Genomic DNA, 72,089 nt, shown 5'->3' on the forward strand with positions numbered 1-72,089 from the left:
GTCCCAACTCCTCCACATGTTTACCAACTACGGAGCTCCTAAGCCTAGCCCTAAACCAAACTTCTTTAATTTAGTCATGCACAGGAACCACCTGAATTTTTGACTTTGCAGATTGTTTCTATGTATATATGTCTTCTTTAAAAGCTGATTATTATGTTTCCCATAGTTACTATTTCTGTCCACAATTTGGTGTGGAATGCCTTTGTTCTTGGAATAGCCATAGTAGCCATCTTCCTGACCATGGTCTTTGAGTGTTTGTGGAGGATGATGCAAGATTCACAACCCTCCCAGGCACAAGTCTCACTCTCCACTATAAACCAAGCTGACATACTGATACTCAGTTTGATATTATGTTAGTATCAAATATTCTCTCAAAATTTGCAAAACAAATTTTAGTTGTTTCCATATTACAAAAAGAGATGATCTTATAAAAGTTTTATTAGTCAACATCCTTTCTTCTACAGTAAGCACTGAGACAAAAGAGTCAAGCTTATTTATTATTCTCCTTTCAACCAATACACTTGGGCAGACAGAAATCACAAACTCCTTTAGGGTAGAGCTTAATGCTGTTACCTGCACATATGGTCACTTGTTGAATATTTCTTATTGACCACCAGGGAGTTGGATTTTCTGGATCATCCAATAGAAAATATTTACTATGGAAACAATGTTGACTTTTTGAAAGAATAGATCACAATTAGGATTACATATTTGAGGTATCTGATATTCTAAACACTTGATAAAATTATTTCTATTTCAAGTCTCTGTACCATTCACATGATCCAGACCCCAAAACATGCAGATTTTCAACAAGCAGGACCTTACTCAGAATGTTATTTCCAAGATGTCTTTACTTGTGAATCAATCTGAATTTCAATCCAGTCTTTGCCATCTTTTATTCTCCAGGGATTCAGCATTAGCACATTCAAGGGATCCCTATAGTAGAGGGAATTTGGACCTCAGATACTAAAATAATAGATTTTTCTTTCTACTCCAGTCACTGAAGACACAACTCCCAGGTCCCTTTAATATGGGGAAAAAAAACTAGTACCAAACCTGAGGTGCATGCAACTTGCATTCCGTGGCAATTCCAACCCCTAAATAAGATTCTGAAACTAAAAGGAAAAAGCAAAAAGGGAAGGTTTGGTTTGGTTTGACATTAGCAGCCACTGAAATCTATACAATGATGCCAATTTTTTAGGAGACTACCTAAAGCCATGTTAAATACATTGAACAAAATTAACTCAGTAAATATCTACTTAGTAGTATGTGTCAGGTGCTATTCTATTAACAAAAAGTCTGTGCTCTCAGGGAACTTAATGTTTTACTTGGAAAGACAAAAACAAATACAAAAATTAAATATGTAATAGGTCAGATGATGATAAGCACCATGAAGAAAATAAGGCATTGTGGTAGGTTATGGCCAGGAGGGTGCAGAAGTGGGCAGATTGCAAGTCTTAGACCCTACTGGAGTGCAGGCATAGATCATGGAAGATTGTCAAAGCCGCAAGGACACTGGGTTCCAAGGCCTTGTTGTTCAGGGTTACTATGAGGCAGAATAAGAGATCACAGGTGGTTTCTGGTTGTTGAATGGCTACAAGGGAGTGAAGGGATGAGACAGAGACCACAGTTTTATGCTTCTCTACCCTAGTGGACATCTCACTTCACGTGGGGACTGTGGAGACCAAACCCCAGAGAGGCCTCCATGAGAAAACAAGGGAGTCTATGAGAAAGTGTCCCCAATCACTTTGTTATTCTTTGCATTGAGGAGTAGCTGTTTCAGGAACTTTGAGCCAAGTTCTAATCATTTCAGCCCATCCTCAAACTTGAAAAGTCTGCAAGGTCTGGCTTGGGTGGGCCTAAGAATACAATACAGATAGCTTTGGGGGTGAAAGTGGGACCCATATTACAAAGGGAAGACCTATAGAATAAAGTGACGGTGAGCACAGACAAGAATAGAGTAAGGCAGTGTGCCTTGAGATATATGTGGGGGCTACAGAGAGCCGGATTACTGACTGAGATACAAGTGCAATGCCTAAGACAGGATTGTTCTTGGTCAGTACAAAGCAAAGTGAGGCAGCTGTGTGACTGGAGAGGAGCAGAGAAGGGCCAGATGGTCAGAGAAGATGTGAGGAAAAGATTCCGAGAGGCTGTATGACTCACGGCCTTACTGATCATTTTAAGAACTTTGGTTTTTATTCCAAATAGGAATGTTGGATTTTGAGCAGGGTGACCTGATGGGACTGAGACTGAGAAAGGATCACACTCCAGCTATTTAGAATAAGCTCTAGGTGCCAAAGATGGGAGTAGGAAGACCACTTAGGAGGTTTTGGCACCAATCCAAACAAGAGATGATAGTAGCTTTTACTAGTGTTACTAGCATTAGGAGGAGTAAAAAGTAGCTGAATCCCTAATAATCTGCATTTTGAAGGCAGAGTGCACCAGATTTGCTGATGGATTCCATGGGATGTTTATGAAAAAGGGAAGAATCAAGGATGAATCCACATTTTTAGTCTCAGCAACTGAAAGTTGAGATGAAGCCAAGGGATAGCTAGCTTTAGGGAAGAAAATTAGGTTTGGCTTTGAATGTGGTGTCTGGTATGACTACTAGCCAAGGAAAATGGGGATTTAAAAAGATAGCAACCTATACTTTAGAAGGGATTTAAATGAGAAGTTATCCAAATTGCAGAAGTTTATTTGAAGGAGTAATATATTTGGCTTGGCCTTCAATTCTAAAAAAAAAAAAAAGGGAGACTATTTGTAAGTTGTTTTTAGTGTTTTAAGTTAATGGCTATAAATCTAATCATAGGGGACTGCTATGTTTTCATATTACTTATCCTTTACCCACTTCTCCTCTCATAAAGATGAAGTTTACAATGAAGATGCTTTCACAGTAATATCATTAAACATCCTTTCCAACATGAGCTGTCCACCAAGAGTTGCACATAAATGTTCAAAGCAACTTTATTCTTAACAGGCAAATATTGGAAATAACTGAAATATCCACATGCAGGAGAAATAATAACCAAATTGATGTATGTTTAAAAGTGAAATGCTAGGGGATCCCTGGGTGGTGCAGTGGTTTAGCGCCTGCCTTTGGCCCAGGGCATGATCCTGGAGACCTGGGATCGAGTCCGTCGGGCTTCCGGTGCATGGAGCCTGCTTCTCCCTCTGCCTATGTCTCTGCCTCTCTCTCTCTCTCTCTCTGTGACTATCATAAATAAATAAATAAATAAATAAATAAATAAAATTATTTTTAAAAAAAAGTGAAATACTAGGCAGCCCCAGTGGCCCAGCGGTTTAGTGCCACCTTCAGCCTGGGGTGTGATCCTGGAGACCCTGGATTGAGTCCCATGTCAGGATCCCTGCATGGAGCCTGCTTCTCCCTCTGTCTGTGTCTCTGCCTCTCTGTCTGTCATGAATAAATAAAATAAAAAATAAAAGTGAAATACTCAGTAATTAAAAAGAACTACTGATTCAAGCAATAGCACAGAACGTCAAAAATGTTGAGTGGAAAAAGTCAGACTAAAGATGTTATATACTCTATGATTCAAGTAAAGTTCAAGAACAGCCAAAAACTGACCTATGATCATAGAAACCAGAAAGTAGTTGCAACAGGAGTGAATATTGAGGGATCCCTGGGTGGTGCAGCGGTTTAGCACCTGCCTTTGGTCCAAGGCATGATCCTGGAGACCCCGGATCGAATCCCACGTTGGGCTCCTGGTGCATGGAGCCTGTTTCTCCCTATGCCTGTGTCTCTGCCTCTCTCTCTCTCTCTGTGTGACTATCATAAATAAATTAAAAAATTAAAAAAAAAAAAAAGGAGTGAATATTGAGTGAAAAGGCACAGAAAGCAAACCTTCTGGGGTGATGAAAATGTTCTGATCATGGTTAACAGACATATAAAATTGTTAAAACTCACTGGACATGTGCATTGTACTGCATGCAAATTGTATCTAAAATATGCAACAAAACATGAGCCAACTACTGAAAAGGTGATATACAGAAAAACCTTGGCTGAAATTAATTAATCTAATTAAGCACAAAGTTTTGTTTTGGGTTTTCCAGCCACCAAGGCAAAAGGGAAACAAACTGCTTTAGCTCTATTATCTAATATTAATGTACATCAGAAGAGAAAAACTTTTTTCCTATCACCAAATTTAAGAATAGTTAGATAAAAAGCACTAGATGCTACTAACACTATGTAATACTTTCACTAGGACTTTTATAAAAAGCAGAACCATTTCTGTTTTTTTTTATTTTTATCAGTCCTCAGAAAAGTCAGGAGGAAGATACTAAATCATGTTTCTATGAAGGCATTTCTATGGGGAGTTAAATGAAGATATTCACAGTAGTTTTCTAGAAGTCCTTAGCTGTAGCGATCGAATCTGGACTCATTCCCTGGGAGTAGAGGATTCTCAGTTCGCCCAGGCTCACCTCCCTGTGTGTCTCAGCTGGGTTTGTGACAGGAGTTGGATATCAGATAATTAGGGGTTGACTAGAGTGTAATATTCTCTAGAGCTGATTAAAACTAGATACATGGAGTTTAGCTACCAAACTCATACTTGGCTAATTATATGCTTTGTTACTAAAAAATGTTCTAAGAAAACACCATATTCCTACCCAAACGGAAAACCATGCTTGGCTTTACCGAATCAGGGACATAATGGATGCCTGTATCCCTGGTATTCAAGAAACTCTACTGAATCTCCTTCCACGCTTCCCAGCAGAGGTATAACTGACAAATTAGGCAATATTCTGTGTGTACTTCTCCCTACTTTTAATTCATTTAGCACCTGCAGCCATACCTAAAAAATACAAATAGCGTATCTTGTCCTGTGACAACTGAGTTGTCTATTTTAACTTGTATTTATTTATTTACTTTTTGGCCTGTATTTTAAAACTTAGTTCTAGGGGGGACCCCTGGGTGGCGCAACGGTTTAGCGCCTGCCTTTGGCCCACGGCACGATTCTGGAGACCCGGGATCGAATCCCACATCGGGCTCCCGGTGCATAGAGCCTGCTTCTCTCTCTGCCTCTCTGTGTGTGTGTGTGTGACTATCATAAATAAATAAAAATTTTAAAAAATAAAAATAAAAATAAAACTTAGTTCTACCTCCTTCTGGTTATCACTGGACCTAAAAGAATGCTGGTATCCTTTTGAAGATGGAAGAGCATCTGGCCCCAAATTCCACGCTATGATACAGCATGGAAAAATACAATCTTTTCTTGGTTTGAAACATTTGAGGATAAACAGTATCAGTTATCACTTCCGTCCTATAAAAAACCTTAAAATGGTTCCCATGGTACATTTTATTTAGAACAAGGCTGCGTCTTTGCACAGTCAGCTGGCCAGGGTGAAGTATCCTCCAAGTAAGACCCTCATCGGCTGAACGAATTGATCCACAAAATGTAGCTCGTTCATTATTAATTCAATGGCCCATTCAAATGCTGAAGATTGTCTACTAAAAAATATTTTGGCTCTATTGAAGTTGATATTGAACTGTTGTTTTTCTTTTAGCTACAGCTGACCAAGAAAGTATTCTTTAATTCAATGTTAAGACCTCTTATGTGCCAGGCGGAGAGGACACAATGGTGCATAAGCTTTCTGATAAGTCTAATGAAAGGTTTCGGGAGTCAGATAAAATAAAGTAACATGGATGTTAAATAAAGAGAAGTATGGTGGCCTCTCTAAGGAAATGTTTAATCTGAGATCTGAAAGATGAGTGGGAGTTAATGAAATGTTTTGTTTGTGGGAGAAGGGGTGGGGACAGGCAGAGAGAAAACTGTTTCAGGCCGGGCCATCACTTCCCATGGAAGCCAGAACAGAAAGAGGTTAGGATCAAAACAATGAAGTGGTAAATAGAAGTCAAGCAAGGGCAGAATTTTGGTCTTGGAAAGAGTTTTTTTTCCCCGAGTGCAGAATAAACATTTATTTTAAAAAACCACAATCAGATTTATAGTTAAGTCAACTCACTCAGATCCAGAGTGAATAGATTTGAGGAGAAAGCCAGCAAAGATTTTGGAAGAGACATTTCCATTTTCAACTGGTTGGGAAATGCTATACTATCCAGAATAAAGCTGACAGCAGGCAAGATGAGGGTGGTCTAGGAAGGAGTCACTAACTCAATAAATAATGGAAAGCTCTAACTATGTGCCAGTCAAACTATATATATTGAGGAGTCCAGTCCGGGAAATATATTGATCAAATGAGCAAGAATGACAAAAATGTAAAAAACAGAACCTCTTCTGATGCTTCAAGAAAGGTTTCTCTCAAGGGAGGCACAGCTGAGCTAAGTTCTGAAAGTTGACTAGAAGCCAACTGAAGGGCACAGTGGGGAGTGGATGAGAATAAATTTCAAGGGAGGGAAAACTGCATTTATCAAGAAACTAATGTAGCCAGTACAGTAAAATACAAAGAACAAAAAGCGAGTGCTATTAAAGTGAGGCTGGAGAAGTGGGTTGGAACTAGATCACACAAATTTGTAATTTGGTCTTTATCCTAAGAGCCAGGGGATGCCACGAAAGTGCTTTATGCATGAGATATGATAGAGAAAACAGCAAATTTGTGTTTTGAAAACTGGTGACTACAGAGTAAAGAATGGATTGTAGGGGGCTCGAAGTGGATGTGGTGAAGTGATTTAGACCATGACTCACTCAGACCAACCAGAAGAGTTGGGAGTTGGATGACTTGGAGGCTGTGCAGAGTATGGAGTTCTGGACTGGGCTTCTCACACAGTTCATGACCTGTAAGACCACATCATCTGAACAGAGGAAGGCATCTTCTTACTCGCTAGGGTATGAATCAGGTCATTTAAAAATTATGTTCCACATTAAACTATTCACAATGGTCTCCATTGGAAAATGGCACCAGAGAGGAAGATGGTAGAAAGAGGGGGGCATTCATTTTTTACCATCAATACTTTTGTGTGATTTTTTTTTTACAATGAAAATACAAGTACAAATAGAAGTTTAAAAAATGAATATTAAAATCCCACCAAATTATTTACAAATGTAAACAGGAAAGAGCTAGGACGATCTTGTTTTATGCTATTTAGGAATGGATTCTGAGCTCTCAAGAGCCATCCATTCTGCTTCTCAGGACTAATCTACAATAGAGAGTTGAAATAGAATTAAGTGTAGGATCTTAATAATTTTTAAATCTTAAATTGTGATTAATACTTTCTCAATAAGATACAGTCTAACAATGATCAACAGTCAGAAAATGGAGACTAAACCATGCTTCTTCCTCAGGTAATATATTAATGAGACAGATCCAGAGAGGAAAAAGCTAGTATTGACTTTGGATGAGACAATGGAATCCTAGAAAATGTTCAACAGAAGGCAGAAGTGTGAAAGACAAAAATAGGAACAAAGAACAAGAGCTACAAATAGGAAATAGAAATGAAAATGGCAGGTATTAATCCAATTATATCAATCATCATTTTGAGTGTCAATGGTCAAAAAAACACCACCTAACTATATGTTGTCTACAAGAAACCCACTTCAAACACAAAGACACAGAGATGAAAGAAAAGTAGATGGTTAGAGAAAAATGGATACCAGGGTAACATAATTCAAAAGAAAACAGGAAGAGCAATATTAATTTCAGAGAGTTGAAAGTAAAGAATTTATCACTGACAAAGGAGTGAATTACATAATGATACAGGGGACAGTTATCTAAGACATAATGATTCTTAAGGTGTATGCAGCTAACAACAGAACATCAAACTACACAAGGCACAAACTGATAGAACTGCAAGGAGAAAGAGAGGACTCCACTATCACAGCTGGAAGCCAGTCAACAACCCTTTCAAAGACAACAACCTAACATGCAGAAAATCAGTGAAGACATAGTTAATTCAACAACACCCATCAAACTGTAAACTGCTGCAATAACAGCAGAACACATTTTTCTCAAGCTCCCATGGAACATTCACCAATACAAACCACATTCTCGATGATAAAACACAACAGATTTTAAAGAATTAAAAAAAAATTAAAATAACAGAAATCAATGTCTGCTGTCAAACCACAATGTCCATTATTTAGGTTGAATTAAATGGAAACACAACTTGTCAAAACATGTGATGCAGCAAAGCAGTGCTTAGAGGTAAATTTATGCACTGAATGCATATATTAGAAAGAAGATCTAAAAGAGATCATCTAAGACTCGACCTTAGGAAACTAGAAAAAGAAAAAATTAAATCCAAAATAAGCCGAAGAAAAGAAACAGTAAGCAGAGCAGAAATCAATGAAATTTAAAACAGGAATCAACAGAGAAAACTCAACAAAACCAAAAGCTGGCTCTGAAAAAGATTAATTAAATCAGTGAGTGTCTGACCTGGCTAAGAAAAAAAGAGAGATGACACAGATTACTAGTATCAGAAATAAAAGAGGAGATATCATTATAAATCCCATGGAAATTAAAAGGATAATAAGGAAAACTCTGATCAAGTAAGTCTGTCCTCATATTTGATAACCTAGAAGAAATGGACCAATTCCTTCAAAGACACAATCTACCAAAATCCACACAAGAATGTGATGATCTCAATGGGCCTGTATCTATTAAAGAAATAGAATCAATAATTAACCTCTGGAACACAAAGCACCATGCCCAGATGAGTTCACTGGTAAATTCTACCAAACATTTAAGGAAGAAACTATACCAATCCTCTACAGTCTCTTTTAGTGGATAGCAGCAGAGGGAGTGCTTTCTGTCTACAAAAATCCTACAGCTAACATCACACTTAATGGTAAGAAATCATTATCAAGTACAGGGCAAAGGTGTTGCCTCTTAGCACCTCTTTTCAACATCATATTGGAAGTCCTTATTAATACAAGGCGGCAAGAATAGGAAATAAAAAGTATAAAATGGGAAAGAAAACTTTAAAAATAGCATTATAAATATGAGGTGAAAAATAAGGATAAGTATCAGAATTAATAGTTGAGAGAGTCTCCTCTGGGCATAAGGAAGGAGACAGGAGACTGCCTTTATTTGGTAAAGTTCCCTTTTATAGTACTTGATTTCTATTTGCATCTATTACTTGGATAATTTTTTGAAAAGCAAATGCAAAAGTAAAAATTGCAAGAACAGATGGAAATAATCATGGGTATGTATATAAAAGCTTTTTTGGGGAATAAAAGCTTATTAAAATGAACACATCTCAGTGTTTTTAATGGCAAAAAGGTCTTAAAATTCAAAATGTCTAATAAGAGAACTCATTAAAAATTATGGTACATTGACAATAAATATAATGCAGCCTTTAAAATGTAGGATTTTCAATGATATGGAAAAGTGCTTATGATATAGAAGTAGAGGGAAAAAGACTCTAAAACAGTAAAGACATATAAGAAGTCAAATGTACACACCAAAATAACTGAAACAACAGTAAGTCCTCAATAGGAAATATACAACTTCTATTTTCCTTGTGTTTTTATCTATTTTCCAAATCCACCAAGAACATGGCACTATTATGGTAAGAGAACACAGATTTTAAACACAAACATTCAAAATTTTGTTATGATTATTTTTGTGTGATGGAACTGCAGATGATCTTTGCTTTTTTTTTTCATCCCTTTGTTCATCCAAACTGTCTATTGGTGGTAAAGACAATGCTGTATGTTCAGCAAATCATTATGGTTCTCTTTATTTACACACAGGACAACTACAGTTCCCCATCTTCCTTACCATTGGGTCATATGGCTGCACTCCGGTCAGTGGAAAAGGAGAAATGATGTACGCCTGTCAGGCCCAGCCATAAAATCCTGCAGGATCTACCACTCTATTCCTTGCCTTCCACAGATTTGAGGAGTCAACGTTGACCCTGTTACAAGTTGGAGAAATCTGGGTCCTTGGAGCCTTCCTGCCACAATGGTGTGTGATAAAGTAGATAACACTCCTACTATTTGAAGCCATTTGAAGCTATTTGGGGGTTGTTACAAGCCGTACATCTATCGTAATAGAGCATTACTATTATCCATGGGAAAACAAACTAAAACGCTCCTTCCAAAATACAAACCTTCAACAGCAGCTCATGATCTTTTGAATGAAGTCCTCAAGATGGCATACAAGGTCCTTCATGCCTGGCTCCACGCGCTTCACATCCCAAATTATCTCATTGTCCCCCCTGAATGCTCCCAAAGTTCCTGGACCTGTTCTTCCCCATTACATTATCAATCACAACTATACTGTAAGTAGCTATTCACCAGTTCTTCTCCCTAGATTTTGAGTCTCCTCTAAGGCAGAGGTGTTTCTTCTTCACGGATGTATCTTCAACACCTAATGCTACGTGCTGGGCATATTAAGGATGCTATGAAGTATCTGCTGAATAAATAATGTTTTCTTAAATGTTCATTGCCCCCTAAACAAACATGAAATTTTAGAGCCTGGAAAGTGGGAAAAAACAATTTTCATTTTATCAGAATATATTTTCTTCTAAAATAAATTCTTAATCTCTGAATATCTGACTAGCCTAAAGCTCTTACAACATTACTAAAATTAAAGCATGAGCCAGGAATTAAGTATATTTTTGGACTAGAACTAGTTCCTAGACCGAACTGTTTATAGGTTTGTGAAACTAAAAATTCTGACTTCCTAAATTCAGAATTGAAATATTTTTTACCTTAGGAATTTATAGTGAAATTACTCTAAGAATATGTATTTTTTTAAAGATTTATTTATTTATTTTACAGAGAGTGCACAAGTAGAGGGAGGCACAGAGGAAGAGAGAGAGAGAGGGAGGGAGGGAAGGAGGTAAAGAAGCAGACTCCACGCTGAGCATGGAGCCCAACTTGGGGCCCAATCCCACAACCTTGTTATCACAACTTGAGCCAAAAATTAAGGAGTCAGGCACCCAACTGACTGAGCCACCCAGGTACCCTGAAATTCGTTTTAAGATATTTTAAATGGTGGTGAATTCTAAATTATTTCAGATAGAAATAACCTTGGAAATATCAGAATCACCACTGTTAACTTGAAATGCTCCATTCATGAAGGAGACATTCACAGAAAAGCAATATATGTTGTGCTCCTTGGAAACTTTAAGGGTCAACAATAGCCCCTCCATTAACTACAAAAACATTAGTTTATAGGGTTTTACACAGCATCTGTCAAGGCTGAGTCTTAGATGTTACTTCAGTAGTATCCATGAAGAATCTAACTTATTTTAAAAGTTTTTTATTCTTAAAAAATCTACAATTTTACCCACTGTTTATAGCAAACTGAATTTTTAAGAAATACTTTTTTTACATGGATTATCTTAAGATATAAAGAACCAAATAACTCTTTGGTTTTGTTATATGGGAAAAACAACACACAGTCCTTTAGTCAAACAACTTCGTGATATTTATATTCCATTGCACAGATACGGGTTATACAAATTAGTAACACAAGTTATTCCTTAAATTCCAAACATTTTCTAAAATATTATTACAGCAGATGTCTAGGATATTAAAACATCGAGGTGGAAATCATACTCTAAATAGTTAAATATGACACTGAAAATACTGCACATTTTAATTAGGTAAAATTAAAATGTGTGCTCAAATGCTCTAACAAACTAAGTAGCAGGGCAGCTAACAACTACTAATAAGTCACTGTGGTCCATTTTTACGTATGCATATATATGATTATTCTTGAGATAACCCCTCTTCTGGAAAATGCATAATTCAAACATAAAAATCTGGATAAATGAATTAAAGAAATTTAAGTTCTTCCTAACACATAAGATCTATGGTGAAGTGTATTATTATCTATGACTTCATACAACTACTAATTCAAGATAAAAGACACCACACTTAGAAAGAAGAAAAGATTTTTAAAAGGTAATGGTTTTAATTGAATTAATGAGATGAAAAGAGAGTGAAGCCCTGTTTGCTACTTACATGAAAGAAGATCTTAAAAAATAATCACTGCACAAAATACAAAGGGTGGGGTTATGCTGCGATATTAGATTTTCTTCCCATAATATTTTTCTTGACTGTTCAAGGACAAATTACAGTTTCCACAGCAAATTTGTTCTCAAAATGCCGAATTGTAACACAATTGCTGACTTCACGTTTCTGAATACCTGTTTGGGAGGAAAAAAATTTTTAATTTCTGGTTCTTTAGTAACTCATACCCATCTTTATAGTTATATAAAGTTATATATATATAGAAATTTTTTACTCTATATTCCATGAACTTCTATAGTTTGATTTTTTAACACTAGAAAAAATAATTTTCCTCTCTTGTCTAAACAAGTATCTTAAGAGATCTTAGTAACCAATAATAATGCCATATATAAATTTATGACCTTGAAGATATTGGAAATATTCTCTATCCTGACTGTGATGGTAATCTGTCGAAACTCAGAACTGCACACTAAAGAGGGTAAATTTCATTATATTTATGTCTGGCTTATTAAAAAGAAATGATCAACTATAAAGATAATTTTTAAATGTAAGAAATCAACCAGTAGGTTTCAAGTGACTCATTAGCCTGAGAGGAGAGAACATTTAATAAGTGCTAACTTTAATAAGTGCTAACAAAAAGCCAGTAAAGCAATTTCACTAGGTCCCACAATTCCAAAACTCACACCACATTGTATTCAAGTGGCACTTCTTACTTCCTACAGCTTTGTCACATGTACTTTCATTTTATTTTTTACAAAGATCTTGAAAGGAAATGGGGAGATACTGTCATTCTTGTTTTTCAGGTTTAAGAACAAAAAGGTTAAATGATTTGGCGAAGCTACATTACTTGTGTCAGTGCTCTTAATTAATTCTTCAGTCAAATTCCCTTCTAATTAACCTGACTGTGATTATCTTAATATGATCTGAAAGGCAAACTCTCTGTTTAGAATCCAGATCCTTGAGCACACACCTGCAGAGCTTCTCTAGACACCGTCTGGACAAGAACTCTTGCATGGTGTGATTGAACCAAAGTAGTGAGATGCAAGGCTGGACTGGGTAACTGCATGAAAAGTGAGGTAACAGCATCTTAAGGCACTGACACTTCACATTCACCTAATTCTCTCTATCTGAAAAGAGTGGATTGAGAACTTAGAGGATTCTCCGGAAATCTAGAAATACTATATAATGATACAGTATAGTTTTGCTTTCTCACTTGTGGCAAGCATACAGACAATACCGGCTTACATCTAAATCTAGTTCAACACAATGAAGTGAAACAACAAACTTTTCTGCCAGAACTTTAAAGGTAGAAAACGTTACCTCTGATGGTTTCTCTGCGTTGCAGTTTATAAGTTTCCTTGTCATGGCACAGTCGGTAAATAAAGAAACCCAGGTGATCGATATTTTCAATGCGATCGGTGATAACCATGTGCTCGTGAATCAGGTATGACTGAGGCAAATAGGTTCCAGCCTACATTTGGAAAATATATTATGTGAATACCTCCAAACATACATTGAACAGACGAGATAATGCATGGAATGGAGGCTGGCAAACTACTGCCCACCATTTGTTTTTATGAATAAAATTTTACTGCAGTACAGTAATGCCCATTTGTTTACATACTGTCCATGAGTTGAATAGTTTGCAACACTGATATTATTTCTTGAAAGCCTATTATTTATTATCAGGCCCATTAGGAGAACTTAGATAATAATTTAAGAAATTGTATTTCAAAATATAAAATAATAAAAGGAAAAAACTCAAAACTGCAAGTGTTAATTCCTCTTTACAAAGCTCTTGGTTATATTTCCAGAAGATGGGCACTTAGAGGGCTAAAATCTCAACTGGGAATTCTAACACGCTATAACTATAACAGCATTATTAATAAGAAATATTCGAACATCTTATACCTTTATGTTAATAAGTAACTCCAATAGGTTTCTGGGAGGCATAACAATGGAAGTGTTCAATGGAATCACATAGCACTTATCCAGATTAAGATCTAAATAGGCTGTGAGTTTCTGGAAAGACAAAGATACATTTTCATTAGATTAATATTTATAACACAGGCAGCAGCACCTAGAGTTTTAAGAATAATTTGTATCATTAAAATGGGTTGGCTTTAGAATATTTAAATCACTTGCATTTCAACAAGTGAAGTATTTGGTGGGACAGGAACAGAAGATAGTAATGAGAGGAAAAATTATTGCTACCAATAAACACAATCTTTTTTAAGATTGCAGAGAGGGCAGGTACACACGCATGTGTACACAAGCAGGGGGACGGGCAGAGGGAGTGGGAGAAGCAGATTCCTCGCTGAGCAGGGAGCCCTACGGATGCAGGGCTCAATCCCAGGACTCTGGGATCATGACCTGAGCTGAAGGCAGACGCTTAACCAACTGAGCCACCCAGGTGCCCCAGTAAACAAAATCCTTATCAGGGGTTTGCTTCTGTAAGTGATTAACTTTAAACTATTAAAATTAACTGCAAATACCTTATCACCTGATAAGAGATAGAGTCAGTTCTCTCACTTATAAGATCTAACACCCTCCAAGGTACCCATCTATTACATGTAAAAATCAACTTCTCTCCTATGCATCCAGAATGGTACTAGTTACTATCATTCCTAGGGAAACTGAAATAAGTCAATTAAGTCATTTTCTGTGTTCTTGTGGTTCAGATGGACAATTATGGTTGAGAAAGACTGCTTCACAGGATGGTTTTGAGGATTAAAATGAGTTAAACCATGTTAACACTTAGATTTCTAAGAGCTCAGTGTTAGTCATTCTTTATTTGTTTTGGTAGGTTTATTATCTTGAAATACATAATTTTTCAAACTATTAACATTCATCAAATGCATTTTATCAGGCATGAAGTATTTGCAAAGCTAACTTCAATGATATGCCTGAATATTCAAACTGGCAAACTTCTATACAGATGCAAAATCCACAGGTAATATGTGAACTTCTGAATTTCAGAATCCCAGCTTAAGAAAACAGAACATTCTTGGGACAAAAATTATTGGGGCAATTTAAATATCAACTAAATATTAAATAATACTATATTGTCATGTTTGTTTTCTTAGATGTGACAATGACAAAGATGTCAGAGATGACATACAGTGTTGTAGAAGAGACAACAGCTCAAGTATCTTAAGGGGTCAAGTGTCAAATATGAGAAAAAGAAATTAAGAAAAATGGTAAAATTCTGGAACCAGGTGGAGGATTTGGAATATTCACTGTTTTCTCACTTCATCTTTTCTGCAACCTGTAACAATATTCAAAATACTATGGGGAAATGGAGAATGAGAACTTAAAAACTGATAAATGAAATATGCAGAACTAAAAATCACTAATTTCTGAAAATCCTACATAGATATAGGAACATGCATCACCTCTTATCCAAGCAAACAGGGGCATATAAGAAACAGTAGCAATTACTAGCAAAGGAGAAGCAGCCAGGAGGTGGGCTTTCAAGTAGACAAGGCAAAGGGAACCAAAGTTATGATGGAGAAAAGGTCACTGAGGATCTGCTTCTGATAAGGAGCTCATCAAATTTGGACAGTTTATCTTGTCAGGCAGAAGAAACCCAAGGCCATTTTTCTTCCAGTAACAAGTAAACTCTAAATAGAATAAATTAGCAAACGCTGAAATTAAAACTGTAGAAGCATCAATTCAAGAACGTGCCTTCTTCTTCCAGTTCCAGACACCTGGCTCACCTTGTTGAAGTCATGAACAATGTTGGCAGGATCACTGTCTGCAAATTCGGGGACAGGCACACTGATAAATTCAACCTCATCCTCCTCAAAGATCTTAATATTTTCCTCGATTGTCTGGTAGCGGGCGGCTGGGGCATCTGCAGAAGGCTCGTTTAAGAGGACGTCATCTTTGATATACTTGATTCCACAGTAGTACACGTCATCTGGCTACAGAGGGTTTAAACACTATTTCAGCAATTCAGTGGGAGACAGGTTTTTAAATGTAAGCATTACTTAAGCTGCCACCGCTATCTAAATAGCATTTTGCTGGCAAACTCTTACTTTTAGATGACAAGTCAGACAGTTTAATTACAGAGTTAACATACTCTTTAAGATGGGGTTTTGAAGCATTGTTTTTAAAAAAAATGGTTTCAGAAGGAGAAAAGTAGCTGATTTTTCCTTTACTTTTTGCAGTTGACAAAAATAGAATTTAAAGCCATTATTCATCTGGTGACAAGTAAATCTGAAGAAATACATCAGCCTATTCCCACCTGTAGGCAGTCTTTTTATAAGAGAATATATTCAGAAATGAATCATGTTTTTTTCCTAACAGAATATACTTTTAAGACTTTTTGATGTGATTCATTGATTAAATGATTTTTCTCTTATTAGCCAAAAGAGACTTTTCCTGCAATTTTTTTTTTCAATTTTTTTTTATTTATTTATTTATGATAGTCACAGAGAGAGAGAGAGAGAGGCAGAGACACAGGCCGAGGGAGAAGCAGGCTCCATGCACCGGGAGCCCGATGTGGGATTCGATCCCGGGTCCCCAGGATCGCGCCCTGGGCCAAAGGCAGGCGCCAAACCGCTGCGCCACCCAGGGATCCCTTCCTGCAATTTTTATAGGAATATAGACAGTTGTGATTTTTTCCTTCATATACATTATAATTGAGAAATATCAGTTTACAGCAATCATTATAAAGACTGTTTTTTAAAAAGAAAACAAAGGCTAGGAGTATATAACAAAATATTAAGACAAAAATACTATTTCTGGGGGGTGGAATTACAAATAGTTTTTTTTCTATGTCAACTATATTTCTTGTAAAAAAAATTGCATTAAAAAATATCACTAGTTAAAAAAAAAAAAAAGACGACCAGTATTTCAGTAATGTCTATCAACATCCAACTGAGCATAAACTATATACATCCCCTGGCAGAATGTTTCATTATTTTAATGACAGTTATTTGTCAAGAGTTTCTCCAAATTTTAAGATGTAAAAAAAAATAAACCTACTAAATTATTGTCAAGAGAAATATATCACAAAACAGATCATAAATCATGATTATCATCAGAAGAAAAATCTGTCTTAACCCACTGGGATTACTATTAAACACTCAGTTATAGAACAACATTCAGCCCAAATTACTTCAACATCATTTCCGAAGTCACACAATGTTTACGGGGTGAACCAATGGCTGGGAAAGAGGCAGAGGGACGTGGTGCCAGTGAACTCAGTATCCAGGAGTAAAGGCTACTGTAGGGGAGTCCAAACTGGCTGACAAGTTAGAGTGTATCAATATGATAACATTTGATGTTGTCCGATGTATTGACTCAATTGGCAATTAATAATACTATACCTTAGCTACTAGAGTGGGAAAATGAAGGTTAATTTTGAAAAAAATCATACAATAATCTGTACTCTTTAGTCAGCAATGTGTCAAAAAATCATTATTCTGCTTTTAGTGACTGCCCAATAGACTCAGCAAACCCATGTTCAGATTTTTAACCACAACTGAAACATAGGACTACCAAATGGCAAAGGCCACAAATAAAAAAATGAAGGCTTAGAACAAACTTGGGCCAATTTTTTAATATGCATGAAGAAAAGGCAAAGAAGTCCTTAGCATTTTCCACTTACTTGAAGTGCAAAATATTTGTAAAGGTATGCTCCTCCTAGAATGACACCCGCAAGCATAAATGCTAGTCCAAAGCACATGCACCAACACCAGGCTCTTCTTTGGCCAACTGGTACCACTTCATCAGGGTCCTAAAATATGAAAAAGACCAACAATGGTTAATATTTTGTCTCCAGTCAGAATCACAGAAAGCTCAGGATTCAAAGAAGCCTAAAAAGCCTAAAAAGGATTATCATTTTATAAACAAAGTTATAAAGACCAAAGGACTCGGGTCTCCAATCAAAATCAACCCAGGAATTACTAGGTGGTGGTGCCAGGACTCACCGCAACGCCTCCTGAGCGGAGGCATCAGTCTCTTGGGAGAGTTCTGCTTTCAAACTCTCAACACCTCTGCTATTCCTACCTCTAGAACAGTAACATACCTTATAATTTCTATTTTCTGTGCACAACTTTTGGTGATTAAAATGTCTTCTAACACTTAAAAATTCAGAAGAGTCTACAATACAACTTTGTCATGAAATATTGTGCTAAGCCTAACCTACTACAACTTCTGTGTATATCACATTGAATTATAAAACTATGTATTAGCTTGCTATAGGGTAGTTCATATTTCACAGCATGTATAAAACCATTCCTAACAATATACAACAAAAAGTAACAGGAAAATAAAGGACAGAACAAATAATATGAAATAAATTATTTAAACAATTAAAGTCTTAAAAAATAGGACATACTTATCTAAAAATAATCCTATAATCTTACAGCCCTATCCTAAAATCAATCAATCAATCAATCAATCAATCAATCCCAGTTTTACAAAGGTCTTTATTTTTAAGATAGATGCAGCAGAAAAATGAGAAAATATTCAACAGAAAAAAAACTTAAAAAGCCAAGAGATACATAATTAGTAAGTATTTTGATTCTGATCCACTCAAGTAAATAAATTAGCCTTAGAATGTCAAATGGGGTAACAATATTCAGTCCTTTCAATACTCCCTCTGTCCTTCTAATTCAGTTACATTACTCCATCACTTCAGTTTTGCAGCTAATTTCTTTTTTTTTTTTTAATTTTTTTTTATTTATTTATGATAGTCACAGAGAGAGAGAGAGAGGCAGAGACACAGGCAGAGGGAGAAGCAGGCTCCATGCACCGGGAGCCTGACGTGGGATTCGATCCCGGGTCTCCAGGATCGCGCCCTGGGCCAAACGCAGGCGCCAAACCGCTGTGCCACCCAGGGATCCCTGCAGCTAATTTCTGATTTGTACCCAGGTTCGTGTCAAATAGCTGACAAATGAGATTAGCTGCTAGTGTTACCTAACTCATGGTTCTAGATATATCATAGAGACAGCAAAAGAAAAACTGCAAATGACTTGAAAACAACATAATAAAAGATGTTCTAGTAATATATATATGTGTGTGTGTACATATATATGTACACACACACACACACACACACACACACACAGCCTCTCAAGTATATGACTGATCTTTGCTTGGAAAACAATATAGGATGGAGTAAGGGAGAAAGGAGACTTGACCCACACCTCTACCAATAAATAGGATATAAAAAGAAGAAAAATTGTTATCAACAAGGCAAGATACGGTTGAGGCAAGAATACAGTAAGAAAGAATGAAAGCAGGGGGGTGGGGGGGGCAGGGAAAGAAAGAAAGAAAGCTGAAGTCCTGTTTTCAATGCTAAGATGAGGAATTTCGACTTGATACTACTGAGATGTCCCAAGCAACCAAGAACACTTTAGGGCTGGATGGTGTGCAACTAGATTAACTGAGGTTTTAAACACAGAATTTATTAACACTCTAAGAACAAATGCCTTTTAACTTAAGGACAAGATCAAACAGTGCAGGAGCATTACACTTTGCTGCAGGTGAACTTGCCAATGTACTGTACATGGACATAAGACAAGTGCACTACAGGGGATCCCTGAGTGGCCCAGCAGTTTAGCACCTGCCTTTGGCCCAGGTTGTGATCCTGGAGTCCTGGGATCAAGTCCCACATCGGGCTCCCTGCATGGAGTCTGCTTCTCCCTCTGCCTGTGTCTCTGCCTTTCTCTCTCTCTCTCTCTCTCTCTGTGTCTCCCATGAATAAATAAAACTTAAAAAAAAAAAAAAAAAGGCCAAGTGCACTACAAAGTAGTATGTAAAAAGAATAAGCCTAGACTACCTTATTAAGCCACGTAAGATACTCCATCTGTGAACAGAAAGTTACGAGAACTTTGTAAGGAATTATGAAACTTGAATGATAAAGTCTAGTATTTTGTTTGAGCCCTTGTCTGATATAAATACCTAAGGAGATAAGAAACAGTTCCTAGCATAAATAATTTTAGGGTGGAGGCAGGGCGGGGGCATGAAAATGACAGATGGAAACAGTCACTTCCAAACATTTGGTATCAGCTGCTGAAACAGTCAACTGTGCTTACAACACCCACCCTATTTGGCAGACTCCCTTCTCTAGTAGCACACAAACGAATGTATCCAAAGACCATGAGCAGACGCTTATAAAAAAATATGCAGCCCCAATGGTCAAATTGATGACAAGTTTCCAGACCTTTTAATATATCATTTTTAACTGGTGAGCAAATTTCAAGAACAAATTATAAATGTCTACCACTGGCAAAGAGCTGTGCTAGGCACTGGTATAGAGCCCCCGCCAAGAAAGAGATCATTTAGATCAGCTTGGAAAGTAAATACAAAGGGAACATAAACATGGTAATGGACAGAAGAATGTAGAGCACAGAAAAATGGATAGTGTTTGGAGTAGAATTCCCAGGGGAGAAAATACTAGAGGGGAATGTTGAAGAACAAATGCTCATTATCCACACAGAGGACAGAGTTAAAGGGCATTATATTTAGGGCAAAGAATGAATAAAATCAAGGAACCAGAAAGCACATCTCCAAAGGCCACATGTGCTATGGCTGGAGCATCCGATATGATGGGGAGGGTACAAGAAATAAGAATGGAGAGGTAACTGGGGCAGATCACAAAGGGCCTTTATGCATCATGCTATGGTGTTTGAATTCTCATGTTCATTCAAAAATCACATTTCTGGACCATGACAGTTAAAAAAATTAAATTTCTCTAGGAATTTAATTTATAAAATGTTTCACTTACCTACAGGTCATTTATTCGGCACTTCAACAATATGAACCATGGCTTAAGAATCAGAAACTAAGTCTCTGAATTGCCACATTATAGACCCAAATCCATGCACCACAGTCATGTACTTCCTAAAAGAGCTATCAGGTCCTCAAACTCCAGCTAATTTCTTTTTTTTCCTCCTCTTAATTTCTAGTGATCATTTTCCACCCTTCATTAGAGTAATTCACACATGAATCTTCTCTCTCCCTACTAGGCTATAAAGGTTCTTCTGACTATCCATTCATATTTATTTTGCATTACTGGTAGCTCCAAGCCAAGCTCAATACTTGGTTGGCACTCAACAAATATTTGATGAGTGAATTAAATTTCGATTTGTTTTTCAAAGCTTGTTTATTTCTTTAATGACCAATAAAAGTTACATCAACAGTCAGCATGATAATGAGGGGTGGAGGCAACATCAAAATTCATGACACACAACAGATAGTGGCTATTTAGCAAAGAACAGGCCTAAGTACTTATTAGCCCAGTTCAACATTTATTGGGACCTATTACTTGCAATATACTGTGCAAGATCCTATGGGAAATCCAAATGTGATTAAGACATGGCTCATGTCTTAAGCAATTTACAGTCAAAATTAACATTATTCATGAGAGATAAATGACACAGTATTACAATCTGAGTCATGGACAAAGCATTAAAATATACTGAAAACAGAAAAGGTTTTAATTATTATCAAAGTATATTTTAAATGATTAACACTTGATAAAGTAAGCTTAAAGAAAAGGCCACATAAATTAAGATTTAAGAAGAAAAGTCCCATGACCATCCCAAAACGTGTCAAAAATGCATCTGACAAACTCCCATTTATAATAAAAATCTCTTTGCTAACTGGAAAGAGGTGAAACTTCGGACTTAGACCATTAACCTTTCAAGTCAGAAATTATGAGCGCTGCCCACTAAAACTGATTGTTTCCATCCAACATTATACTAAAGAGCCTAGCTAGTACATAATCAACAAGCACAAGAACAGATATAAAGATTACAAAAAAGAACGCAAAACTATCATTATATGTAAATAATATCACTGTCTAGAAAATCTGAGAAAGTAAAATGATTCAAACTAAAGTTCAGCAAGATTGCTGAAGATCAGTAATTAAAAACCAATTGAGACAAAGATTTATATGTGATTAGTCATACCACTGTTATTCATAACTCCAAACTAGAAACCACTAGTTTCTAAATATCCACTAAATGATGAATGGATAAACTGTGCTATCCACTAAGTGATAAATGAATAAACTGTGCTATATTCATACTGAATCAAAAATATGCTAACTGAAACAAATCCAACATAAAAGATTACTTACTGCATGATTCCATTTTTATGAAATTCCAGATAAGGCAAATATAATGACAAAAAGAAGCTCAATGGTTGCCATAATCAAGAGCTGATGAAGGGATTAAAGACATATAAGGAAATTTTTTAGGATAATGAAATGTTTCCTATCTTCTTTTTTTTTAAATGTTTCCTATCTTGATGGTGGGGGATATACAGCTTTATACAATTACCATAAATTCAATCAAGTCATATAGATAGAATGGGCGAATTTTCTTGTGTGTAAATTATATTTCGATACAGGAAGTGATGGGGGAAGGGAATCAACTGAGTGCCAATGTACCAGGCAATAAGAGAAAGTCTAACAACATGAAGTGCCAGGAAAAGTGTGGAGCAATGGTAATTAAAGTTGGCAGGAGTTGGTATAATTGCTTGGAGACTTCCTGGGATCCCTGGGTGGCGCAGCGGTTTGGCGCCTGCCTTTGGCCCAGGGCGCGATCCTGGAGACCCAGGATCGAATCCCACATCGGGCTCCCGGTGCATGGAGCCTGCTTCTCCCTCTGCCTGTGTCTCTGCTTCTCTCTCTCTCTCTGTGACTATCATAAAAAAAAAAAAAAAAAAAAAAAGAAAGTTAAAAAAATAATTGCTTGGAGAAAAATCTGGTGGTATCTAATAAAATTAAAGACACACATACAGTTTTCATTCCTAGGAATATGGCCCTAGATAAAGTTTTATACGTGTACATAAAGAAAAAGGTCCAATAATGATTACTGCAGAATGGTCAATAAAAAAATTAGAAATAACCTACATGTCCATCAAGTAGAGAAGTATTATAGGTTCACATAATAATAGTTAAAATCAATTAGCATAGTTGATTTGAAGCTCTCACACACATAATGCCAAGGATTTTTTTTTTTTTTAAGGCAAGTTGGGTATTACCAGTATATGATATTTTAGACTTTAAAAACATATCAAATGGTACTACAAATTCTCTGGTCTTATATGCCTGAGTTATTTCATAAATCAAGGACAACAACAAAACTCAACAACCAAAAAAAAAAGGGAAATCACTCATAATAAACAGGGCTTCTTTGCCAGGGTATAGGAGTTTACCTAGCCTAATTTAAAACAAGTCACAGAGACACTTCCTCCCCTTGTACTACAATAAAACTGGTACACCTTAAATTATGCTGATAAGGTAAAAGAACTCCCACAGGTGCTGTACAATTATCATCTCATTAATCTTCCAATAAAACCTCAAGTTTTTATCCCAGTTTATAAATGAAGACACTGAAGCAACACGCTGGCCTATAATCACCCCTCTACAGTACTATGAAAAGACACAGGTTTTGGAAGCATTCTTGCTTTCTCACTGCACTAATTTCTGGTTCAAATAAATTTTATCATCATATGATAAAGTAAAATTACTTAACCAATTTATTTTAAGCAAAATGAAGGGTAAATTCTGTTCTGGTACTTCAATTAGTTAAGAATTAGGTCACCTCAGTCAGTTCCCTAAGAGGCTTCAGTAAATGTGCTTCCATTTAAACTTAACTCAGACAAAACACAAGGGTTTTCATATAATTTTGATTTTGTTCCTATACTAACAAATCACTTCACATCTTCAGGCACTTCTATTTGAGCCTTCTTTATAGAATGAATGAAGACACATTTTTTCCAAAGCTCTCAAATATACTATTATGCGATTATTATAGCCAAATGCAATCACAAAGCTATAGGAACCAGAATACAGAAGAAAATCTCTCTTAGGGTTAAAAATTATATTAGCATAGAAAGAAAAGAGAAGAGAGAGAAAGAAGAGAAGAGAAGAGAAGAGAAGAGAAGAGAAGAGAAGAGAAGAGAAGAGAAGAGAAGAGAAGAGAAAGGAGGGAGGGAAGGAAGAAGGAGGGAAAGAGAGGTAGCATAAAAATGCTTTAAGCATAAAAACGAGACAGAAATACAAAAATATCAATACAATTTATTCAACTCAAAGCAGCATGAACTACTTACTGAACCTTCAGAAATAGAAGTTATTTAGAAACATGTACACTTTTAAAATACATTTGGCAATATGGATAATTATGGAGATGCACAGGCAGCTGCCCATGGACATGGCTGGTCAATATACTATTTTCCAAAATACAGAATTTGCTGCCAACGCTAAAAAAAAAATCTGATTCAAATGTTTACAAATCAATGTTTTAGTTTTCTCAACTCATAATTTTTTCCCCCAGTTTAAGACTCAACATACTAAATTCTTTTCTACTCTGTTGCTTCGTTTTGAACCTTGATCTTCATTTTCTGCTGTGACTGGGTAATACGTCCTTCTATGAACCTGACTTTATAAAACCACCAGTTTAAATCATTGCCCATATTAAGGATTTTGACTTCTGAGTTTCAGACTGGATTAACATTCTGAATAAAGAACCTTAATATTTTAAATGACACAACAGGCATTTTCTTACAAACATCAAATCCAAATTCGGAAGGCATCAGCAGACCAAAATGGTGACAGATAAGAGGTGGAATGGAATGAGCCCAGAGAAAATCAAGGGTGGAGAGCTACAGGAATCCAAGATCTTTTCCAGACAACTTCTAGTTCCCAGAAAAGATTTTAAAAAGTGAGAACGACAGAAGGCCATTTGGTTGTAATACCATCTAGGGCCCCTGGGTGGCTCAGTGGTTGAGCGTCTGCCTTTGGCTCAGGTCCTAGGATGGAGTCCTGCAAGTCTTCATTGGGCTCCCCACGGGGAGCCTGCTTTTCCCTCTGCCTGTTTCTCTGCCTCTTTCTGTGTCTCTCATGAATAAATAAATCTTTAAAAAACCTAAGAACCTAAGAAAAACCTAAAAAACCTAAGAAAAAACCTAAGAACAATAGCAGTTTTTTCCTAAGACCCAAGTAAATGATCCTAAAGAAGCTGGAAAGGACAGAAGACAAAACTGAAAAGATGGACAGCAGATGAAAAATATCAGAATCCTGGAGGAAGGGAAAGAGTTGCACAAGTTTAATTTATGTCTTAATTATGCCATCCTAAACATGGATTAATAATAGCACCTATCTCACAGGGTTGTTGTAAGGAAAGGAAACGTGAAATATTTACATCATTGCTTGGTACACAGTAAACAGTAAGTGCTCAATAGATAGCTATTACTATCCCACCACCATCTGATTTAGCTGAGAAAGGTTAAGCTGAAGTATCCACTGGCGTTGAAGCCAATAAAAAGCAATCTACAACAGAATCCTGAAAAGGCCAAATGGAAAAAGATTTACAGTACTTAAGGGCAAAATTAAATCACTTCCCATTCCAGTAAGAATTTTAAAACAACAAACAAATCCTGGTTATCATTTAAGATCTACTTAAAAATTTTCCAAAATGCTTTCCTAGCTATATCCTTAGATCCACAAAAGTTATGTAGGTAACGGCTCCAACAGATTAGTATTACGGAGAATACCAGTGCCCTTCATTTACCATTGGTACATGTTCTGGTACATGTTCTATTCACCTTACACATTAGCTTTCTTTCCCAAGGATGGAGGCATCAAAAAGACGTGATGGAGTGATCTGTTCATTATTAATAGCACTGATTATCAAATATATATTCTGCTATATTAACACAAGATCTATGGCTAAAAAGCTAAAATCTATAAAGACATCAACATCTGTCGACGTTTTGTCTGGTTCATTTAAATTAGTAACTGAATTATGCTTTCTCATTTTACTTTTCAAATAAGACTGCTACTATCTCAACTAAGGTGAAAAAGTCCATGTGACAAATGTTGTGTCTGGCACACAAAAAGGAAGTCATTTTCCAAGTGCTCAGAATCATATGGATAATAGAGTTATTTTACACTTGGACTAAAGAGGTTTAAAACTGAGAAACTGGGGTGCCTGGTGTGCAACTCTTGATCTTGGGGTTGTAGGTTCAAGCCCCACATTGGGTATAAAGATTACTTAAAATAATAATAATAAATAATAAAAATATAAAGTGAGAAATCAACAGAAAATACAATGTCTATAAAACAAATTTTTCATTAATGTCCTTTTTTTGTGAACAAATCCTACAATACACAGCTGCAATACAGAAAAAAAAGAAATGAGATTTTTAAACCATTGCATAATATTTAAACTATTGTGAAATATTATGAAACCTGAAAAAAAATATTGGCATTATATAAAATTGGCACAGGCTTAGGGTAAAAAAATAGGTCAGAACTAGCAAAAAAAAAAAACACCTAAAATGCTTTTAGTGCTGGATCACAACTTAATTACTTTATATCATTAGGGACAAGTAGAGTATCTGACACAAAGCAGAATGTTAATACAGGAATATCTTAACCATTCTCTATTCCTTTTTCTACATTTTTTAAAGACAGCCATTATTCTTCAAGGTGTTTATTCATCTACACTGAAGAGAACTTTCTATTTTAGGAAGTAAAATTTCAGGAGACTTTCTTCCTGCTTTTTTTTTAAGTAGAGCCTACTTAAGGCTCCATACCCAATGTGGGGCTTGAACTCAGAACCCTGAGATCAAGAGTCCCATGCATCACTGACTAAGCCAGCCAGGTGCCCCAGATTTTCAAATTCATATTGGTGAGATCTAAAGATATGTAGTCAACAGCATTATATAGAACTGTTACTTATTGTTAATCATAGCTTTTACTAAAGATAAAGTGCTCAAGATAGGTTTTTTCTGCCATCAGCTAAATTATGAGTTCCTATTGTTCCTAATAAGAATATCAACTCTTATTTTCTTAAAACTTGAAGTGTGATAGGAATGTTCTATTCCCTATAATTCATTATAAAATTAAGTGTCAAGATTAGAGAGCGGAAAAAAGCAAACTTGTTCTGGAATCATTTTTGTATAAATCTTGGATTTTAATATCATTCAATGAGATAATTACACATTCATATTCAAATATGAGTAATTCCATTTAAAGTGCAGAACCATTTTTTTTTTTTTAAGATTTTTATTTATTTATTCATGAGAGACCCACAGAGAGAGGCAGAGACACAGGCAGAGGGAGAAGCAGGCTCCATGCAGGAAGCCCAACACGGGACTCAATCCCAGGACTCCAGGATCAGGTCCTGGGCCGAAGGCGGCACTAAACCGCTGAGCCACCTGGGCCGCACAAAAGTGCAGAACTCTTCATAAAAGAAAATCTAAGTATATTCTTCTAAAAGTGTAAAAAATTTAAATGTGGAAAGTGACATTTTCTGTCCAAGTTTATTTTAAAGTTAGACAAAATGACTACTGGAAAAAAATTCCAGTTCTTGAGATCAGAGATATTTGTCTATCGTGAACATGTAAAAATTACTTTGAACCTATGCCCAGCACCAAGTACATGTACAATACACAATCAGTAGTTACTAGATCTTGCTCCCTTATTCCACCACTCTCCAGGCTCTTAGATCCAGGGGTGTTGTTTTCTTGTGACTTGTAACATTTAAGTAGGCTGTGATTAATTTGGCCTACCGGTTGGTCTCTCTCAGCTATACTAGGTGCTACTTAAAAACTGGGATGCTTAGTAATTTTTAAATTCATAATATAGTGTCTGGCCATGAAGTAAGGTGCCTCTGAATATGTGATCAGTGTAGTTTTCAGGAAAAAAAAAAAAAAAAGATCAACTATGGAAGGACCATGAAAGGACATTTAGTGCAACACATCATTTTACAGATAAATATAATGAGGCCCAAAGTAGTTAAGTAAAATTATTTGTGTAGCATCTCAAATTAATAAGGCCTGAATGTCCTCTACATGTACATCTTAGGGAAGGAAAAGCATGAAGCTATTATATCAACTATTTGACTAAATAATAGCTTATGCAAATTAATAGTAAGTGAAGTGACACCATGTCACAATAGGATAATGCTCATATCCAATCAGAAATGACTTAGCCTCAGCTTCCACAGAATTCTGCTATCATGAACTTACCTAAATTGAGCTACACTCATAATAAGCACCATGTATTAACTATACAACAGTAGTGTTATTATGTTGAAAAAATTAATAGGATTTTTCTCTGTTCATCAAATTACAATGGGCAGTAACAGGAATATTAAAATCATATGCACGTGAAACAAAAACAAAGTAAACTAACTCCGGCTTACAAGCATATAAGCATTTGAAAGTAAATAGAAAAGGCAAGATATTAATTACAATAATGAAACTTAAGTAGAATAACAAAGTCATGAAGCAAAATCACAAAATTGGTAGTAAGTGGTCACTAAAATAACTCATGAGGGAGACAGCCTTGGAACTGTAAAGAGAGACACCAAAAGATGCTTCATGTACTTTGTAGGCCATCCTGTCTGACCTTACAACTAGTGCTAATATGGGGTGCCTGGCTGGCTCAGATGGAAGAGGCATGTGACTCTTTATCTTGGGGGTCATGAGTTTGAGCCCCACATTGGGTGTAGAGATTACTTAAATAAGTAAATAAATGTAAAAACAAACAACTAGGGCTAATAATAATAATGTAGACAAAAATGGTTTCCATTTGTATCTATTATGAAAAGTCTACTTTCAATGTTAAAGGAAATATTCTACTAAATCTTTAAAAAGATAGCAAGACAGCAGTTAGCAGTCCTATGACTGATTTCCAGTTAAATGATAATGTTTACCTCTTCCTGAAAGCTCGACAGAGTAAATAATAAAGGGATAAACAAATAAATCAATAAATCTTAAGCCAGAGAATGGAAATGAATGACCTCAAACAAACTACATCAATAAAAATTTCAAAAGCCAGAAGCATAAAGAAAAAAAAATCTCAAGCTTCTGGAGGGAAAGAAAAAAAAAAACCCAAAAATAAATTGGTCATGTACAAATAACCAGGAATCAGAATGACATCAGACCAGAAGATAATGAAGTAATGCCATCAAATTGCTGAAAGAAAATTATGCTAACATAGAATTTTATACCCAAATCAATTACCAATTAACTGTGAGGACAGATTAGATTCCCAGATATGTTAAGTTTTTTAAAAAATTAATCTGATGGGATCCCTGGGTGGCTCAGCAGTTTAGCGGCTGCCTTCCGCCCAGAGCCTGATCCTGGGGTCCCGGGATCGAGTCCCGCATGGAGTCTGCTTCTCCCTCTGCCTGTGTCTCTCATGAATAAATAAATAAAATCTTTTTAAAAATAATTTAATCTGATACTTTTTCTCAGATTCATAAAACTGCAGATCCAACACAGGATAAATACAAAGCCAATTCAATTCCAGGATGGTAATTACTCTCAGGCGTCTGGATAGCAATATGCCTAGATTACAACCAGTCTGGATGGTAGACCGAAGAATGACAAATGAAATACCGCCAAGAAAAATACAAAACTCAATAAGTTATTAGGTAACTTATTGAGTTTTGTATTTTTCTTGGCGGTATTTCCTAATAAGTTTGTAAATACACAAAGGCAATTAATTATACTGCTGTCAAAGTCTGAGGATGAAGTAGCAAAAAGTACACAGAAAATTAAAGCAATCCTTTTGACCAATTAATAAATCCAGGGAAAATAAAGAGATTTGGAAAGATATAGAACCAAGTTATACTACATTACCCAGGTTTAATAATGTTTATATCAATTACAATAAAAGCATGGAATATCAATAAAACCAGAAACCACAACTATACCTTAAGATGGAATGTTTTTAGTATGTTAATTGATAAGAGGTAAAATATTCACTTTCCATATTAGGAAGCCAGTAGGTGATATCTAAAATTGCAAAAACAAAAACCAACAACAGCAGCATAAGCAAATATATAGAGTATGTGTTTTCCAAATGTAGTCCAGGGACACCCTTCTAGGAGTTTCACAAGGTCAAAACTATTCTCCTAACAAAAATAAAAATAATAAAACTAAATAAAATAAAATAAAAATAAGACACTTTTTTTTTCATTCTCACTTTCTGACTAGTGTAAAGTTTTCCCAGAAGCTGAATGTATGATAGCACAATAGGCTGACCACAGAATCTGATGTGTGAATCTGCTATTATTAATAGTCTTCTACTTGCTATTCAGTAGAGTTGCATAAATGCAAAAGTGTTACCTTTACTCTTCTTAAAAATTTCTGGTTATTTGGAAAATTTTAATATTCATAAAAATGTTACATGTTTATGGTAACTTACGGTAATGTGATATAGGTATTCTATTGCTATTTTAAATTAAAGTTTTAATTTCTAATATAGTAAATATCAATAGATATAACCTACACAAATCAAAACCTCTATGAGATCCTCAACAATTTTTAAGAGTACAAAGGGGGGTTTGAGACCAAAAAGTTTGAGAACCACTGATCTATAGAAATAAGAAGCTAGGATCATTATATGGCTGGGCAGACTGTCCTGCGTACGAGGAAATCAACAGAGCCAGAATCCAGTTTGTACTCTGCTCACCAAAACCACAGAGGGCACCCTTTTTCTATTTTGCATAAAGCCTAGAAGCTGGAGTGAACCCAATTGCCTTAAATTAATCTTCAAAGATAGAAATTAGATTAGTGGTTGCCTCTAAGGGGAGAGGACAGAGTCTAAAAGGACATGAGCACTTTCTGATTTGAAAGCAATGTTCTATCTTGCCTGGGTTGTTATTCAGGTGCATATATTTAAAATTATGTAACTGTACACTCAATCAGCATTGTACTGTATATAACTACAGTGTAATTTTCAAAAGTGGGTTCCTCGGTGATAGGGCAGGACTATTTGTATTTTAAAACTAAGTATTGGGACGCCTGGGGGACTCAGAGGTTGAGTGTCTGCCTTCAGCTCAGCGTGTGAGCCTGGGGTCCCAGGATCCAGTCGCGCACTGGGCTCCCCACAGGGATCCTGCTTCTCCTTCTGCCTGTGTCTCTGCCTCTCTCCGTGTCTCTCATGAATAAATTAAATCTAAATAAAAACAAAACAAAACAACAACAACAACAAAAAAACTAAGTATTATTTGGTAAAACCCAAAATTAAATTTACAGAATTCTATCAACATCCTTTATGTAATGGAGAAAGAAATACCCACTTTTAAGTGAAAATGGATACAACTACTAAGGGTCTTCCATTACAGGAAGGACTCTTCAGCAGAATACCTTGGAGAGGGTGATTTAACAATACTGTTATGTAAACTGACATGTGACATAGGGATAAACAGAAGTAAACCCCAAAACAAGAATGGGGGAGGGGGGAGTGGGACTTTATTCTAATAGATGGGAATGGAGGAAATGCATTAATATTTAACTAGTTTCTATGTAGCAGGCATTGTGAATATCATCCCAACAACACTCTAGGGCTGGTGCCACCAGTCGATTTTGCAAATGAGGGAACAGAGATGTGGGGAAGTCTCCTGACTTGTCCAAGTTACTAGATCCAGGTTACAACATGAACTTTTGCCAGTAGGATCTCACCCTATCTGAAAGTGGCTTTAAGTTTGTGGCATGGGTCTATTAAAAAGCAAAACAGAAATTAGTAACTGCTCTGCTTCATGAATTTTATGTCTATCTTATTATCTTCACTTCTAGAAATCTTTTTAAGTTTACTTAAAACAAGTGACATCTGCAAAGCTGAATCAAAGCCAACAGGAAAACTAGACAGATGCTGCATTTACTCTCGCATCACACGGCTGTTTAACAATCTGAGGAATGCCAAATCCTGTGACACTTGTAGTAGTTGTAAGTAATAGTAATGGTAGGAGTAATAACTGCAGCTAATGTCCACTGAGTCTTTTTTTTTTTTTTTAAATGGGAGAAAGGAGGTGGGGAAGGGCAGAGGGAGAGAGAATCTTAAGCAGATTCCATGGGCCAGCACAAGGAGCACGAAACAGGCTCGATCTCAACCCTGAGATCATGACCCAAGCTAAAATCAAGAATCAGCGGCTTCTGGGGGTGAGCCACCCAGGTACCCTAATGTCTACTGGGTCTTACTCTCACCCTATTGTAGGCATGGTGAGGAACTTTTTACAGTTCATGATATTCCTCATTTTGCTGAAGGAGAAACTGAGACAGAGCTGAAGTCACTTACCCCATTGTGTCACAGTTAAGTGGCAGAGACGGGATTTAAACCGTAAAGTAGAATTGCATAGTCTGAGTTTCAGTAAGTTGACAATACCGCTTCTTGAACTGTACCTCTTTACTGAGCAAGGGGATTGGGGCAAAAGGGAGAAATTGGTTGATGCTCCCCCCCTCCAGCCATTTAAAAATGTAAAAATAACTCTTAGCTCATGGACCCTACAAAAACAAGCAGCAGGCCACATCTGGACATGTGGGCCATAATTTGCCAGCTGGGCTTTCCACTGTTAGGGAGATTCAAACAGTGGCCCACGTCAGGCCGTATTTTTACCTGAAATTCCTGTGTAAGTCAGATGTGAATACTCAAGTTTCAAGTAAAAACCCCATTTCTAGCTTGCCCTTTAAAGACTGGAGAACCAAACAATACTGGATCCTCCTTTTTTCTTTTTAATGAAAAATAAATATTTAAATCGTGGGGATCCCTGGGTGGCTCAGCAGTTTAGCACCTGCTTTCAGCCCAGGGCATGATCCTGGAGTTCTGGGATCGAGTCCCACATCGGGCTCCCTGCCTGGAGCCTGCTTCTCCCTCTGCCTGTGTCTCTGCCTCTCTCTGTGTCTCTCAGGAATAAATAAATAAAAATCTTTAAAATACATATATATTTAAATCAGCTTCACTGATTCTGCTTGGGCCCCAGGGGCCTTGAGTTTGCCATCTCTGCTTAACAGTCTAGCACTGCCCTGGCTAACGCTGAGAGCTTGCTTGGGAAGCAAGGAAAAAATGAACTGAAGGAGAAAGCTATAAATTGAAAGGTAAGAACTGGCAGAGTAGGGTATACAGCAGAACAGAAATGCTACAAAGGTTGGCTGAGAATTTTAAGAAATGCTGATGCAGACAGACTGATTCTGGGAATCAGCTTTCCCAGCACTAAAGCTCGGTCTTCTTTTGGATGCTGCAGTGATTCAAGTAATCACCTAACTATGCAACTTACCTTTTTGGGTTTTATATGAAATAATTTTAAACATGCTAATCACACTTAAAGCAGAGAAAACAACTCAAGATTTAAGCTTTATTCTTCATACATTCTGGAAAATAGACAAACTTTTAAAAATTTTGGCATTAAAACAAATCTCCAAATATACAGAAGTCCATCAAAACCGTTTCTTAAAGTATGAAATTCAACTGTCAATAAGTTTATGCAAATATTTTAAAATCTCCAAGTACTGATTGATATCTAACACCATAATTCATGTCTATTTCCCAAATAAATTCCCTAGATATCTAACTCAAAAATGTATTTATAAGTTAGGCAAATTTTATTTATATTCATTTCTGATACATTACATATATATATACATTTGCTCTAAGTCATACAATTACTGCTGGAAGCTTGTTAATACTAAAAGATAAGACATTAAATGAAAAATTAAAGTATCCCTCTATTATAAAAATAAGAGTAAGTTCTTCATTTCTATAACTCAAGATTAAGGTTCTTCTGCTTAAGAATAAAGTCTATGTTCATTCTTACGGATTTTTCCCCAAATGGTAGAATTATAGAAATAGTTCATAAAGTTCCTTCCTCCCCTCAAATCAATTAAAGAGCTTTATAGAAATCTTTAATTGTTGAAAATAATTTTGTTCATTCAATTGTTGGTAACATATGAAAGAGGATTATAACATTATAGCTATCTTTAGCCATCAAGAATATGTATCATAAACACTAATTAAAGGGGATAATCACAATTAAATGATTTTTTAATGATGTTCTTAGGTCATATCTGCAATAAAATTTCTAATTTTCAACTTTCAGCCATCTACCCTGTAAAAGACATTCACTGTTGTGCAAAGAAAATGGGAGCCAGGAAATAACTTTATACATAAGCTTCTTGAAGAACTAGCTCCACTGTCACTATCTTCTGTATCATTTGGACAAAAACCACCTCATTGAGAAATTCAGAATTGTCAAATCCTTTAACAGGCAGCAGTTATGACCTGAAAGTTCTTTGATGGCAAAGTCCTTAACTCCTCCAGTCTGCGTTCTAATAAAAATTTCCAAGTTAACCTAAGCGTTTAGGAGGATGAATTCATCAATATTGTATTTGTAAAGACCTAAATATCGTCTGGATCTTCCTCTACTGGCACTATGATATACATAGCAATCCAAATAACTTTAGTTACAATACGAAATCAGAAAGTATTTCTTCTTGGAAAAAAAAAAGACACCCCAGATATTTAAATTATGGATATAGAACAAGAGAAATAAAATGTCCCAGAATGACTTACTACTTTGGATGAACATTTAAGGCAAGTCAAGCTTTAGTGATAATACATAATCAAAACTTTATAAGTTAAATACTCCATCAACTTAAATAAGCCTGTGCCATGTGTTCTAAGAGATACTTCTGTTTAAAAAAAAAAAAAACTTACATTCACTTAAACCTCTTATATAGCAGAGCTAAATTCCATAACATCTTACGGGGTTATGATTTTGCTAATAATATACTCAATTCTGTTTAGTCCAGACAAAATATGTTTAAGGTGACATTGTGAAGCCCAAGCAGGTAACTTGTCCTCCAAATGTGCAATACGCAAGCTCGTCCAACCTTTGTCCACCCTCCGCAGCAGCAGCAGCAGCAGCAGCAGCAGCAGCAGCAGGAACCCGTGAGGGACGCACATGCAGGGTCAGGGGCACCCAGCCTGCCAACTCACGTGCTATGCACAGGAGCAATAAATTTATCTCCCAGGATGGAGCTCTCACACATCAGCTATCAATACTCTCAGGGAGAACCAAAATGTAAGGACTCTAAGTTTCTACTGGCAACTGTTTACAAACACTAAATTACACAACTAGGTAATGATATGTACTTCCTTTAAAAAGAACCAAGCTCCCAATCTCTTCTCTAAAGGTCAACACATTTCAGTAAATGTCATCATATATTGTTCCTTCTTATCCCCAATCCCCCACCCCCCAAAAAACAAAACAAAACAAAAAACGCACAGACACCAAAAAGCTAAATTACTAAGCCCATCATTCCTATGTATGTATGCATACAGGAAATACCAGAAAGTGTAAGGAACTAGGGTCCAAAGAGCCTTGTTGTAATGGGTAACTCAAAACTTAACTGGGTTAGTAGTCCTGTACTTTTTTTCTCCCACTTCCATGCGGCCCCATCTTCTCTCCTACACAAGCACTTTCTTTTTCTCTCCCTTTAACCTGTACAATTACAATGCAAGGTAGAGGAGCAGCAACACTGTATTTCCGCAGTAAGGCTTGCAGGGATACCTATGAAGCAAATTTAAGCTTTCTGGGTCTTGATATGGGGAAAGGTGTTTCATAATCAGGCATTACAAAAAAAAAAAAAAAAAAAAAAAAAAGAGCTGTTGACAACTACTGCTCTCAAGTAAGGTAACCCGAAATAAAAATTTGGTTTATTACATACTACCTTGGTCCATTTATTTTCTCTTTGACCCACTGCTACTTAGTATGAAGAAGGAATGTAACATGCCAAACACAGGGAAGACGAAAGCAAACAGTCTGGTTAGGATGAGGAGGTAGTTGTTATTTCTCCACAATTAAAACAATTTAATTCCTGCCAAATATAGTTATGTAATCCTAACATCTTCATAGAATTTTAAAACTGGAAGAGTATTTACAGACTATGTGGTCCTACCTTCTCGTTTTACAGATAAGGAAAGTGAAAACTTAAGTCTAAGATCAAGCAGTTATGCAATGACAAAACTGGGACTTCTGACTCAGTACATTAAGTATTTTCTTTGATATTTGCAGAGATATAACAGCTTGCCAAAGCTCAAAGTTATAGACACAAACATGAAAGAACTGCCGCCTGTAACATAAAACATGCATGTAATTTCAAATTTGCCTGTTACAAAAAAAAAACCAGAGATCATACTCTGCTATTTCCGTTATCTCTGAGCTTTGTGTGCCAGTAGGGACAGGCAGAGAGAGGAAGGGGAAAAATTAAGGGGAAATTGTAGGAAACGAATAGTAAATAGCAATCTAGTTGAGATCATCAATAGACAGGACAGTTGGAGTTGACAGCCACCAAGAGACAAGACTGAAACACAGGGCTATGGAACTGCTTTCAGAGGGTTCTCCACCTGCAATGAGAAAAGAGCTAAAGAAAGAGCGAAAGACAGGAGCAACACTGAAGTACCGGAATGTGTGTTACATAAGACAGCTGACTGGCGTGATCAGAATTCTTGGTGGTAGAGAGACCAGAATTCTTTGGTAGATTCTAAGGTAGCAGACTCTGCATTTTAAAACCAGAATCCAAGAGGACACCAGGGCAGGTGACCCCTAAGTGTACATTTTGAGAAACAAATAGCTTCTAGATATTGTGGTCTAGGAGCCCTTTAAATGTACTAAAAACTTCTTGTTGGGGAGTTCTGGTCCATAACTAGCTTCACTTTGATTCTCTGAACCAACCGGGCAGGCAAGGAAATGCCCCAGGGCAAGCACACGGAAGGCTGATTCTGTGCAGAATCCGGGCAAACTCGGGGTTGCCATAAAGTCACCCCGAGGAGCTAGAGCACATTATGTAATCACAGCCCAAGCTCAGACGAAGGGATCGGAAGTTCCTTCACAAGGTCTGTTGTGAAGCAAAGTTTTCATGTACCGTTAAGTGACTGACGATTAGGATTCTACACTTCAGGTAGAGCAATATTTTGTCACTCACTGAAGAAAAGGCGGCTTTGAGCTTTATAGCTAGAAAAACAATCCGTCCTTTTTTTCTCTGCCTATTCATCCGTGACGGCTGCGTGGTTACAAAGGAATACGCTGGCCCTCACAGCTCAGTGCCAGTATTTTTATTTGGATACGGGATCTAAGAAGATCAAAATAGAAAATAATGCACAGAGCTACCAACGGCTATTTTTCACAGCGGCTGTGACCACAAAATTTGAGTATGGTGAAACTGAGTGTCTAAAAACAGGGTTAACATTTCAGAAATGACAGAAAACATCAAAAGTCAGAATGTAAAGCTGTCTAGCAAATTAATTCTGACTTTTATCCCGAGTTCCAAATCTCCTTCAATACGGAGAAAAGAGAAAAGCCCTCTGGAGTGACATCATCCGATGCTTTCTCCCTCTCTCTCTCTCTCTTTTTTTTAAAGGGGAAGAATTATATTTATTTACAGGATTTAAAAAAGATATATAATAAGATTAAAATCTCTATTATGTATCTGTGACTGTTATGACAGGGCACTTGACAATCTATTTTAGGTCCAATGAATGTTAGATAAACATAGAGCTAAGATAATAATTTGCTACTGGAATTATCCCTCTGTGCATTCCAAACATTTTCTTTTAAAACTGAGACTGTTTGCAATGGATTCGGAAAAACAGTACCAGTACCAAAACTCTTAATCTTTTTAGGGAATCAGCTCACTCAATCAGTTCCTATTTCTTTTCTTTTTTTTATTTTTTAATTTTTTTTCACTGTTCCTATTTCAAGGAAAGGCAGTCATTTAAAAATCAACCCCTGACGTTTTTAAGAACATTCCCCCCCCCCCCCAAAAAAAAAGTACAGGCACATCCAGGGTAACATCACCATCTCAAATTTTTTAATAGAATATTACTGTCACATCTTTCAACAGGTAATTTTCATTAAACTGTATTTTTAAAAAATTACACTTCTTACTCCCACCTGCACACGACTACTGGGTTTTTTTGAAGCTAAAGCTAAGTTCACCCTACCGATTAACAGGTCTTGAGAAACACTAAGGAAAAAACAAAGTCGTGCAACCTAAATAACTCCCACAGTTAATTTCTACAGGGTTGAATTTGCGCGGCCTCCAGAAGATCTCGTGGAAAATAGGCTGTGGGGCTTTCCTTTCTAACTCCTGAGCCCATCACAAGCTTGTTCTAAATAAATCATTGCAGGAATCCGCTGAAAGTTAGCACCGTTCTAGCTCTGCTCCTGATTTTTCATTAGGGCTAAAAGGGGGAGTCTTGTTAAGTAACTAAATAAATTAGGACAGAAGGGGGAATCTTGTTAAAGAAGAAGGAAGGACTAAAAAGGGGATTTTGTAAAATAAATAAGGACTAAAAGAGGGATTTTGTAAAATAAATAAAGTAAAATAAAATAATAGAGGATTTATAATAATAAAGGAGGATTTTATAATAAAGGAGAACTTTTAATAATAAAGGATTTTATAATTAATAAAGAATTTTATAATAATGATGGAGAATTTTATAATAATAGTAATAAAGGAGGATTTATAATAATTAACAAAGGAGGATTTTATGATAATAAATCTTAAAAAGGATGTTATAATAATAAAGGGGGGTTTATAATAATAAAGGAGGATTTTATAATAAAAATTTTAAAAAGAAAAAAAATTTTAAAAAGGATGTTATAATAAAGGATTTTATAATAATAATAATAAAGGAAGATTTTATAATAATAGTAGTAAAGGAGGGTTTTATAATATTAATAAAGGAAGATTTTATAATAACAGTAGTAAAGGAGGGTTTTATAATAATAAAGGAGGATTTTATAAGAATTTTAAAAAGAATTTTATAATAATAATAAAGGAAGATTTGATAATAAAGGAGGATTTTATAATAACAAAGGATTTAGCAATAATAATCATAAAGGACTTAATGATGCTGATGCTAATACTAACACTAACACTAACAGCAACGGCAAGGGAGGCCCCCGGGCGCCGCGGGCTCTGCGGCCCGTCCCCGGCAGCCCCGGGACCGCGCTCGCGCCGCCCCTCCCGGCAGGTCCCGCCCGCCGCCCCCGGGGCCGCCGGGACGCAGGTGGAGGAGTCGGCGCCGCCCCCGCCCGGGACGAGGGCAGGCGGCGGCCCGGGTGACGTCAGCCGCCCCAGGCCGCGGGGTCGGCGCCGCGGGCGGGGGCGCGTCCAGGCGGAACGAGGCCCCGCGGGCGCACACGCGCCTCCCGCCGCAGCCGACGGCGCCGCGGCCCCGCGGAGGAGGGGGAGGGGGGAGGAGGAGGAGGAGGAGGGGGAGGAGGGGGAGGAGGGGGAGGAGCGGCGCCCGGCCCCCCGCCCCCGCCCCCGCCCGGCCCGGTCCCGGACCTTGCAGTCCACCGCGACGGCGTCGGGGGGGATGATGAGCGCCTCCTCGCCGCACTTGGGCTCGTCCTTCTTGGCCTCCTTCTGGGCCAGAGCCGAGTTGAACGTCACCTTCACCATGGCGCGGCCTGGGGCGCCCTCGGCGGGCGGCGGGCGCGGGCGCGGGGCGCGGGGCGCGGGCGGCGGGCGGCGGGCTCCGGCAGCAGCCTCCTCGGCCGGGCTCCGGCGGCGGCTCGGGACGGACGAGCGGCTCCGCGGCGGCTGAGGCGGCGACTGCGGCACCGCTCCCGCAGCCTCGCAGCTCCCGGGCGAGGGCGGGGACGGCTCGCACCCCGGGGGCGGGGCCGCGGAGGGGCGGGGCCGGCGAGCGGAGGGGGCGGGGCCGCGGAGGGGGCGGGGCCGCGGGGAGGGAGCGAGGTCGACGTGCGGAGGGGCGGGGCCTCGGGAGGGGCGGGGCCGGCGGGCGGAGAGCCGTGGGGGGTCCGGGACCCGGCGCCGCGCGGGACTGCGCCCCGCCCCAGGGTCCCACGCAGGGTCGCGCCGGGGCAGGCCGGGCCCTACTCGGGTGCGGGCCTGGATTTTCTGGTTCTGAGTTCGCTTCCAGCCAGTTGCACCTGGGGGCTCAGTGTTGCAAGTTTCTAACAAAATCAGGTGAAGTTTGCTGGGTTTGCGGCGCGCGGCGGGTGAGGCCGGCCCTCCCTGCTTGCCGCCCCCAACGCAAGCCAGAAGACTGGAATCTGTGGGCGTCCACACTTCCGTTTCCTTTCCGTGTTGTGGAACCGGCCCAGTGGAGCGCAGAAATGTTTAAAATGTTCTGTCCTTGTGGACGCCTGCGGGGCTCGGGTTGAGCATCTGCCTTGGGCCCAGGTCGTCACCCTGGAGACCCGGGATCGAGTCCCACGTCGGGCTCCCTGCAAGCAGCCTGCTCCTCCCTTGCCCTGCGTCTCTGCCTCTTTCTCTCTCTCTCTGTGTATCTCATGAGTAAATAAAATCTCTTAAAGATTGTTTTTTTAAAAACAGCTCTATCTTTGTTATCAGACTTATTTTATCTTCCTGGGACCTCACCCAAGGGCGTTACCTCGCTCAGACTAGCCTGTCTGCTCGCCTTCCTTCAGAAGGTCCATACCTTCCCTGCCTACTCCCAGAGCAGTTTGGAGGCAGGCTTTTAGCAGATTTGTGTTTTGCACATCCCACATTCCTAAACCAAAATGTTCCCCTCTTGTGCAGATTTGAGCAAAACCTCATGTGCACAACGGGCTGATGTGTGATTCAAAGGCAAGGTACTCTATGATGAATCTTTAGTTGTTTTATGCAAAATTAAAAATTAAGGATTAAGCAAAATCATGTTTTGAAAAGATTTTACTTAACCTTACTGTGAGAGAGGATACTGGCCTGCGCTCTCACCGGGTTAATGATTGTGGAGCCCTTTGGACAGATGGTTGATCTTGTACCCTTCCACCCCACTCTGTCCTGGTTCAACCGGAGATACGGATATATCTAGAATGTTTCATCTGTGTCAACTCCGACCAGGGTCAATTGTGAAGAAAGTAGGTTGAGGCTGAGGTCCTTGGAAATGTGTCTCAGCTCAGGGAAGAGGTTCAGTCTTAGACTCGGTAGAATCAGACCTGAAATGCCTGTGAGATTGTTCAAGATCTTCATATCTTTACGATCATGTTTCCAAAGGCCATCCTGGGCTGAGAGGGAAACCTGATCCAGACCTAGGCATTCTGAAATTTCAGTGAAAGTTAAGTGTTCAATTGAGAATGGCAAAAGTTGAATTCCAGTTCCAGTGAGTTCCCACCCCAGCTAGCCATATGTCTTGCAGCAACTTCTTAAAAGTCCCTGGGCCTCACTTGTCCTGGGGGATCAACTCTGTGAGGTTTACTTTGTGAACCGGCATAGTTTCATACATTTCCCGAGACACTACACTTGAGAACTAAGGAATTCTGAAAACAAGATCTGGAGAATTATAAGTGATTATACATATATCCTTCCTGCTTCTCCTTTTGTTATGATGGAAATATATCCAAGTCATTTGCAGTACATGGAATTAGGGAAGAAAACAACATTTTGGACACTATTAAACAAATCAGGAAACTAAGGCAGAGGAAGAATGAAGACATTTGATGGAATCATTTCTAGTCTACAAGACTTGGGGATAAAAGACCATTCATTATTTTGCATACCAGTATCCAGCAACAGTTTAAAATCAGTTGGCAAACAGTCTGGGAATAGTCTCCTGGTTTTGTTTCCCCATTTTATCTGGTGTGTCTACAAAACAGTGTAGTGTACCACAACAGCTCAGATAATAAAGAAGCTGGATCAAGACCAAACATAGCAAATGCATGTCCCGTGATTTAATAAAAGGTTGCCTGTTGACCCTGGAAGGAGTGGGGGAGGAGTAGAGTTGATGACTCAACAAAAGAAAGTTAAAAACATACTGATAGGTTACCATTAACTACTGAATGCACTGGGGTTCTACAGGGCCTTTTTTTTCTTTTTCACAGTGATTTTGGAAGAGTAAGGAAACTATTTTAAAAGTGATCCCTTGCTTTACGTACGTTTCACCTTGATGTCGGCGTGTCTTCTTCTGTTTAACCAAGAGGGAAGACAAAACGGAATCAGAGAATTCAAGTCAAGAATCTTAGATCAAAAAAAAAAAAAAAAAGAATCTTAGATCACTTAGATTTGTATAATGTGCTTGAAGGTGGATTTTTTTTTTAAGGTTGTTTGCATCTCCATACTTTGAATTCATTCTCTTTCAGATTTAGCGGGAGGATTGGAATTTTTGCAAATTTGGGGCCCTCGGCAAAACAACATCACTCAATATGCCCTTTGAAATGTGCTCTTGATACTTATCTCTTAACCCAATGTTTGGCTGTGGCTAGGCATCTTGTAGCTGTCTCAGCTTTTATTTAAGAAGTATTTATTCCAGGCAATGGTGAAGGCTTCACCTTGCCTCTCTTCAGATTTAAGCAAGCATTGTTCTTCTCTCCATGACTTTGAATATGTTTATTGTTTCTAAATTTCTTATCCCTCAAATTTAGCTTAGTATCTGGGATGGAGATGTTGATAATGATAATGACTTTGTCGAATTGGAGAATGATGATCGCAGGGGATGATGATGATGATGGCCAAGAGAGAGACAAGGAGAAGAAAACCCCACTTAGGGCTTGCTTTAAAGCACAACTGAGGGATGCCTGGGTGGCTCAGTGGTTGAGCGTCTGCCTTGGGCTCAGTTCCTGATCCCAGAGTCCTGGGATCGAGTTCTGCATTGGGATCCCCACAGGGATCCTGCTTCTCCCTCTGCCTGTTCTCTGCCTCTCTCTCTGTCTCTCATGAATAAATAAATGAATTTTTTTTAAAAAAAAAGCACAACTGAAATCGTTTAACTGCCTCCCTACCTCAATACCATATATGTTTTTCAACTAATTTATTTTACACCATATCATTATTTTCCTTGATCAACTGGCTTAATTAGTTTTTCAGGGTTTGGGGTTCTTTTCCTCTCAGAATCTCAGGTTGTAATATGCCTTTGGGAATTGTCTTAATAATAAATGCAGTTCTCTTGATTTGATTGATTGTGGCATTTGGGATTTTTGTTTTGTTTCAATTTGATGGTGGAAAGACTAGATACACTCCACCATCTTCCAGTTGCTATTAGCTTGCCTCCTCCAAAGCATGGCTCTCCAAGTACAACCATGCTTGAGATATGTCTCTTCACATTTCAAAGAGATGGAGAAAAAAAGAAAAGATGAGAAAAACAAGTCCAAAAAGGGGGGGGGGGGGAATGGCAGAAAGATTCAGAGACGGTACAATGAGCAGAATCCCCTCAAAGGACCTGAACCCTAGTCTTGCTTAAGCTTCACCATGCCTCATATTTACCAGTAATACTCAAATAAGCCAACTGTTCATAATATGACATTGAAGTCTAGAATGACCTGGAGTGGCCTGGTGACGTTTCATAGAGGAGACAGGATTTTAGTTGGAGAGATGGAAAAGATTTGGCTCCAGAGAAAGGGAGAGGGAGAACAGCCTGAGTGAAGGATAAAGCATGAGCAAGGACACCAAGACCCACAGAGAGGCCTGGGCCAAGGGCCTCCAGCAGATGGTACATGCTGAGTAGCGTGGGGCCTAACAACGACATGGGGAGGATGGAGACATAAATCTCTAAGTTCTGTTACAATGAGTAGTGTGGAATTTTTTTTCTGAGGGAATAGCTGAAAGTTTCTGCAAATAGCCTGTTCAAACAAAACAAAACAAAACCAAAAAGATTGCACTGTAGGGATGCCTGGGTGGCTTGTGATTGAGCGTCTGCCTTCAGCTCAGGGCATGAGCCCGGGGTCCCGGGATTGAGTCCCACATCGGGCTCCCCACACGGAGCGTGCTTCTCCTTCTGCCTGTGTCTCCGCCTGTCTGTGTGAGTATCTCATGAATCACTCAATCAATCAATCAATCAATCAATCAATCATATTGCACTGTAAAGATTGGCGCTCTGAGTGAATGAGAAAGAAGGAAACACCAGACAGAAGTTTGCAGGCCATGGAAACAGCTTCCCTCTTTAAATTTTCTTTTTAATGAGGATAAATTAGATACATTTCTAGTACTCATATGATAGAAGGGAGACTGTACAAACCAACATCACTAAGAACATATAATAGAGAATTTGTGTGGGTCTAAGTCAAGTAAGGTAAAAGAAATATGCACAAAGGCTGGTTAAATATCATAAAAAATCTGCCCTATTCCAGTGAAATCTTACCAAGTGTCATACTGGGCTCCGTCCAGGAAGGCTAGGACTTCCAGGCGAATGGCATAGGAACGCTGCTGTGATCATAATCACTATTTTGGCAACATGCATTGCAGGAAGAGGCACTGACATTTCTGTCATGACTGCACATATGATCTACAACCCTCCCCCCCCCACACCCCCCACCGCTGCCACGCTCACACTGCGTGTATGTGTATAATCTAAACTTCAAGGCCCTCTGTCACCAAGCCAGACTTACGTCCCCAGTGCTCTCTCCACCCCATTCTGACCGGCATTCAGTATAGAAATTTGCCCTCCTTCTATCTTTACCAAAATTACTATTTTAATTAATACAGAGAAAACAGTACTTTGCCATTTTTAATCCCATTTTGTTATAACAGAAGAGGAATATGAAGTTAATACTAAGAAATTTCTTTTAGTGGGTTTCTTAAATGCTTGATTAAATTTCTAGACCATTAATTCCATTTTTTTGGTGCACTTTTCTAAAATGAGATAAACCTGACACATATAGTAGACCACATAGAAAAAGCACCTGAAGGCAGACTCCATTTAACACTGATTTAAAACAACAACAACAGGGGATCCCAGGGTGGCTCAGCAGTTTGGCGCCTGCCTTAAGCCCAGGGCACATCGTTGAGTCCTGTGTCTCTGCCCCTCTCTCTGTATCTCTGCTGTGTCTCTCATGGATAAATAAATAAAATCTTAAAAAAAAAAAGTATCTGTTACTCCAGGATCTAATTAAAAGTCTCTATGAGATCCCTAAAATTGTTTTCCTTATTTTTTAATCTTTTCCCCACAGCAGAGACAAAAACAATGCTAACTTTATGTGGATTCTGGTGAATTATTTAACTTTGTGACGCTTTAATGAAATAAAGAAAATACCACAAACAAGACCACAGAGAGGGAGACAAACCATAAAAGACTCTTAATCATAGGAAACAAACTGAGGGTTGTTGGAGTAAGTGGATGAGGTAACTGGGAAATGGGCATTAAGGAGGAAGGCACATGATGGCTTGAGCCCTGGATGCTATATAAGATTGATCAATCACTGACCTGTGAAACCAATAATACACTGTATGTTAATTAATTGAATTTAAATTCAAAAACAAAAAGGGAAAATAATATCACTTAATCCTAACTCTCAAAATACTGTTTATAAAGTGTAGCTGCATTCAATAGTAGAACATATGGCAAAATACGTGGTCTCCCAGAAATATTTTGTAAACTTAACTGCTAAATAATTTTTTAAAATTATTTTGTCTAGAACCTTTATGATAATGAGTGAGATAGTCTAATCAGAGTTTGATATTCCACATCTCTAAATATATTTGTATATTATTCCTTATATTTTATCATACTCATAACATCTAAGACATATGTGCAATTTTTTAAAAATATATGTGGAATTTAAGTCTAAGTCAAAATAGAAAAAAAAAATAGTGCCGGGAAGGAAATCAAAAAACAAATGTGGCTGGCTTGGGACACTTAGATTTCTGAAAGCTATAAATGTGAAGTCTCATGTTTTCAGCCTTAATAGCCAGAGGACTTTGCCTTGTGTTCAAACAATGTTCTAGCTAATAGAATCACAGTCGTGGAAAAAGACTTCAAGAAGTTCTGATAGTTCTTTTTCTGCCTCGTTCAAGAACAGATCGCAATTCAGTCTAATGGGAAGGTCATGCTCATTTAGACAGACTAATTTTTAAAGGCCACTATGAAATTATTTTCTTTATGATCATTAAACAAAAATATTCGAAAATCAAAGAAAAAGCTGAATGATTCTGGTCTCCTGCAGGACTGTGGGCTGTGGAACTGTGGTCAAAGATCACTACAGTGACCTTTCCACCTTAGAACCCCAAGATACACTGCATCTGGCAATAGTTACTAAACAAGAAAATCATTCATAAAGCAGCATAATTAGCAGCCCAGAAACAGTAAGGGCTTATTTTTTCCACACTGAGTCTTTGTCACTTCTAGGTGGCTCCCAGTGTAGATGATTTTCAAGCGGTAGATATTGATGAGGAGGCTGTTTCCTCTATTACTCAGAGATAAGTCCTAGAGCAACATGACAGTCTATGCCTATCTAAAGCTGTCCTCTGTAGTCCTCACCCTTAGTAGACACAAAGACCTGGGAAAGGCCTCACGGCAAGTTATTGACAAAGCAACCCTCAGAACTGACTGACACAGTTAACCTGTGTCACCTGGATCAGACTTGATGCCACTGCACTCCTAGGGCAAGCAGGGGTAGGGCCCGGACTTGAGAGCTATGTTTCTTCAATTTGGTAATAATTGCAAGATCATTGGGCTGGTGAAATGAGCTGGTTTCTTCTTCTGCCCCAGTAGGCTCTATTTAAAAAAAAAAAAAAATTAAGATGATTTTGATGCCGAAGAAAAGACTATTGAAAATATCTCTTCAGTGAGGTGATTATGTATGGTAAAGGACATCAGGAACTTAGAACCAAGGGAGCTCTAGGTGAGATAAAAGTGTGAGGAGTACATTGTGCTGGGTGACCCACACCAGGGACAAAAAGAGGCCTTAACGAAATGTGTTTAGGAGCCTCCCTGTTAGACGCCTGGGTGGCTGAGTGGTTGAGCATCTGCCTTGGGCTCAGGTGATCCCGGGGTGTCAGGATAGAGTCCCACATCGGACTCCCCGCAGGGAGCCTGCTTCTCCCTCAGCCTATGTCTCTGCCTCTCTCTGTGTGTCTCTCATGAATAAATAAAGAAATCTTCCAAAAATTAAAAATAAAAAAAGAAGCTCCCTGTTATAGACTGCTCCCTACAAAGCACTCAGATGCAAAAGGAATTATTTATACCCCAATCTATACTGGACAAATCAGCCTGGGTCCCAGACTTTAACTGGCTTGAAAAAAAAAATATATATATATATATATATGAAATGCAAATAAGCCCACCATAGCTGGAGAAATCTAGTTGGATTTTTACTTCGTATTTGGTATAATCCACTTTCTTCTGTTATGCTTTGAATCATTGCATAACAGAGAGGACTTATACCCAAGAGAAAAATTGTTTGTACTCTGAGGCAGACAGCATCTAAAGAGACGGTTTCTGTGTAATCTTTCATCTAGTTTTCCTCTGGCTTATTTTAAGCAAAGGGGGAGAAAGGTTTGATTTATTAAAACTCCAGAGAACTAAGATCCAAATATTTATGTAAAAACCTCTTTTTTTATGTTTGTAATTTCCCTTAAAGGATGTTTCAGACAGATAAAATAAGAGCTGATTCAGGACATACATTTCGAAGGCCAGGGGAAATTCAGGCATCTTAGGTATACTAAACACAGAAGTTTCTCCTTAGGATATTCTTTGGGGCTGGTTGATCACACTGCATAAAAGGCCTAGAAAATCCATCGTGAGAAACTACCTGACCTGAGCCAGAAATAGTTTAACTGACATTTGCGCTAAGAGACCACAAGGAGAGAAAAAACATTATAAAAGAAAATCTGATAAGATGCTAAAAGACATACCAAGGAAGTGGTCTGCCTCTGGTTTCCTCAGTGAAAACAGTAAAGAAATAAAAAAAAGACCATCTCTTCCCCTTTCTAAGTACTCAGTCAGGGGCAGTTTTTAGGCATAGAAGAACTGCAGGAACAAATGTAGGTAGACATTCCCTGAAAAGACAAAACCATATAGAGCTGCAGATAAACCTCCAGGCAATAGAAAAGGAACAAAAATTTCTAGTCACTCTAGAAATACTCATACATTTAGGAACTTTCCTAAAGCAGTCTCAGTTAAAGGTCCTTAAGTCACCAAAGGTGGGGAGGGGTGATCGGAGCACCAGGCTGGTTCAGTAGTAGAGCATTGAGCTCTTCATCTCAGGGTCTTGGGTTCAGGCCCCTGTTTTGGACATGGAGCCTACTTAAAAAAAAAAAAGAAAAGGATAAAAGGAAGGGAGATACCTCCGTGTGGCTATGTACTACCCAGATGGGGACCATTTGTTCTTCGAGACTCTCTCAATGCCTCATCTTTCAGCGCCGTGGGTCAAACTACCCATGGAATATGCTTCTCCAGAAACACCACAACCAGTTTTTCCTTTCTTTGCATTAGTCAATTTCTAAACTTTGAACCTCATTTCTTTCTGTAAGTGAATTAATTATATCCTGACAAGAGAACGATGATACTTTGGAGGCATAAGACCACATTGCATTATCATCATTATCAAGAGAGAACATGACCATCATTCTAAGAGATCGGAGTTAATTTTATGAAGGATTAGAGGACATGTAACAGAAGCAAACACTTCTGCAGGCAAGGAGCCTAAATGGCATTTATCGACTCAGTTCAATTCAGTTTTTTTGAAAAACCGCTTGCCACAGTTCCTATACACTTTATAAAAGTCACATCCAAAATAATGGGGGTGAGAGGGATCCCTGGGTGGCGCAGCGGTTTGGCGCCTGCCTTTGGCCCAGGGCGCGATCCTGGAGACCCCGGATCGAATCCCACATTGGGCTCCCGGTGCATGGAGCCTGCTTCTCCCTCTGCCTGTGTCTCTGCACCTCTCTCTCTCTCTCTGTGACTATCATAAATAAATAACAAATTTAAAAAAAATCAAAATAATGGGGGTGAGAAAAGTCCCTAAGCAATAGCAAGTAGGTGGGTGGTTGCAGGAAGACTGTGTGCAAAGACCTACAAATAAAGGGAGAGAGTATGAACAAAGGGGGTGTAGGAAATGAGAAGTGGAAAGGACACATGTCATTAAGAACATGCAGTTCTGGTAGGCAAGAGTTTGAACGCATAAACCCTGTGGTCTTATGGAATGCACCCAAAAAAAGAAAGGAAACAACTCAGTTGGTTGAAGACAGATTTCCAAGGAGTTGTTCTTATGGAGTTCCCCAGGAAAGCCAGTATTTCAGAAGCACTGGGATCCATGATCCATAATTATTCTCAAACAAACAAGAAGGAAGTGAAGACTAATCCACGTGAAGTCCTGACATGGTGAAGAAGACGACGCAGCGGAGAATCACTGCTCAGCTGCAGTGAAGCCCAGGCCCACAGGCACAGAACAGACCAGGTTATGTCCCTAAGGTGACGCTGCTCTCACTGGGGGAACAGTCCCCTCCCAGGCCAACCAGAAGGATGTCACTTATAGCAGGCTCCCTCTGGGAGGAACCTGAGGAAAGTCGCATGAAAAGAGGAGAGGAAACCCAAAGAGCGTATTTAGTCTCACACATCCTGTGCCTTTTTCAGCTGCTATTTTGAAGGATAAACATTACGTTTGTGGTTGCCTTTTTTCCTAGGTTAAAGAAAAACAAGACAAAACAATATGGTTGTGAAAAGAAGAGACAGGAGAGGAGCTAATGGCCTTGGAAGGGCAGGCTACTTTCCTGGTTTTAAAAACAAAACAAAACCAAGAAAGGAACTTTAAAACAAAAAACAAAACAAAACAAAACAAAAAAACAGTGATGGAGAAACCATGAAGTCCTTGCGTCTCCAGTGCCCGGGGGGGGGGGGGGGGGGGGGCAGCTGGTTCTAAAGTAACCTATACACAAAGATACCCTGTCAAATGGGAATCTCTGTGAGCAGAGAAATGACACACCTTACCTGTACAGCGGCATTCCATGTGTAGGCCTCATTCCCTTGGCATTTTAGAGGGAGGGTGTTTTGTTCAGCTCAGTTTTACTGAAACTAGAGTGTTCTCATATTCTTCTTAACTAGATAATTAAAGCCAACTTGATTTAGGGACAATCTTTTTTTTTTTTTTTCTTTTTTTTTTTTTAGGGACAATCTTAAGATCTTAGCAGAATCCTCTTCTGGGTCTGAAGGCAACTCACTTTCCCACCGTCGGGGCCCTTCCAGAACAGCCTTCTGGTTTTATAGTAGATACCAGGGTTGGCTTCTACTACTACATCTGGGAACCCCACTGTCATCACACAGGACCCCGCAAAGCTATCGTCTTCTGATAGGTCAGAGAGTTTGAGAAATGGCCAGATCCTTAGAGATCAACCTATACGGAACTTTCGGGGCAGTGAGTGGAAATGCCTGCTGGCCTCCATAATATTGAGACTTCTTGAGAAATTACTCAATGTGACTGATAACGTAGGCATTAAAGGATATTGGGTGGTGGTTTTCTTTACATCGTCTACAGTGTGATGACTCGTAATGGTGCCACGAGGTCAGGTTTGGAAGAAGAAAAGAGCTCCAGGTGCCCCCAAGATGTATGGTTCTAAAATGATAACTGAGGGATCTCTGGGTGGCGCAGCGGTTTGGCGCCTGCCTTTGGCCCAGGGCGCGATCCTGGAGACCCGGGATCGAATCCCACATTAGGCTCCCGGTGCATGGAGCCTGCTTCTCCCTCTGCCTGTGTCTCTGCCTCTCTCTCTCTCTCTCTCTCTGTGACTATCATAAATAAATAAAAATTAAAAATAATAAAAATAAAAATAAAAAAATGATAACTGAAAGTGTATTCTTTTTTTTTTTTTAAGATTTTATTTATTTATTCATGAGAGACAGAAAGAGAGGCAGAGACACAGGCAGAGGGAGAAGCAGGCTCCATGCAGGGAGCCCGATACGGGGACTTGATCCTGGGTCCTCAGGATCACACCCTGGGCCAAAGGCAGCGCTAAACTGCTGAGCCACCCCGGCTGCCCTGAAAGTGTATTCTTGACTGGCATTGGATTCATTTCCTCTGGCTGCTCTAACAAATTATCAGAAACCTGATGGTTTAAAATGACAGAAATAGATTCCATCAGAAATCTGAGGCCAGAATTCCAAAACCAATATCACTGGATGAAAGCAAGGTGTTTACATGGCCTTGTTTCCTCCCAGGGGCTTTGGGGAGAATCTATCCACTGCCTCTTCCAGCTTCTGGCAGCTGCTGACATTCCTTGGCTTGTGGCGTCATCACTCAAATCTTCAAGGCCAACATCTTCAAATCTTCCTCTGCTCCTTCTTTCCCCTCCTTCTCCTCCTCCTCCTCCTCCTCCTTCTTCTTCCTCTTTTTCTCTCAGCTTCCTCACTGTGTGTGTGTGGGCGAGGGGAGACCAAGACAGAGATCGCCCTCTGCCTAACTCATATAAGGATACTTGTGATGACATTTAGTCCCCGCAGGATAATCTCCCTGTCTCAAGATCCTTAACCAAATTACATCTGCAAAGACAATTTTTCAAAATAAGGTAATATTTATAGGGTCTAGGACCTGATATCTTTAGAGTCTTTTTTCAGCCCGCTAGAGACACATGTTCCATTCTTTCTCACATACACAGTCATGTGACTACACTATTCTAGTAGTCATCACTAGGCTGCTTGGAGAACAATTTATTCATTTATTTTTTTAAAGATTGTATTTATTTATTCATGAGAGACACACACAGAAAGAGGCAGAGACACAGGCAGAAGCAGAAGCAGGCTCCATGCAGGGAGCCTGATGCAGGACTCGATCCCAGGACCCCCGGGATCACACCCTAAGCCTAAGGCAGAAGCTCAACCACTGAGCTACCAAGATGCCCCTTGGAGAACAATTGAAAAGCCTGCAAATGTTCAGACATAATCCATATGTTTTTCACTATTTGGGGGAATTCTATAAAAAATTACTTGGAATGCCTTCAAAATACTATTTTTTTTAATTTTTATTTATTTATGATAGCCACAGAGAGAGAGAGAGTGAGAGAGAGGGGCAGAGACACAGGCAGAGGGAGAAGCAGGCTCCATGCACCGGGAGCCCGACGTGGGATTCAATCCTGGGTCTCCAGGATCGCGCCCTGGGCCAAAGGCAGGCGCCAAACCGCTGCGCCACCCAGGGATCCTTCAAAATATTATTGAATACAAGAATGGATGATAAAAATAACCTTTGTGGCATTATTGACTTTGGCAAAAGGTTGAAGTAGTAGTATCCTTATATCTAACTAATCACCTTCATTATCAGAAAATATGGTACTAACTATAATGACGTTGATGGTACTCCATAATGAAGTACAAATCAGTTCGTAAAAGATGAGTTTATTTAAAAATGCAAATCAGGGGCTCTTGGTTCCCAAAGTTCCAGGAAATTAGAATAGACATAAAAAAATATAATCAATGGGTACTTTGTGATTTTCTAAGCTAGAAGTTGTTATTGGCATCATTATCAAAACAAGACATAAGAGAGCTGTTAAGAGATGGTCTGAGTTTCAACATGTTTGTCCAAAAATGAAACAAAAATAAGTTAGAAAGAAAGTGGAAAAAGAGAGAGAGAGAAGCAGAAGCAGAGTTAATATTATGGTATTAGGTAGGGGTCCCTGGGTGGCTCAGCAGTTTAGCACCTACCTTCAGCCCAGGGTGTGATCTTGGGGTCCCGGGATCGAGTCCCCCATTGGGCTCCCTGCATGGGCCCTGCTTCTCCCTCTGCCTGCGTCTCTGCCTCTCTCTGTCTGTGTCTCTCATGAATGAATAAATAAAAATCTTCAAAAAAAATATTATGGTATTAGGTAAAATAGATCAGAAACTGAAACAATACAAGTGAGAGACAAGATTGCTATGTAAGTGGTAAAAACTATATGAATATGTAAAATATTAACATTAAATCTAACTGTCTTCAAGAAATAAAGCAAACAAATACCTAAAACAAAAGCTAATGCAGAAATACAGGAAGAAATAAATAAAAATGTATTCCTCATGAAGACTTTATAAACTCCCACTATAAAAATGGCAGATCAATCAAACAATCAAGTAGTTATATAACTGAACAATGAAATAAAGTAGAATTGATACACATGGAGAGAAAAAAATTAGATTTTCTCCTTAAGAAGTAGAATGAGATTCAAAGATGCGTGATAAATGAAAGATCGTAATTCTGCATGCCATTTTGTCTATGATACAATAAGATAGAATTTTTTTTTAAACTTTTATTTATTTATTCCTGAGAGACACAGAGAGAGGCAGAGACACAGGCAGAGGGAGAAGCAGGCTCCATGAAGGGAGCCCGACATGGCACTCGATCCCAGGACCCCAGGATCACATCCTGAGCCGAAGGCCGGCTCCCAACCACTGAGACACCCAGGCATCCCACAAAGATAGAATTTGAAAGTAACCATTCATCTGGAAAGCATGAAACACTCTCTTAAATACCCAAGTCAGAGAAGAAATCAGAACTACTTAATGAAACAGGATGTATATTATCAAAAGCAAGTTGTATACGTTAGAAAGTCCAGTAAACATTGTAGTCAATGGTCCAATATTCTTTCCACTCCGATGACATTGCAAGGGATTTGCTTCTGAGTTGGGTATATACACAATTTTTGCCAATGAATTTAATTCTGTGAAGAAAAACTGCCTTGCTCCTATGAGAGAATCCGAAGGGGAGATGGCCGGTCTATTTCCTCTAGGCTTCTCGTACCTGGATATGATGCTTGGAATCACCTAGCCATTTTGTTGTCAGTGTTAGCACATCTAAGAGCTGGATAGGACGTGGGTCTTTCATGGGATTATTGAAATGATACACTGGTCCACTGCCGATCTTGTCCTATCAAGATCTCTTACTAAGTTAGTGAAGCTAGTCCTTCTTAAATGAGTTTTTTATTGAGTTTTCTGTTATTGTACCAGAAAGAATCCTGACTGATATGAAGCATAAAAGTAAAGAAAATGTTTAAAAAAAAAAAAAAAGGAAGAAAATGTGTATGGCATAATGCAATTTTTAAAAAGATTTTATTTATACATGAAAGACACAGAGAGAGACACAGAGACATAAGCAGAGGGAGAAGCATGGGGAGCCTGATACGGGGACTCGATCCCAAGATTCTGGGATCATGACCTGAGCCAAAGGCAGATGCTCAACCACTGAGCTACCCAGGCATCCCCATAATGCAATTTTTAAAAAAGGAACAAAATAGACTCATATGTGAAAATATACAACTGTTAGGAATGGCTAACACTTTCTTAAAATTTTTTAATTAAAAAAATAATTTAAAAAATTATTTTAGGAACAGCTAACACTTAAAGAGGATTTACTTTTGGCTGAGCACTGAGCTAACTATTTTATATACATTAACTCATTTAATCTTCAGAATACTTCTAATGAGATGGTTGTCATTATCAGCCCCATTTAACAGATGACAAGGTATTTGTTGTTAATTTGCTAGTGATTGGCAGAGCCAGCATTTGACCCCAGGCAGTCTAATGCCCTAGTGCTCTTATACCTTATGCTACACTGCCGCTCACCTCTCTATATTTTTCTCTGATTTGGAAAAAAAAAAAAAAAAATTATTCCAAATAAAGGATTAGACAAATACAGGCATAGCTTGTTTTATTGTGCATCGCTTTCTTATACCTCACAGATACTGAATTTTCTATAAATTGAAGGTTCGTGAGCCTGTGTCAGCAAGTCTATCAGCGTCATTTTCCAACAACTTTCGCTCCCTTCGTCTGGTTTTCGTCTCTCTGTCACACTTTGGTAATTCTCACAATATTTCAATTTTTTTTCATTATTATTATATTTGTTATGGAGATCTGTGATCGGTCATGATTCACTGAAAGCTCAAATGATGTTTAGCATTGTTTGGCAATAAAATATTTTTAGATTAAATCATGTACTTTTTTGATATAATGCAATCGCGCAGGTAATAGACCATAATACTGGGTAGACATAACTTTTACATGCACTAGGAAGCAAAAAGATTCATTCGACTCGTTTTATTGTGATTCTCACATTATTGCAGTGGTCTGGAACCAAACCCGTAATACCTGCAAGGTATGTCTGTACATGTCAACATTCCAAATTGCATTTGATATATGGTTAAGTGAGATATGCACAGTGTATCCATTGTCTGTTGCTGGGTGACAAACCAGCCCCAAATTTTGTGGTCTGAAACAAAATAATTATTTACTTTGGTCATAAATCTTTAATTTGAGCAGAGCTGAGCAGGGATGCCATACTTCTGTTGGCCAACAGCATTAGCAAGAGGGACTAGTTTGAGTGTTAGTGCGTAAAGGTGACTCAGTCACGTGGCTAACAAGTTGGGACTGGCTGTGTACTGAGCTCAGCCAGGACCGTGGGTTGAGGCCCTCAGTTCTGCTCCTGTGGGCCTCTTTACAGTTTGCTTGGGCTTCCTCACATCTAGGTGGCTTACTTCTAAGAGCAGGTGTATCTTTTGATACACTTCTTTTGAACTCAAACATTCTATAACCTCACTTTGGAGGTCACACGGGGTCACTTCTGTCAGAGTCACAAGGCCACTTAAAATGCGGAACAAAAGTGTAGCTTTTACTTCTCACTGGGAGGAGCATCAAAGAAGAAGGTATGGGGCAGTTTGGTTGTCACAGAAAGATTAGGAAAGTACAATCTACCACAAGCACTTTTATACATGTGAGAACCTAGATAGCAAGTCATGGAGTGGGAAAATGTGTCCACAAATATAAAAAATATATATGTATTTTATTATATATGGTGTATATATATGGTGTATATATGGTGTATATATACATATATACATATATATATATTTATATATATATATAAATTTAAAAGCCTTCAAAATAATTAAAATTTTGAGGGTTAGGTGTCTGTCTTCAGCTCAGGTCATGATCCCGGGGTCCTAGGATGGAGCTGTTATCAGGCTCTCTGCTCAGTGGGGAGTCTGCTTCTCCCTCTACCCTTCCCCCTGCTCATGATCTCTCTCAAATAAATACATAAAATCTTTAAAAAAAAAAATAAGAGAATGAAAATTTTGAACCCAGTGTTTGGCAGGGCTGACCATGCACTGTAAATTGGTTTGAGATTTTTAGAAAGCTGCTTCATGTATGCATACTCTTTGACACAATCAAAAATATTCTTAGTACTAACAAGATGTCAGTAAACATGATGACTCCAAACTGCTTAAAAATCATTTGGATGGTGAAAATGGCAATTTTGTAGGCTTGTGAATATAACACACATGCGCATTGGATAACAAAACAATACAAAAATAGTATGCACAAAATGTTAGAACTATGCAATATGCATTCATATATACTGACAGATTAAAACTGAACATGAAGCAATAGAAATAGAATTTAATGGACTTTTGTGATCTTTTTTCTATAAAATTGCTTAAATGTATTGTATTGATAAGTAATTTTAATGTACTATATAAATTGAATATCTCACAAATTCAACAATCAAAAATACAGTACATTAAAGAAAAATACTCATAAAAATAGAGACATTCTACTTTATCATACATGGGTTAATATGTACTATTTGTTGAGAATGTTAACTATTTGGGGGTGTGCCTGGCTCGCTCAGGCAGGAGAGCACACGACTCTTGATCTCTGGGTTGAGCCACGTTGATCATAGAGATGACTTTTTAAAAAATGCTGAATACTGGGTTAAGAATAATTTGCTTGGGGACTCCTGGGGGACTCTGTGGTTGAGTGTCTGCCTTCGGCTCAGGGCCTGATCCTGGAGACCCCGGTTTGAGTCCCACATCAGGCCCCCTGCATGGAGCCTGCTTCTCCCTCTGCCTGTGTCTCTGCCTCCCTCTCTGTCTCTCATGAATAAATAAGTAAAATCTTAAAAAAAAAAAAAAAAAGAACAATTTTCTTGCCTTTTAGAATTTAGAAAAATTATTAAGCTAAGATTGTAAGACTGTTGGTGTGACTTAAAATAACTGTCTGTGGAAGTTATATCTCTCCCACCCCTGCCATGATGGAGGATATGAAGAATGACCTCCCTCTCCACCTGCCCCAGTTCCTCAAAATTACAAAAATTATAAAGATGAAGAGGAATTCATTCTGTTGCTTGAAAATAACAACATATGTTATCAGGAGATCTGAGATTTTGAAAAATTCCAGAAATATTGAAAGCTTATATAATCGGATTAACTGAGCAAACCTCAGTTCTAAAGCTAGTGCCGACTGTAACCAATGTGCATGCTGATGGAGAAGGCAGGGATAGGTGGTGTGTGGGGTGGAGGAGGGGAGATGTAGAGACTCTTTATTTCCTGATCCGTTTACTATGAACTTAAAATTGCCCTAAAAAGATTAAGTCTATTAATAAAAAAATAACAAAAAAACCCTAGTACATCAGAGACTTTAGAGGTAGGAATGTTTAAAATTCAGAAGCATTGGATAAAGGAGCCAGTTAAGTCTTTGGGCATCTCCTTTCTAAGCAGATTGCAGTAAGAGCATTTACTCCAGCATCCTTGGTACCGAGAGGCAGGGACCTTCCTTGGGGCATGCATTTTCAGCTGGGGGTAAGTGATGCCACTCTCAGTGGGGGTGGGGAAAGAGGAAACAAAAAAGTTAGATATTGCAATAATTTCTGTGGCCATATCTGTGGTATTTCATTGGGCACAAGTGGTGATTAGGTGGGGGAAAGGGCTCAATTAAGGTTTCCTTTGGAGGACAATAGTGAAAAAAAAAAAAAAAAAAGGTTGAGAGACATTGCTCCAGAGAGAGGTGAAATGCAGAAGGAATGGGAGAGAAGTGAGGAGATCCTCTTAGCACCTCTCCCCGCGGCCCAACCACGATGACCAGAGACAAACTCACTGGAACAGAACCAGCTCCCACAAACAGGGACGCTCAATTACAAAGACAGGCAGCAAACCAGGAATCATCAGGCTTTTGAGGAAAAGCAACACCATGAAAGGCAGGCACCAAACCCAATCAATATAAGCACCAATGCCCAAGGAAACAGTTACCGGAGCAAATACAATTTTAAATGAACTATAATCCATAACCTCAGAGATAGGAGAAGTTACTACAACCATACCAGCAGGCAGTTTTTAATTAAAGAATCAGTTGTTGATCTTGAAAACACTAACTGCAATCATTGAAATACAAACCCTTGTAGATAAACCAAACGGCAAAATAAATATGATGTATTTTAATTGCATCAATAAATTTTTTGAAAAGAAAACATGTGTAACTACAGTCTAGATGTGGTGGGGGAGTTTCCTAAAATGGTCCCTGCTGGTCCTCTAATCTCAGAAGGTTTTAGTTCACTTTTCCATAAGAGGGAAATTTCATGGAATCATTTTAGAAAATGCTTACTTCATAGAATTGCTGGAGAGACTCATTATCACAAAATGCTGCACAGTTTACCAAGACATGTTTTTCTTTCTTTTCCATTATGGTGCTATTGTCTTACTGGGTGACTAAGACTTTGTTTTTGGGGTGTGTGTGTGTGTGTGTGTGTGTGTTTGCCATTACACAGTGAGATCTTAGCATCAATAAATGGATTTGAAATGATTCAGTAACTTTCTAACTTCATTGCATAATGGTAGTGAGTAGAGCTGAGTCATTTGGAGAAGAAATAACATGTCTTAAGTCAGGTGAATAAGAACCCCTTTCATCACAGTAGCCCCGGATTGCATGTTCACTGCATTCTACAATTAGCAGTTAATTGCAATAAGAAACTACTTATCCACATATCATAGCTTAGCAAAGCAAAAAGGAAGCGCTTAACATGATCTTTGCGAACGTTTCAAGCAACAGGAATATTGGAATCTCCTGCCATTCCCAACTTTCCAACATTCCTCTGTACTTCTCTGCTGGACTTGTAGCTCCAGTAGCCTTAGTGGCTCTCTGATGAAGATAGGAGCTCATATAGACGGAACACCTATATTCCAGGTGTTATGCTAAATGCTTTCCGTGAATTAACTCAGGTAATGTGTCCACAAGCTAGGTAAGACTCTGATTATCCCCACTTTACAGGTGAGAAAACTGAGGCCCAGAGATGAAGCAACGCACCAAGGCCTTACAGCTGGTAATTGGCAGCATTCAGTGTAAATCCGGGGGTCTGGCTCCAGAGCCTGTGCTCTCAACTTTGTGCCAAGTGGAGACACCTTGGGGCTGTGGAAGAGCTTTTATGAAGTAGGAGTCAAGAAACGAATTGTGCTATTTGGCAATCCAGATGTGACGGGAAGGCTTGTTACTGCCCAGTGGGAAGTGTTGGCTCTGCGTCTAACGTCTAACGGGTCACTGTATCACATTCTACCTGTATCTTACTCTATCTCTGTTACTTTTTCTCTTGACTTGTTTTCTCCCTTGTTTTTTTCTGTGGATTGATACCAAGCCTAGGGAGAGGTGGCCACCGATCACAAGCCGGCGGTCCTCGTGTGCTGAACAGTGTGTACACATTGAAGAGGAGTTTAGACATAGCACAGGGAGGCTCCATATGGTGATCTTTCAAATTTCAAAGCAAAATATGGGAAGCCTAGTTTCATCCTTTTACCATATTGATGTTTTTCAAATTACATCTGTTATTGGTTTTGTTTTTGTTAAGATTTTCATAGAAAGATATATCCATACTATACTAGCTGGTGATTATATTTCTTTAAAAATTATAGCGTTAATTTGTATTCATTGCAACAAAATAACTGAAGAGTGCAGATTTGTGTAAAGTAAAAACTTCTTTTAAAAAAGATTTTATTTACTTATTCATAATAGACATAGTGAGAGAGGCAGAGACACAGGCAGTGGGAAAAGCAGGCTCCATGCAGGGAGCCCGACGTGGGACTCGATCCTGGGACCCCAGGATCATACCCTGGGCTGAAGGCAGACGCTCAACCACTGAGCCACCCAGGTGCCCCAAGAGTAAAAACTTTTCATGTGGATCAGATATTCAAATGTAATTTAAACCCATAAAATTAGTGGAAGAAAACATTGGTGGGTTTAAATAATCTTGGCAGGAAGGAAGGACTCTATGCATAAAGCGATAGTCTTGAATGATGAAGGTAAACATCAATCAATATGTAATATTGCACAAGACTTTCTCTTAAAAATGTACCATAAACAAACTAAAATGATTAACAAAAGCAGGGGGACAGAATCTATAACATAAATAGCTATTTAAAAAATATATTCAGGGGCACCTGGGTGCCTGAGGGGTCCCCGCAGGGGAGCCTGCTTCTTCCTCTGCCTGTGTCTCTGCCTCTCTCTCTGTGTCTCTCATGAATAAATGAATAAAATCTTAAAAAAAAAAAAAAAGTTCAAAGAGCTACCTCAGATCAATAGGAAAAATAAAATTAAATAGAAAAATGAGCAAAAGGACACAAACAGCTTACAAGGAAAAAAACCATAAAAATGACTTGACCTCACTCCTAAATAAAAATATTAATACACTGGTGATATGTGATTTTCATCTGTTCTCCAAAAATTTAAACTCTTTATCATACCCAACGTTGCCAAGGGAGTGAAGAAATAATTATGCTCACATAGTCTTAGTAGGAATGTAAATTGATGTAACCTTTTGGAAGGCACGACAGCAGTATTCACGAACATTTTCAATTCTCAGATTTATTGACCAAGCAATTCTAGTAGGAATTTCTCTTACGTACATATTCAAACAGGCACAGCAGAGCATGTGTCATTTTGCTAATGTTTGTAACAGGGAACAGCTGCAAACAGCCTCAACGTTCTTCAGAGGAGGGGGAAGGACAAATAAACTGCGATGTTTCCTTTTGACAAAGACTATCTAGTATTTAAACTACAGAAGCTGATCTAAATGTGCTTCCCTGGAAAGATGTTCAGGATCATGTGACTTAGTAAAAAAAGCAATTTGCAGCTCGGTACCTGCGACATGATCCCACTGGGGGATGCATCTTTTACGGTATGTCCAAGTCTTGGTGAGGATGCTTTAGTTCCAAGTAAACAAAAAACCATGACATTTAGCAGATGCCATAGTTGCATGTGTGAGGCCAGTCGGGTTTAGGGTTAGCTTTACCTGCTGGCCCAACTCTCTGTTTCCTGGATTCTCCTGGCTCGGCCTCCTCTGCTGACTCCTCAAACTGGCTCTAGCTGTTCTGGGTCTCACCTCTTGAGAGGAACCACCCCCCCTCGCCCCTCTCAGCAAATTTCCCTTTGGATCTCTCTGGCCTGAGCTGGACCATGGCAGTGACTCAGGAGCTCAGTGTCAGCCCAGGCCCAGGTGAAGGGAAATACCCTGTCCTGATGGCTTAAGGCCTGGATTTCTGAACCAGTTACCAGCAAGGGAGAGGGATTTAACATGATCGTCTTGAGACCAATTAAAGCTCACCCAATAGGTGAACCCAAGGTCAGTATTACGACTCATATGCCAACCCCTCACCCCTGCCAAAGAAAAAAAAAAAAACAAATGACAGACAAAATGACAACTGTATATGGAATTGCAGGGAGTGAAAGGCTGTAAGGGTACATACAGAGTTTTATTTTTCACCTTCTACACCATTACTTTTTTTTTTTTTTTATTGCTGCATGAGTCTGATTCAGGATCACAGCAGGGGTCATAGGAACAGATGGCATACTCAGAAGGGTTTGATGAAGAGACTTTAATAAAGAGATTTTATTTACCAAGGTATAGATGAGGTTAAAGGAACAACAACAAAAAAAAGGGATGGGGAAGCAGGTAGGGACAGGCAACCACAGGAAGTTGTTCCTAGCCCTAGGCCTGAGGAGGCCTGGGGAGTGGGTGGGGGCCAGGCAGGCGGGGAAAGGACGACAGTGAGCTGGTGCTTGGGCCCAAGAATGAAAGAAGGGTGAGGCAGGAAGGGAGTGCTGTGTCGGGGAACTAATAAATACCTCGTGCTTTCCCAGCTCCATTAGCCAAACCCAACCAGAAATGAGAGGACAAGCGCTGATGCAACCCACAGAGGTCAGCCTTTTGGGACTCCCAGCCCAGCGGAGCCTGAGCAGGATGGGGAATGGATTGGGGGAAGAGGGGAGCAATGCCCAGCACAGCAAATATTTCCTAATTGAAAACAGGAACACTTAAAAAAAAAAAAAAAAAAAAAAAACAATTAAAAAGCACCAGGAATCCTGTCACATGTGACAAAATGGATGAGCTTTGAGGACACTATGCGAGTGAAATAAAGCAGTCACAGAAAGACCAATACAGTATGATTCTACTTGGGGGGGGGGGGGGGTGACTAGAGTAGTCAAATGCATAGAAACTGAAAATAGAAAGGTGGTTACAGGGGGGCTGTGGGGAGGGGAAAGGTGCGGTTTTATTGCTTAATGGGTCTATAGTTTCAGTTCTGTGCTGTGCAGCGATGCGAATAGACTTAGCACCAATGACCCATACGCTTGAACATCAATGATTTCTGGCCATTTTAATAAGTGTGTAGGGGTATCTTGTTTTAATCTGCAAACTTTGCATGACGTGCTATGTTGAGCATCTTTTCATATGCTTCTCTGCCACTTGTAGACTTCCCTGGGGAGGTGTCTCTTGCCCCCCCCCTCCTTTTTTTAAGATTTTGTTTATTTATTCATAAGAGACAAGGAGAGAGAGGCAGAGACACAGTTAGAGGGAGAAGCAGGCTCCCTGAGGGGAGCCCAATGCAGGACTCGATCCCGGGACCCTGGGGTCACACTCTGGGCCCAAGGGAGACACTCAACTGCTGAGCCCCCCAGACGTCCCTTTTGCCCCTTTTAAATCAAATTATTTATTTTCTTATTGTTGATTTCTGAGAGCTCTTTGTATATTTGGGATAACAGTCCTTCATTGGATGTGTCTTTTATAAATATTTTCTCCCAGTCTGTGGCTTGTCTGCTCATTCTCTTGGTAGTGTCTTTTGCAAGCAGAGATTTTTAATCTTAATGAAATCCAGCTTATCAGTTTATTTCACTAACTACACCAAATGCTGGGTTAGGAGGTGGAGTGATGGAAACTTTCAGTCATGGCCGGTGGGGATGAAAAATGATCCAGCCTCTTTGGGAGACATGTTGGAAGTTCCTTGCAAAACTGAACATATTTTTTACCATATGATCCAGTGATTGTGCTCCTTGATTTTGCCCACATGAGTTGAAAACTCATGTCCACACAAATGATTGCAGCAGCTTTATTCATAACTGCCCCCCAAACCTGGTAGCAACCAAAATGTCCCTCAGTTGGTGAATGGATAAATAAGCTGCAGTACATCCATAATATCCAGTGGAATATTATCCAGTGATAAAAAGAAATGAACTATGAAGCTTTGAAAAGCTATGGAGAGGGGGACCTGGGTGGGTCGGTCAGTTAAACATCTGCCTTCAACTCAAGTCATAATCCCAGGGTCCTGGGATCAAGCCCCACACTGGGCTCCCTGCTCAATGGGGGGACTGCTTCTCCCTCAACCCTTCCGCCTGCTGCTCCATCTGCTACTGCTCTTTCTCTCTCTGTGTCAAATAAATAAATAAAATCTTAGGGGAAAAAAAAGACAGAGAAGCTTAAATACATATTGTGAAGTGAAAGAAGACAATCTAAAAAGGCTATTATTATGGAATTCCAACTATAGGACATTCCAGAAGAGGCAAAACTATGGAGACAGTAAAAAGATCAGGGATTGCCAGGGTTTGAGAGAAATTGAAGGATGAATAGGCAGACCAGAGAGGATTGGGGAGTAGTGAAATCACTAGGCATGATGCTGTAATGGTGCAGACCCATCATTAAACATTTGTCCAAACCCATGGGATGTACACCAGCAAGAGTGAACCTTAATGTAAACTATGGACTTGGGTCATAATGATGTATCAAAGTAGTTTTATTGGTTATATCAAATGCACCACTCTGGTGGAGGTTTTTTTAAAAAAAATATTTTATTTATTTATTCATGAGAGACACACAGAGAGAGGCAGAGACATAAGCAGAGGGAGAAGCAGGTTCCCCGCGGGAAGCCTGATGCAAGACTCAAACCCAGGACCCCGGGGTCATGCCCTGAGCCCAAGGCAGACGTTCAACTGCTGAACCACCCAGGTGCCTCTGGTGAAGGATTTTAAAATGGAGGAGCCAAGCATATGTGAGGGCAGGGAGTATATGGGAATATATCCTGCTTATTTTGCTCTGTAACTAATGGTGCTGTAAAAAATAGTCTATTTTTTTAAAAATGGTTATGATGGTAAATTTTATTTTGTTTTTTAACCACAGTTTAAAAAAAATCTTTCCTTTATTCCTCACTCCCTAATCTCATTCACCAGCAGCAGAGACCATTAATTGTGTCCATATTTTTAACCAAGTTCTTTTGTTTTCCAAAGGTAGTTATTTAAAAGCAAAATGGTGCTCAGAGATTGGTCCTGACTGGAGAAATACAGACTTATGAGCTCCCAACATGGGTGTGATGCTCCCATTTGGAAGCGTGGGGTGGATGAAATCTCTAGGGGGCCATGCGCAAAGAATGCAGGATGGGTTGAAGAAGACAGAAGCTGGGAAACTCACGCTGAAGAAGCCAAGAGAGGATTTGGCCAAGGAGAATGAAGAATAAACAAAGAACCGATAAGAAGACAGGAACCAAAGACCGAGAGCATTTTAAGAATAAATGCATAAATCAAGACCACAGTGAGATATTTAGGATGGCTATTAGGGACGAAAGAAAGAAATGAAGAAAGAAAAGAAAGAAAGAAAAGAAAAGAAAGAAAGAAAGAAAGAAAGAAAGAAAGAAAGAAAGAAAGAAAGAAAGAAAGAAAGAAAGAAAGAAAGAAAGAAGAAAGAAAGAAAGAAAGAAAGAAGAAAGAAAGAAAGAAAGAAAGAAAGAAAGAAAGAAAGAAAGAAAGAAAGAAAGAAAGAAAGAAAGAAAGAAAAAGAAAGAAAGAAAGAAGGAAAGAAAACAAGTACAAGTGTTGGTGACGATGTAGAGAGAAGCGTTGCTGGTGAGAATGTAAAGTGGCAGAGCCACTGTGGAAACTAGTGTGGCAACTAGGAGTTAAACGGGGTTGCCATAAGGTTCATTCCTAGGTCTATGCTCAAAAGAGGTGACGCAGGGACTTTAGTGTTCATACATTACTAGTCCCAGTAACCAAAACAGTGGAAACCCATCCATGGGTGAGCAGATAAACAGAATGTGACACACGGATGCAACGAAATATCGTTTGGTCTTAAGAGGGAATGAAGTTGTGATACGTGCTGGGGCCTGAAGGAACCTTGGAAACATCATGGTGACCAAATAAGCCAGACACAAATGGGCAAACCGTGTCTGAATTCACTTATATGAGGCACCCCAACGAGGCAAATTCATAGAGACAGAAGTTAGGTGACAGGGTACCAGGGGCTGGAGGGCAGGGGACAGTGAGCAGTTGGGGCCTCTGGGGACAGAGTTTGGGTTTGGGAAGGTGGTGACATCCTGGAGGTGGGTGGTGGTGATGGTTGCACAAGCAAGCGAATGTACCTAACGCCACAGGACTGTACACTTAAAATGGTTGGAAGGGTGAATTCTATGTAATGCTATTTTATCGTAATTTAAAAAAAAAAGGAGAAAAAAAGGGATAAATGCGGAAAGAAACCAGATGCAAAAGAGTATGTATCATATACATCGGTTTGTGCGAAATTCAAGAATAGGCAAGCTCAATGGGCAGTGGGTGGAGTGGGATTGGTGGGAAAGAAAAACTGTACGTTTCCAGGAGTTTGCAAAGGGAAAAGGGGACAAACAGGGTGATGTGAGCGAGGAAAGCCTAGAGTGAAGCTTTTGTCGGGAAAAGGAAAGTCGGATGTATTTTTAGTGGGAGGACAGATGGAAAGGGAAGGATGGCCGCGAGAGGAGGCTGACACAGTGACACCCGGGGTGCACATGGAGAGGACAGGGCCCAGCAGGGTGCCCCGTGGCACCGCCCCGGGACACCCCCTGTGCTGGGGTCGGACACACAGTGCAGGAATGGGTCTGGGTTAGCCAGGTGGCCGTGTGGAAGGGGGGCCACAGAGGGCGCTCCAAATTGCCGGGTCTTTCCTGCGCAGTGCTCAACTGGCCCCCCTGACCTGTGCACCCTCAGCGTTTCTCTGCAAATCCTATCCGTTCTCTCCCTAAAACAGGACTCTGCACCAAGCACTGCTTTAACAGACGGTTCTGTGGAAGCTTTCCTTGCCCGAACACCCAAATATTCGATTAGAGGACTTCTAAGCTCTACTCCAGGCACAAGATTTTGTCTCACTACGGATGCGAAGTTTAGACTAAGTTGGTGGGAAAATATATGTATTTTTATGTATTTATTTTTTAAAGATTTTATTTATTTATTCACGAAAGACATGAGAGAGGCAGAGTGGGACTCAATCCCAGGACCCCGGGATCATGACCCGAGCAGAAGGCAGATGCTCAATCACTGAGCTACCCAGGTGCCACCAAATATATGTATTTTTAATTTCCTTTGTCTCCTAAGTTGAATAAATGCAGCTGAGAAATAGATGGATTATGCCAAAATTATACTGGAAATAGAGAGCTATCTGCAGTCCCTATAAAAGTTTCATTTTTTTTTTAATGAAACTTCCATTCCACCAAGAAAACTGATTTCACACTTAGCTGAATTAAATATATACACACACACACTTGATGTATCAAAACTTGGTTAGTAAGAGGTGAATGATCGGAACAGGTTTCTCTGTCTCTTGGAACAGTGAAGGCTTCATTGTAGTGCAGCAGGTCCTTGATAAGATTCTGGGACAGCTTTAGGATGGGTTGTGTCATTAAGTTAAAAGCTGAGGTCTCTGTTGGAGGGCAGGCAATACTGCAGTAGAGAACTAACTAGAAACTACTTCCGAAGAAGCCCCTTTTCAAAGGGCACACGCAGGCCATTCAGAAGGCGCAGTTATAAGTGGTTCATGCATGCAGGAAAATGGAAAGCTTCATTAATAGTCAAAGGATGAAAATGAAAAGGACACCCAGATGCTGTTTCAGCTTACCAAATGAACAAGATTCGTAAAAATCACACGTAAGAGTAAAGCACGGTGGGAAATCTCGTGGACCGCTGGTAGGAGTACAAATCGGTTCATCTCTCCCACAGAACAGTACAAAGATGTGTCTCAAAGGCCCTCACCACTGACTCCAATGGCCACACCTTTGTGAATCAGTAACGTAAGGCCAGGCTGTCTGTCATCCTTTAAAGAATTCAGAAAAGTGGCGTAAAGCTTCTTCACACAAAGATGTTCATGACAGTGGTTGTGATGATAGGAAAAAATTAGAAACGTCTGAATTTCTGAACTAACACAACAGTATTTAGTCTGATTATGAGAATTTCAATCACAAAAAAAAAAAAACAACAAAATACACATGATCTGATATGTTTTATAAGCATTTAAAATATGTTTTAAGAAGTTTTAAAGGAGGCACCTGGGGGGCTCAGTTGGTTCAGTGGCAGACTCTTGATTTCAGCCCAGGTCCTGATTTCAGGGTCCTGGGAGAGAGAGCTGGGCGACTGGCTCTTCTCTCTCTTACCCTTGCTCTCTCTCTCTCTCTCTCTCTCTCTAAAATAAATAAATAAATCAAGAAGAAGGAGGAGGAGGAGGAGGAGGAAGGAGGAGGAGGAGGAGGAGGAATAAAAAGTAGAAGAAGAAGAAGAAGAAGAAGAAGAAGAAGAAGAAGAAGAAGAAGAAGAAGAAGAAGAAGAAAAAGAAGTTGTTTTATTTTTATTTATTTTTTTAAGAAGTTGTTTTAACAATGTAGGGAAAGTATGACATATGGTAAGTGATGCAGTATTATTCTACTATGTGAAGATATGTGTATGTATAGAAAAAAAAAAAAAAGACCAGCAAGTGTCAACAGTTAAAGTGGTCATCTCTAACTGGCAGGGTTTTCAGTGTTTTCCCCCTTTCCTTATACTGTTTTTGCATTTGGCAGAATGGATGGGCACCATTTCAAAAATATGACTACGAAGTTATTTTTCAATAACAAGAGAAAGTTCCTTTTGATAATTTTTGGTAACGGTTATCTCCCTGCACTCTAGGAAAACGGACCAAGACACCCAGCTGTAGTCAGCTACTCACTCAACAGTGTTTAGTGAGCACCCACTGCACACCCAGGCCTGAGGATCAAGGGCAGAGAAGACATCCAGACGCAGGCTGGCCCTTGTCAAGCTTACAGTCTAGGGGAAAGTATGGGGCATGAGTTTGCTGAGACCAACCCTAACACGGGTACCAAAGACTGGGTGGCTCAGAAAAGTGGAAATTTATTTCCTCACAATTCTGAAGGCTGGAAGTCTGAGGTGAAGACGTTGGCACAGTTCCCGAGTCTCTCTCCTTGGCATGTAGATGGCCATCTTCTCCCTGGGACTTCCTATTATTAGACCTCTGTGTGTGTCCAAATTTCCTCCTCTTATAAGGACACCACTCATTGGATTAACACCCACCCCGATGACCTCTTTTCAATTTGGTTACCTCTTCAAAGACTCTATCTCCAAATCCAGCCACTTTCTGAGGGGTCAGTCACAGGTACTGGTGGTTTAGAACTTTGACGTGTATTTGGAGGAGGCAAAACTTAGCCCATCCCATAGTAATTAAACAACACTCGCGTCAAGAAGAAGAATGGAGGGGCACCCGGGGGGCTCAGTATTTGAGCATCTGCCTTTGGCCCAGGGCGTGATCCTGGAGTCCCGGGATCGAGTCCCACATGGGGATCCCTGCATGGAGCCTGCTTCTCCCTCTGCCTGTATCTCTGCCTCTTTCTCTGTGTCTCTCATGCATAAATAGATAAAATATTTTTTTAATAAAACAGAAAGCCAAGGACTGGATAGGCTGAGATCAAAGACTAGACTCTGCGCTCGAAGCACGCCTGGTCGTCTCTAGGCAGCGACACTGTGTTCACCGCGCTCCAATGCTTGCTACCTGCAGTCTTCCTTTTCAGTGCTTTGGTATGTTTTGTGGCTTCTTCATTTAACAGGTTGACAGGAAGAAAACAAATTTCCATCTAGTTAGGATGAGATGCAACTGACATTTTAAATTTATCTTCTCTTCAGAGTGTCAGAAAATGAATATTTATTCTCTGATGCCTGATATTACGAAGTCATTCATTATCTTTCAGGGAACAGATTGGGTTGTGCATTGATACCTGCTGAGTTCCCAGATGAGCATATGTCACAATTCCCAAAAAAGGGCTCAGCTGCTTCTAAGTCTCCAGAGCAGTAAACACACCCCGGTCGGGGGAATGAACTCTGTCCGGCCTCATTACTTCTCTGTGACTCATTTTTGATGATTTTCAAAATTCGGAACAATTTTTATGGGGCCCTATGTAGACTCTACCTAATTTACCTAATTGACAATCCGCTTCCTCTAAACCTGTATCCGTTCTGGTCGCCAATCCTTCACGCCATGTGGCAGGCCGTACGTAAATTCATTAAATTCGTTTTAAATGGATAAAACTAAAACAGATTCTTGAAGCTGGATAGACCACAGTCACAAAGTGTTTGTTCCATTGCGTTCCTACCCCTCATCGCCCCCGCTCTGTTCCAGGACCAGACAGAAATTTATACAGTGACTTGACAAGCAATACAGGATTGGTATCACCTGGTGGTGAGGGGCCTGGCCTGCAGGGCGGCAGCCCCACCTTCCACCCCCCTGCAGGATCATGCAGGGGGACCCACTGAACCCCCAGGAGGCCCTTAGAACAAGGCCCGGCACCCAGTGACACACACGACGTATATTGTGAGAGCTGCTCTTATTATTAGACTTCGCAGGGCAGACTTTCCCGTGGATGGGCCCTTGCCCTCTCACCCCCCTCCGACAGGACCAGTGCTCTACGACGACCTTGAGCGCTTCTGTTACATCTTAATAAGATAAACACTTGACCTCTTAACTATGTGAAATCCACTACCTGTGCTTAGCTGGATCCACCCAACTGCAGCAACTCCCTTTTCTATGACCAGTAAAGTTAGAATTTGTGTAACTTTATCTTATTTTATTTTAGATTTTATTTATTTATTCATGAGACACAGAGAGAGAGAGAGGCAGAGACACAGGCAGAGGGAGAAGCAAGCTCCTTGCAGGGAGCCCAACGCGGTACTCGATCCCGGGATGCTGGGGTCACGGCCTGGGCCAAAGGCAGCCACTCAACCCCTGAGCCACCCAGGGACCTCCAAACAATAACCTCTTACTCCATTCATACTGCAGCCCCTGCCAACCGCCATTCTACTTCCTCTCTCTATGAATTTGACTACACTGGGTTTCTCATTATGTAAGTGGAACCTTACAGTACTGGTCCCTTTGTCTCTGGCTTATTTCACTCGGCATGTCTTCAAGGTTCATCCATGTTGCAGCATGTGTCAGATCACATTCCTTCTTAGGGCTAAGACCAACTTTTTTATTTTAGTGGTTGCAAAACATTCCCTTTCTGTTGTTGTAGTTTTAGGTGTTTCCCCCTTTTTAACGACTCCGCCAATGAACGTTGGGCTCCGTATTTAAATGTCCCCAAGTTTTTTGAGGCCTACCGTAATAATGGAAGCTTGAAAAAAAAAAAAAAAGGAAAAGTCTAATGTCCAGGAAATCTCACTAAAAACACGTCTTTTTGGTTTTATCAGACATAAATAGATTTTAAGATGCATTTCAGATTTTGTTTTAGAAGCCAGGGAAATGTTCAGATGTGTGGCTTTGTTGTCTTTCAGCAATGATTACCACATCATCTTGGCCAATATATTCACTAACCATAAAAGGAGAAAAATGTGCATTTCCTTGATAATATTGAGAATGAGTTGGCAAGTGATCCCTGAGCTCTGGGATAGGCTAAAAGGTGAAATGGAAGATGTTTCACCCTGCCAAGACTTGAGTTCAAGTCCTTAAAAATGGTTTCTTTTCCAATAATCGTTAAGACTTACAATTGCAACACTGGATGAGGAAGCTTCTGGCACGTATTTTATTTCAGACAGCAAACTATTGATGAGAAAAGCAGGGAGACATCAGATGAGAAAAACTGACAACAACCTTGGTAGTTTAAAATACATTTTTCAGTATGAATGGGGGCTCTGGTAACAAGCCTGGGCCTTCGAGGGATATGGATATCCTCTTTTTCTTTCTTTCTTTCTTTTTTTTTTTTTTTTTCTCTTTTTCTTATAGGGAGGGAAACTTTTCATTGGATTTTATTTTATTGTCCCAGGTAGAAGAAACATTTTTATATCCATTATTCATATATCCTGCCTAACACAAAAATTATTTAAGTAAATTGAGAGAAAATTAAAGAACATAATTTAAGAAATCTGAATATAAATTCTCTGGCTTGTTTTTTTATTGTTGAGGCATGGAACTTTCCTCTGAAGAGATGAACAGAAACTTCAACACGAACGTGAACTCTGATGACAGTGAGGAAATAACTCAGAGCTTCTCAGATGGTAGTGGCTATGTTTTGTCTACCTAGGGTGGGTCAGCTCAGTCCTCTATTGTAGTTAGGATTTTCTTGGCCCATAAATTGAGTAACCATATGCTGTAGATTTTCTGGAACAGCCTTCGTTTAAAATATTCTTTCCTGGTGTTAGACCATGTGTCAGGCCATGTGTTCTGACATTTTTATGGAAAATGTGGTCAGCTTACCCATAGTTTTCAATAGTTCCCTGATGGGTCTTTCCTTCAAGGTACCCAGAGGCATCTGGGTTGGGGTGTGAGTTCTACACATTCTCCAGGAGTCAGCTGATGTCTTTGCATCTCTGTGAAGTCCAACCTGCCTTTGGCAACCATTTCCAGAAACTTTCCCTCTCCATTTCTCACACCATTTACAGAATGTCACAGCCAGCCCAGCGTTCGGTGGTACGTGGTCTTACGTTGCTGTTGTTGCTGCATGTGGTTTAGCTTCATCTCCTCGACTACCTTGTGCAGCCTGGAAGAAAGGAACACCGCCCGATTGCTCTCACAACCTCCCCAGGGCATCACACCATACTGGGCAGACGCAGCTCCAGTTTAAACAAAAAGATTCGTTGAGTTTTTTGTATCATTCAGGGAGAGGAGCCCCTTGGGAAACGTCTCTACCTGAACCCTGTGGTGAACCTGTACTTACTAGGCTATTGGTTAAACCCTCACCACATTCTTGCCAGAATTCAAATATAGATTTTTGGCACCAGATTTCTATTCCAAAGTATTCATTTGATAACAAATAAGTAAACATATATTTGAGGGAAGAGGGGAGTAGAAATCCAGCCCTTGGGTTCTCGTATGTGCTAAGTACAAGAGCTAAGGTTTACGACTTTATGATTTTGTCCGAGACATAGACATAGAATTCCATAATTTCTTTTTCAGGTGTCTCTTCTTTTTTGTCTCCTCACTCCGGAGGCCCTCCCCAACTGTGGTGCTCTATTCTGTCAACGTTTGTTCCATGGGAGTTGCTCATGAGGGAGACAGGAGATGATTGCTCCCAAATCCACATCTCTTGAAGCAGCTCTTCCCTGCGCTCCAGCCAACTGCTCACGGGCAGGTGGAGGGTGTAGGAGAGAGAGAGGGTGAAGGCCTGGGAAGCTTGGGGACACTCGGGCAGCACCAGGCATCAGGGAGCCTTTTCGAAGGATTCAGAACAGATGAGATGGAGTAGATTGGGGTGGGGACACCTGTGGCCCGGATTTCAGAGGGCGTGGGCTCCAGATCGCTTAGTCCCCATGTCCTGAGGCACCTCTGAAGGCCTTGCGTCAGCTTGTGCCTCTATCACGCCTCCTTCCCAAGGCCCCATTCCTATTAGTATTAATGCTCATCTTTTTTCCAAGTAATTGGAATGTTTAAGAGAATCTAATTA

At 39.3% G+C, this 72,089-nt stretch overlaps 1 protein-coding gene and 1 long non-coding RNA gene across 2 annotated transcripts in view; both read right to left on the bottom strand.

Annotated features, from left to right (window-relative positions):
• Positions 1–11,323: 11,323 nt before the first annotated feature.
• On the bottom strand, positions 11,324–39,294 carry ITM2B (integral membrane protein 2B). The gene is made up of 6 exons (XM_038569516.1): positions 39,009–39,294; positions 17,512–17,640; positions 15,614–15,820; positions 13,806–13,916; positions 13,215–13,365; positions 11,324–12,070 (listed from the first exon to the last, which is right to left on the bottom strand). The coding sequence occupies exons 1-6, from the start codon at positions 39,123–39,125 to the stop codon at positions 11,985–11,987; spliced, it is 801 nt and encodes a 266-aa protein (XP_038425444.1). The 5' UTR covers positions 39,126–39,294; the 3' UTR covers positions 11,324–11,984.
• A 31,083-nt stretch (positions 39,295–70,377) lies between these two features.
• Positions 70,378–72,089, bottom strand: part of LOC111091765 — a 4,682-nt gene continuing 2,970 nt past the window's right edge. The window contains exon 2 of the long non-coding RNA XR_005375971.1: positions 70,378–71,186. This is a non-coding gene — a long non-coding RNA (uncharacterized LOC111091765). The remainder of the gene's footprint in view (positions 71,187–72,089) is intronic.

The sequence above is a fragment of the Canis lupus genome, chromosome 22 (genome assembly GCF_011100685.1).
Source record: "Canis lupus familiaris isolate Mischka breed German Shepherd chromosome 22, alternate assembly UU_Cfam_GSD_1.0, whole genome shotgun sequence".
NCBI classification, from domain to species: Eukaryota; Metazoa; Chordata; class Mammalia; order Carnivora; family Canidae; genus Canis; species Canis lupus.

Coding starts and splice junctions, on each gene's coding strand:
- ITM2B (XM_038569516.1), bottom strand. CDS start 39,125: ATGGTGAAGGTGACGTTCAACTCGGCTCTGGCCCAGAAGGAGGCCAAG. Junction 15,821..17,511: donor ACAAATATTTTGCACTTCAA/GTAAGTGGAAAA, acceptor AACCCTCTGTAG/CCAGATGACGTGTACTACTG. Junction 12,071..13,214: donor ACGCAGAGAAACCATCAGAG/GTAACGTTTTCT, acceptor CCTCCCAAACAG/GTATTCAGAAACGTGAAGTC.